Source organism: Trachypithecus francoisi, unplaced genomic scaffold, assembly GCF_009764315.1.
Source record: "Trachypithecus francoisi isolate TF-2019V2 unplaced genomic scaffold, Tfra_2.0 Contig01474, whole genome shotgun sequence".
Lineage (NCBI taxonomy): Eukaryota > Metazoa > Chordata > Mammalia > Primates > Cercopithecidae > Trachypithecus > Trachypithecus francoisi.
In genome coordinates, this window is record NW_022681435.1 from 13,607,245 (window position 1) to 13,679,333 (window position 72,089).

General features: G+C 36.7%; 1 long non-coding RNA gene across 1 annotated transcript; it reads right to left on the reverse strand.

The window, feature by feature from the left end:
• Positions 1-43,256: 43,256 nt before the first annotated feature.
• On the reverse strand, positions 43,257-43,745 carry LOC117098907. Its single transcript, XR_004443645.1, has 2 exons — positions 43,480-43,745; positions 43,257-43,449 (listed from the first exon to the last, which is right to left on the reverse strand). It is a non-coding gene; the product is annotated as an uncharacterized LOC117098907 (long non-coding RNA).
• Positions 43,746-72,089: the final 28,344 nt, after the last annotated feature.

Sequence of the window (72,089 nt, forward strand, 5' to 3'; positions counted from 1 at the left end):
ACTAAAAGACGAATGCTAACCAGGTAGGTAACAGCAAGGCCAGGAATGAAGAAATTAGTCTAGATTTTCTGAGCAATAAGGAATTAATTCCTTGAGAATGCCACCATCCAAAGAAATCAGCTGTATATTCCTCAATTACAAAGCTAATCATACAAATTTCAGAAAGACAATCTGATTAACATTTCTACCAAAAGTAAAAGCAATGTGAAAAAGGAATCACGAAGAAAAACCAAGGTGTTAACCACAGTGAAAATAAAAAATGAAACAAACTGATGTTTAACCAATGCCTTAATTCCTTGTTACGTGCCATGAAACTTTTAAAATAGGGGTATCCGAAAGTTTAAGGGTTTAACTTTAATGTGAATCATGTCCCTTTTGTATATCTTTTAAATTAAGTTACAAATGTTCAAAAGATTATGAAGTGAGAAAAAAGAAAGCTATTTATTCACACCCAGTTTATTTTGTTTAAAAAAAAATAACAATACTCACAATAGTAGATGGGATTCAATAGCAGATAGGATTACGGACATCAAAATTCAAGAATTTATGCCCCATTATCAAAAGCTGTGAAGGGTTTGTGGTGTTAATCTACTTGCAAGCTAACAAGTCAGCCTGCTAAAGTTTCATGGCTGCTGATCAAAGACTTGGGACCACCGGGTCGGAGGTAAAGGCTAGTTTAATATAGCAGAAGCAGTAGCCAGAATATCAGCATTTGCACTATTTTCCCTCAATTCAGTTTGACGGAGTAAAGCAAGTAGGTTCACATGATATCCTCGTCACCCAGTGACTTGTGTCACAGCACAAGAACCCTACATTTGGAGAATCCAAATCTTATAATCAGCAAATAGCATGTCTGACCTTTGTTCTGGAAGGAAACATTATTACACTGGACAGCAAATAAGCCTGTCCTTTACTCTGGAGGGAAACGCTATCTCTATCTTCCAAGGCTGTTTGCTACACAAAGATGATTAAAAGGTAATCCAGAACAAAGGCAGTCAGTACTTCTTTTTGCAAGACTACAGTTATTTGAGACACTCACTGAGAAGGGTCTCCCAACATTCATTTCCTAAAACTTCTTCAGTCTTGAAAGTGCTGTGTCAGGAATTAGTGGGATCTTGGTCTGGCTGACTTCAAGAAGGAAGCCACGGACCCTCGCCATGAGTGTTACCATTCTTAAAGATGGTGTGTCCGGAGTTTGTTCCTTCAGACGTTCAGATGTGTCTGGAGCTTCTTTCTGGTAGGTTCCTGGTCTCACTGTTCAGGAGTGAAGCTGCAGATCTTCGCAGTGAGTGTGACAGCTCATAAATTCAGCGTGGACCCAAAGACTGAGCACCAGCAGAATTTATTGCAAAGAGTAAAACAACAAAGCTTCCACAGAGTGGAAGTGGACCACAGCGGGTTGCCACTGCGGCTCCAGCAGCCTGCTTTTATTCCCTTATCTGACCCCACCCACATCCTGCTGATTGGTCCATTTTACAGAGAGCTGATTGGTCCGTTTTGACAGAGTGCTGATTGGTGCGTTTACAATCCTTGAGCTAGACACAGAGTGCTAGACAGAAAAGTTCTCCAAGTCCCCACTAGGTTAGCTAGATACAGAGTACCAATTGGTGTATTTACAAACCCTGAGCTAGACACAGAGTGCTGATTGGTGCATTTATGATCCCTTAGCTAGACATAAGTGTTCCCCAAGTCCCTACTAGACTCAGGAGCTCAGCTGGCTCCCACACCACTGGGGATGCAGGCGGAGTTGCCTGCCAGTTCTGCGCCCTGCACCCTTAATCCTCGGCCTTTGGGTGGTTGATAGGACCGGGCATCACGGAGCAGTGGGCGGCGCTGGTAGGGGAGGCTTGGGCCTTGCGGGAGCCCACAGGGCAGGGGCGGTCATGGTGTGCTGCAGGTCCTGAGCCCTGCCCCGCTGGGAGGCAGCTGAGGCTCAGCGAGAAATTGAGTGCAGTGCCAGCCGGCGGGCACCCTGTGCAGCTGCTGGCCCAGGTGCTAAGCCCCTCACTGCCCTGGGCTGGCAGTGCCGGTAGGCCGCTCCGTGTGCGGGGCCCATTGGCGGAGCCAGTGCCTGTGCCCGCCTGAACTCGCGCTGGACTGTGAGTACCGTGCACAGCCCAGGTTCCTGCCCACGCCTCTGCCTCCACACCTCTCTGGAAGCGGAGGGAGCCGACTCCCGCCAGGGCCAGCCCAGATAGGGGCTTCCACAGTGCGGTGGCAGGCTGCAGGGCTCCTCAAGCACTGCCAGAGTGGACTCCGAGGCTGAGGAGGCGCTGAGAGTGAGGGCTGCTAGCACATTGTCACCTTTCAGTGTGATCTTCCTTTCTCCTCTCTATTCCTATAGCATCCTATACATATCCTAATCAAGTAACTCTTACACACACTGTTGCAATTTCCTATTCCTATGATGTTAAACAAAAATTATAGGAGGCCATTATTTGCACTCAGTCCTTACACTAGGCCCTGCCAGAGCTTACCAAAGCAAAATGAAGTCACTCAGGCTAAATGCCACATAATCAGAGATTATAATGAAGCATACAGACCCTGAAACAGACCAGCTTTCCTTAAAAACAGGTGATTACAGTCTACCTGAGTGAGCATAATAAAGCCCCCTCTGCTTTAATTCTTACAAAAAAGTAACCTAAAGTTATCTAACGTCACCAGTTAGGGGGTTTTTATTACTATTATTCTGTTTACTTGTTTCCACCTTACAAAACCCACTGCTCTGCTATTGCCCAGTGTAAGCTTTCACTGTATTTTGTAAAAGCCAATTAGATCTGTAACTAAATGTGTTGTAATTTGTCCTTTGACATTGGTTAAAAACAACTATCACTATCACTACAACTATCACTCGTATCTATCTTCGTTTTCAGCATATATTCTAATATAAAGTAACCCCTGCAAATATTTTTGTGTGAATTAATGAAATAATGATTGATGGGGTAATATTTGGCAGAAAAGCAAAATAAAACAAAACAATGCCTACACAAACTGGCATTATCCACAAGCAAAAAGGGAATCACTTTTTAAAGGGAAATCTAGGTTACTAACAGAAATTTAAACTATAAATTGTGGATAGTGTCAATAAGTATATTTTTAGTAGATAGTCTTCAGTGATAAAAGACAACCACCATTTTCAATCTCTTTTGATTACAAATATATTAGAAAAGTCTATGTCCAAAGATGCAAAAGCCTTCAAAGGCAACATTCAACTTCAAAGCAGCACACAATGCACTCATAGAGGGTGGCTTCTTTAAGGGTTTTTCCAGTCTTGCCTGAGTTTTTGTAATATAAAACCAGTCTTTTAAAGTTAGTGCATAAAAAGACAAAGTCTCAGGAAAGAATATAGGCTTTGAAATGCCCCCTCAAAAGTATCATAATGCTATGCTAGTGAAGTATATAACAGAACCTTCCTGCAAAACTTCTTAAATACAAAAATGATTTCAAAAACTTTGGTAAAAAACTTCAGTAACATCATTTATTCTTTCTTCCTTTTAGTTTTTAAATACCACAGCAGAAATAGCAAGGCTATTAACACCAGCAAGTTTCTATACTGCAAGACTTTGTCAGAAGTAGCCAGTCAATGTACTTGAAAATCCAGGAGACTTCAGCATATGCCCCAGAGTGAAAGAGCAAGCAGGGCCACATGTTTATACATAAAAATTGCCATTAGCATATTAGTACAATGATAGATTAATTTCATTTCCTATGGTTAAACATATCCATCTCTGCAATATTATATTTCCTTATCAATGGCATTTGTATAAATATTGTACTAGTTATAGCCAAAGATAGAACAGTGGCTTACGGTATGGGGAGCTTATTTTCAAGTATCAATTGTTATTGGAATGTATAAAAATTGCACATAATTGAAATAATTGTCACCACAAAACTGCACTAACATACAACATAGAAAATGGAAGAGAGTAAATTTGTGAACATTCCCATGCAAATGTACAAAAGTGGTTAGCGAGGACATCCTTGATTTGCTCACAATACACTCATTCCTTTCACCAACCGTTGAGTTTGTACATATTTCTCTGATTGGAAAGAACTACAGAGGAAGTTTTACTTTTTACTTTCCAGTTTGCTATTAAAGAGAGAAAACTAACAGAAATCAAGCAACTCAAAATAACTGTACACACACACACTTACACACACACACTCATAAAGATATTTTGTTCATCATGTGTATTGATGTGCCTGTTTTCAGTCAATCCACAGGAAGGGCTAAGGAGAGTGACATCTGGGCTACATTAAAAGAACAGTTGTATTGTTCAAAGAACTCAAGTTTAGGCTGAGTACAGTGGCTCATGCCTGTAATCCTAGCACTTTGGGAGGACAAGGTGGGTGGATCATGAGGTCAGGAGTTTGAGACAAGCACGACCAATATGGTGAAACCTCATCTCCACTCAAAATACAAGAATTAGCTGGGTGTGGTGGTGCACACCTGTAATCCCAGCTACTCAGCAGGCTGAGACAGGAAAATCACTTGAACCAGGGTGGTGGAAGGTTGCAGTGAGCTGGGATCTTTCATACCACTGCACTCCAGCCTGGGCAACAGAGTAAAACTCCGTCTCAAAAAAAAAAAAAGAAAAAAGAACTCAAGTTTAAGTTTTAATTTGTGCTAAAATAACCCAAGGAGTCTAAGTCCAAAAGCCAAAAGGATGTAACTGCAGAATAAATCTCTGCTCCCACAGACATGCTTGTCTCTAGATCAGTATGAGACACCAGGCCTGACTTCTTCAATATCCCTGTCTCAACTGTTATCCAAATATCTTATCCAGTGGCTTTTCCAGAGTCTCTACCAGTTTGTCCTCATATTCACAAGACATTCTCTTGCGTTTAATCTATAGCATTCTCAGATTCTATAACTCCTTTCATTGTCCTCTCACCACTTTCCAAGAACTATCCTTTAAAGCAAATTCAGTCACTTTTCACCTTGGCTGTTCCCTCCACATGTTCAAAGAGAATTGATATTGAGACAGTATGATTCTGTGGCATGCTTTCTAGCCTGATATAAGAGTAGACTTCATTTTCCCTTTGTCTTTGCATAAGTGTGCAATGGATCTTAACAGTGTTTGTCAAGTTTTTTGTTCTGATTTTTCAAGCTTCAGAAGAGTCTCATCCTGAGTATTGGCAACAGGTACACCACATAGGCTTGCTTTTTGTTCAAGTATGAATGTGCCTTGTTCCCCAATGTTATATATTGACATTACTAGCAGCTTAATGATAAGAAGTAAAATATAAAGATATGAAAATGGTTGATGGAATATTGTTACCAAAATGGCAAAGTTCTGATGCTCACTGCACAGCCAGCCAATCACTGAGACAATGAGTATTTCCAGGCAGGAAGGCTTTCATTGGGTGCTTCAGTTGAGGAGAGCAGATCAGTCTCAAATTGGTCTCCTGACAGACTAAAATTAGGCATTTATGTAGCAGGGAAGAAATGTAACCATGTGTTGGAAAACAGGAACTGGGGAGGGGTTAGAAAGAAGAGTTGATCAATAGGAAGCAGGTGGTCACTTAGGCCATCATAATGGGTAAGGGGTCTGTTTTCTCATTGTCCATATGCAGTGATCTGGTGAGTTTCAGCTCTTTGATATTATCTGAGAGGACGGATGGTTGGTTTCCTGAGAAAGGAACTCAGATAAGACATAGGTAACTTTCTCAAGTTTCCAGACTGGGAGGGTCAATTTCTATATTTATTCAAAAGAAACCATAAACATTAGTTTTATGGAACAATTGGGCCAGTTTAAATATCATTCCCATTACGTAGGGGATGAAAGCCTTGGCCTTGTCCATTTCTTTGCATAAACTTTCCAATACAGTTCAAGGTTTTCATTCCACCAAGAATCATTATAATTATCATTACTGTCATAATGTCAAGTGTAACATCTTTACTTCTGGAACCATAAATCATTATTAATAATAACAGTAGCAGTTGGTCAAACTAATATAATATTTTAAAATATGGTTTTACTCATTTAGTTTGCATGCATGCCTAAGTTTAGAGATTCTACATAATCATTGTCACAGCTTATCAAAGTTATAAATTAAAAACAAACAGGATAGCAAATAAGTTGTATATTTCTGTTTCCTCACTCCTCATCAACATTTTCATACCATTCAAAGAATATGATATTATTTTATTAATATAAATGTTGCTTGTGTGTTTTCCAGGAATAAAGAGTAGATTTTGTATTTTTTTTCAGGGATCCTGAAAAGGCATTGAAATAGAAAGTCGATGAGGAAAGTTGTCTTCTGCCTTCAAAATGTGCCTAGGCAAGTCTGCATTGGAAGCTAGGCTGTGTTCAAGGACACAGCATCACCTGGAGTTGCTTTGATGTCAGAGGCCAAGTTAGATGTTCTCACACAGTCATGAATAGCCTGTGATCACCAGATCATAGATCTTCCAAATGGATTTGGGGAATAATTTTTCTTTTGTCTGAGGATTTGTGACTGCTCTAAAGTGAAAATTTTAGGGTATAAAGTGGGGAGTTTATTCCTATGTGATTCACTGAAGAATCAGGCTAGACCAAAACCTTTCATTATTTTTGCACTCAATATGGTTACTGGCTAATCTTACACAGGGACTCAGAAGATAAATAATGAACCATCTAGTGGCAGACATAAATGTTTTTAATGGAAATATCATTTCTATGTAATAATAAGAAACAATGCTTTGTTTTCTTTTGCTTGTTCTGGTTTTGGTGGCTAATGTTTTCTTGAGAATCTGTTGTTGGAAAACAACTTCAATAAAAAATTGTATGCCTAAGTATAATGAGATTATTCCAAAGTGAAGACTACACTTAGACATTGGGGGGCAATTATTAGAAAGCAGAACAGAGAAAACTATAAACATTGTCATGTACAACTGTAAGTTTCTCTTGAAACTGGATTTGAATATAAGTAAGTGAAATGTAATGAATGTTTTACTGCATGACACTACCACCAGCAAGATTTAAAATCTGCTGCATTTAATTATTGTTGGTTTTTCTTTGAGAGAAAAGTATGTTTTCTCTGAAGAGAATAACAAAACACACACATGTGCATAGACACACACAAACACTCACACAAAAATATACAAACTAAAACCTAATATTTTCTTGTCTCTTTCTCTCATAGGAACACATGCACATACACTTTTAAATAGCATATAAGCAAATGCACAAATGCATACATATACATATGAATACATAATACCTACATAAACACATGTAAATACATTTATACCTACATAACATAGGAATTCATGAAAAAGGAATAAAGACTGATTTTGATTCTTATTGTCTTATAAAGTGTATTAAGCAAATACACACACACACACACCAGAGGAAGAGATATATAAGTCAAATTGGCAATGCAGGACCACAGCTATAATTGGGACACATTTATGAAAATGAAGGAGCAGAATGACAGAAGCCAGATATCAAGAAAGATTTTATTATAAAGCAAGGAATTGGCTGCAGTGAGGAAGAATGAGCAATAAACCTTGTGGAACAGTGGGCAGTCTGATGTATTCACAACCTGGCTACTGCTGTTTGAACCCTTTCCAACACAGTCGCCTCAGAAGTGTGTATGCATCTTGGGAAAATAGATAAAGGCAAATCTAAAATAACTGCCTCACTATAATGTCTGACACCACACAGCTCAATACCCTCACTGTGGAACTCTTTCAATAGAGAGACATAGAGAAAGATAATTATTCTCCTCCTCAATTTGCCATAGCTCTGGTCAGTCTGTGATGTCATGGGGATGGAAAGTCTTGATAGGCATAATGGTCAGCAGGGATCTGAACTTATATTTTATATCTTTTGCTCAGAACTGCGGAATCAAACAACAGCCTGGTGTCGGGAATTAAACAGCAGACAGGTAGCAGCAGGTAATCACCTGCTCTGGTGCTAGAGGTCATATGGGATTCCCAGAAGCATTGGTAGGGAGAACTTTGAAAATTGCCATTATCCAGTGCAATCTGCTTATTAATTTTAATTGGACTTGGTTAGTTCCTGGAGACTAGTGAAACCTGGCTGTTTATAAAGACATATTTATGGTAGTGCAGAAAATCACAAGTTGAGCCCAAAGCCTAATGATTGTATCTCAGAAATTACTGTCTTTAAAAAATGACTCTGTAATATAAAAGGTATAATAGTGGCATAATATATAAATCCTCACAGTTCTATCAAAGTCACTTTGGTGTGCTTTAGTATAATAGTCTATCCTTTTAAAAAGAAAAAGAAACAAGATTAGGAAGTTATGTGAGAACCAAAGCAAATGATAGCGTGAATCTTTTTACTGAAGATTCACTGTTATGTTATGTTAACAGGGTTGTGGCTTAACAATCTTTCATATATTAAGGAACAATACTACTTAAATCCTATCACTTTGAAATGAATAAGTTATGAAACCTTATCATCATACATTAGAAAACAATTATAAACATAAAATTTAAATGAACATCAAAAATTCACTAAAAAATAAACCACTTTCAAAGAATAGTTTGCTTTCTTCTTTTCTAAGATTTCAAAAATCAGAAATTCTGGAAACTCCCTAGGTGTTTTTATCTGAGGAGACTGGCATAATTGAGATGTGTAAAAATGCAAACAAAACAAAAATACAACTTTTATGCGTGCACAGACACAAATAAACATCAACCCTGACATTCTTTTTTTTTCCATTTTTAAAATTCTGTTAGAATATTACTAACATAAAACTTACCACCATAACCATCTTAAGTGTATAGTTCAGTTGTATTAAATACATTTATAATGTTGTGCAAGCATTACCACCATTGATCTTCATCTATTTTCATCTTGAAAAACTGAAATTCTACACCTATTAAATACCAACTTTCCAGTAGTTCAACCCCTTATGCCCTGAAAACCACCATTCTACTTTTCTTCTGTGTGATTTTTGACTATAGTAGTTCCCTCTTATCTGTGGAGGATCTGTTCCAAGTTCCCCAATGGATGTCTGCAGCTAAGCATAGTACTGAAGCCAATATATATAATGTTTTTCCTAGACATACATATTTATGAGAAAGTTTAATTTATAAATTAGGCACCATAAGAGATTAACAACAATTACTAGTAATAAAATTGACCACCTGAGTTAAATTGGGATTACTTGAATGCAAGCATTGTGATACTGTGACAGTTGATCTATCTGAGGGTGGAGAGTGGCATAAAAGATAACTATTGGGTACTGGACTTAATATGTGGGTGATGAAATAATATGTACAACAAACCCCTGGGACATGTGTTTACCTCTGTAACAGACCTTCACATGTACCCCCAAACCTAAAATAAAAGTTAAAAAACAGGACAGTTGAACTGATAACAAAGATGGCTACTAAATGACTAACTAATAGGTGTAGGTAACATATACAGCACGGACAAAGACATGATTCGGATCCAAGGAAGGAGGGAACAAGATGTTGCAAGATTTGATCAGGCTACTCAGAACCATTTGCAACTTAAAACTTATTCTGGAACTATCTGATATGTTTTGGCAGTGTCCCCACCCAAATCTCACCTTGAATTGTCATGATCTGCATGTGTTAAGTGCTGGGCCAGGTGGTGATAATTGAATCATGGGGGTAGTTTCCCCTATCCTATTCTTGTAGTAGTGAGTAAGTCTCATGAGATCTGATGGTTTTATAAATGAGAGTTCCCCTGCACAAGCTCTCTTTCTTGCCCCCATGTAAAACATGACTTTGCTACTCCTTTGCCTTCTGCCATGATTGTGAGGCCTCCCCAGCCAAGTAGAAGTGTGAGCTGATTAAACTTTTTTGCTTTATCAATTATCCAGTCTTGGGTACGTCATTGTTACCAGCATGAGAACAAACTAATACACTATCAATTTAACATTTTCAGGTCATAGTTGACCACAGGTAAACAAAACCTCTGAAAGTACAACCACAGTATAAGTGGGGACAACCGTATTCTAATAACTTCATATCAGTGAAATCATAAAATATTAGTTCTTCCGTGACTAGCTTATTTTGCTGAGCATAATGTCCTCAAGGTTCATCGATGTTGTAGCATGTGTCAGAATTTCCTTCCTTTAAAGGATGCATAATATTTTATTGTATGTATATATCACTTTTGCCTATTCATTCATATTTTCACTTCTGCATTTTCGTCAGAAAAGACTGAGATTAGAACTTGCAAGAACAAATTTAAATAGATAAAAGATTTTTTAAATTTTTGATAAAAATATTGCTTAGGAATGCTAAATATGAAACCAGAGATGTTGGGAACAAGCCTCTCAAAATCTGGCCATAAACTGGCCCCAAAACTGGTCATAAACAAAATCTCTGCAGCACTGTGACATGTTCATGACGGCCATAATGCCCATGCTGGAAGGTTGTGGGTTTACCCGAATGAGGGCAAGGAACACCTGGCCCGCCCAGGGCAGAAAACTGCTTAAAGGCGTTCTTAAGTCACAAACAATAGCATGAGCGATCTGTGCCTTAAGGACATGCTCCTGCTGTGGTTAACTAGCCCAACCTATTCCTTTAATTTGGCCAATCCCTTCATTTCCCAAAAGGGATACTTTAACTTAATCCCATTTCCCATAAAGGATACTTTTAGTTAATCAAATATCTATAGAAACAATGCTAATGACTGGCTTGCTGTTAATAAATATGTAGGTAAATCTCTGTTCCAGGCTGTCAGCTCAGAAGGCTGTAAGATCCCTGATTTCCCACTTCACACCTCTATATTTCTGTGTGTATGTCTTTAATTCCTCTGGCACCACTGGGCTAGGATCTCCCCAACCGAGCTGGTCTTGGCAAGTGATGCGCATTCAGGGGGGCTCGAATCTAGGTCGAAGGGTCACCAGAGTGGAGGTTGGAGAACATGGAACTAGCTGGAGGACACCTGAGTACTCTTAAAGCAATCCCCGTGGTGAGTAAGAAGGGGAGCTTGGAAGCATCAGCGTAACAATGGGACAAGTGTGGGCTGTGGTTCGTTCCACCTTGGAACTTTTTCACACTGATGACAAGGAGGAAGGAAAGTATAACAAAGTAACAGAAGAGGTTACGGAGCAGGTTTATTTGCCAGCTAAAGCAGCAAAGGAGGGAGAGGTTCATCCCTTCCCTTCTGCACCCCCTCATTACTATTTTGAAGAAAATGACCCTCCAGGTATTTCTTTTCTGGAGGACACTGGATGAAAAGTAGTTGCCCCAGTGACTGTTGGAGCAGTGCCTCGAGCGACTGCTCTTAGTTCTATTCAGGCAGGAATTCAGCAAGCTAGATGAGAAGGTGATTTAGAGGCTTGGCAGTTCCCTGTTAGAATACACCCCCCAGATCAACAGGGAAATATTATAGCTACATTTGAGCCTTTTCCTTTTAAATTACCCAAATAATTTAAATAAGCTATTCATACTAAAAAAGAATGTAGAAATAATCAGCAAGTCAGGCCACCAGATAGGGGAGAAAAGAAAATTGCTGAGTCTGAAATATGTCCAAAATGTAAAAAAGGAAAGCATTAGGCTAATCAGTGTCACTCTAAGTTTGATAAAGATAGGAACCCTCTAAGTTTGATAAAGATAGGAACCTATTTCAAGAAATGCCATGAGGGGCCCATCCCAGGCCCCGTTCTAAACCAGGGCATTTCCAGCTCAGGCCATTCCCTCACCCCTGTACAACATCTGTCCCCCACCACAGCTGGTAGTGCTGCAGTAGATTTATGAGCTGTGAGCCTTCTGCCTGAGGAACCCCCTCAAAAGGTCCCAACAGGAGTCTGTGGACCCTTACCAGCAGGGACAATAGGACCATGACAAAGCTGCCTTTGCTTCTATTGATTTGCAAATCAAAGAAAGGGGATGTGTTGAGAACAAGCCCCCCAGAATCTGGCCATAAACTGGCCTCAAAACTGGCCATAAACAAAATCTCTGCAGCACTGTGACATGTTCATGATGGCCATAACGCCCACTTTGGTAAGTTGTGGGTTTACGGGAATGAGGGCAAGGAACACATGGCCCACCCAGGGCGGAAAACCACTTAAAGGCATTCGTAAACCACAAACAATAGCATGAGCAATCTGTGCCTTCAGGACATGCTCCTGCTAACTAGCCCAATCTATTCCTTTAATTCAGCCCATCCCTTGGTTTCCCATAAGGGATACTTTAAGTTAATCCTGTTTACCATAAATGATACTTTTAGTTAATTAAATATCTATAGAAACAATGCTAATGACTGGCTTGCTGTTAATAAATATGTAGGCAAATCTCTGTTTGGGGCGCTCAGCTCTGAAGGTTGTGAGACCCCTGATTTCCCACTTCACACCTCTGTATTTCTGTGTGTGTGTCTTTAATTCCTCTAGCGCCACTGGATTAGGGTCTCACCGACCAAGCTGGTCTCGGCACAGAGATGTGCTGTTGTTTTGCTCATTTATTAGCACTGTTGTTAGGATGCTGCTACCTGTGTTTATTTTGTGATATTAGATTTATAAAAAGCACTATATACTATTGATGTGTCCATAGTGATTAATAAGAGAAAAAGAAACTGAATAGAATGCCAACTCTCTCACCCAAGCTGACCAAAAATTTGTGTGGGACCATTGAGAATGCCCTTCACAGACTGATATTCTTTCTTTGTGGAATAGTAGATAATGCATATTCTTCACGTGAATAGGAGGCAGGAACTGTTTCAGAAAGTGGATAAAAGGTTACAGAAATGTTCCTTGGTAAGTAGAAGTGTAGTGATCTCTTCAAAAGTGAGAAGGAAGTGAGAATCTAGACTGTGGAAGGCTCTCAATCTCTCTCCCACTGGGGGGAAGTCCAGAAAGCTCTTCAAAGATTATTGTGAAACTATCTTACCTCTGTCCTTTGTCACAGAAGTAATACTACATCTAGAACTGTATCGAGTGCTCAGGGAGTATTTATATTTGTCAATAAATAAATAAATGAATACCAAGTTGAAATTATATGTAATGTAGTAATACATAATGAATAGCAAACATGTATTTTATATATATACAACATATATGCACAAATATATGTACATATGCATATACAGACTGTATAGCATATGCATGTATCTATGGTATTAAAGATCTTGTAAAGGTGATTGTTTTTCAGTTAAATCTATTTAAATTGAATTTATTTCAAGGTTTCTAGAAACAACTGACCCATCTGAAAAAGTACCATAATACTGTTCATTATAAATTACTAATGCCTAGGAAAAGGATTTTAATTTCCATGAAATCCTATATATCTTCAAGATTTTTTGTAATTATTACTTCTATGACATTAACATCCTTTCCCACAATTGTAGATATGAGCGTAATAATATAAAAGCACAGAACTCGTAAAGTCCACAAAGATCTTGTCCAAGCCTGTAATTAACAGTGAAGAAAGTTACATGTCTAAAAAGACCAAATTGTGCAACTGAGTTAAGAATATCAGTAATAATAATGAAGAAAAAAAGCAGGAAGAAAAGGAGGAGGGAATATTTGTGGACAGTACATGCTGCATACTGCAGCATTTGCTAGGAACAGCATTAGCTAAGTTCTCCTAATTTTCAACTACATGAAAAACACTGAATTTTTAAGAAATATTCAGACATGTTCTATTTATAATCTTACAAAAACATTCCTTTAAAAAAGAGGTTTTCATTTCATTAGAGAAATTAGAGATTTCGTGTCTTGCTTCTATTTGTATTCTGCGACAAAACTATCTAACCTGCAGAGAAAGGAGCACCATTAAGATATTGCCAAATGCAGACTCTTTATGTATTTTGTTAGGATGAAGTTTTCCCCACTTCCTCATGCAGCTCCACCCATAGTCATGAAGCAACCTCAAAGACTACTCCGTTCTTTTCATCTGTGCTGCCTAAAGGTTTCTGTTTTATTGCTGTTTTTTTTTTTCTAGCGTATTAACCTGCAATTCATTACCTACTATTCTTGTTTATATTTATATTTACAGTTGCTCCTTGAACAATGTGGGAGTTAAGGGTGCTGATCACCCCCCTATGCAGTTCAAAATCTGTGTATAAATTTTGAATTCCCAAAAACTTAACTACTCATAGCCTACTGTTTACTGGAAGCCTTACCAACAAAATAAACAGTTAATTAGCACATATTTTGTTTGCTATATGTATTATGTATTATATTCTTACAATAAAGTAAACATTCTTTTCTCTATCAAAAGGTTAGGGGAAAGAAAATGTTATTAAGAAAACCATAAGGAAAAGAAAATATATTTACTATTCATTAAGTGGAAGTGGATCATCATGAAAGTCTTCATTCTCTTCTTCATGTTGAGTGAGCTGAGGAGGAGGCTGAAGAGGAGGGGTTGGTGTTGCTGTCTCAGGGTTAGCAAAGGTGGAAGAAGATCTGCATAGAAGTGGACCTGCAAAGCTCATCCCTGTGATGATCAAAGGTCAACTGTACTTTGCATTATGTTTGCTTATATTTACTTTAAAATTTTGTATTAGTCTGAATCCGAGTTCAGTTGTTAGTGAAAATGACTCAAATATAGTGATTTCAGGAATCAGGTTTATTTTCAAGTAAAGGAAGTTCAGTGGCAGCTGGCCAAAGGCTGATATTGCAGGAAAACTGTGAAGTCACTAACTAAGGAATTCTCTTTCTCTTTTTAAAATTTTTATTTCTATTTTAAGTTCAGGGGTACATGTGCAGGACGTCCAGGTTTGTTACATAGGTAAACGTGTGCCAGATTTGCTGCACGTATCAAAACATCACCTAGATACTAAGCTCAGCATGTATTAGCTATTTTTCCTAATGCTCTCCCTCCTCCCACCCCAACCCCTGACAAGCCCCAGTGTGTGTTGCTCCCCTCTGTGTCCATGTGTTCTCTTATTCAGCTCTCACTTATGAGTCAGAACATGTAGTGTTTGGTTTTCTGTTCCTGCATTTGTTTGCTGAGGATGATGGCTTCCAGCTCTACGCATGTCCCTGCAAAGGACATCATCTCATTCCTTTTGATGGCTGTGTAGTATTCCATGGTGTATATGTATCACATTTTCTTTATCCAGTCTATCATTGATAGGCATTTGGGTTGATTCCATGTCTTTGCTCTTGTGAATAGTGCTGCAATAAACATACACGTGTGTGTATCTTTTTAATAGAATGATTTATATTCCTTTGGCATTGCTGGGTCAAATGGTATTTCTGGTTCTAGATCTTTGAGGAATTGCCACAACATCTTCCACAATGGTTGAACTAATTTACATTCCCACCAACAGTGTAAAAGTGTTCCTCTTGGCTAGGTGTGCGTGGTGGCTCATGTCTGTAATCTCAGCACTTTGGGAGGCCAAGGTGGGCAGATCACCTGAGGTCAGGACTTCGAGACCAGCCTGGCCAACATGGTGAAACCCCATCTTTACTACAAATACAAAAATTATCTGGGTATGGTGACAGGTGCCTGTAATCCCAGCTACTGGGGAGGCTGAAGCAGGAGAATCACTTGACTCCAGGAGGCGGAGGTTGCAATGAGCTGAGATCACGCCTCTGCACTCCAGACTGGGTGACACAGTAAAAGTCCATCTCCAAAAAAAATAAAAGTGTTTCTATTTCTCCACAACCTCACCAGCATCTGTTGTTTCTTGACTTCTTAATAATTGCCATTCTGATTGATGTGAGGTGATATCTCCGTGTGGTTTTGATTTGCATTTCCTTAATGATCGTTGATGTTGACCATTTTTCATACGTTTATTGCCCATATGAATGTCTTCTTTTGAGAAGTGTCTATTCATGTCCTTTGCCCACTTTTTAATGGGGTTGTGTTTTTTTTTTTTTCTTGTAAATTTCCAATGGAATCAAACAGAGAACTCAGAAATAAGACCACACATCTACAACCATCTGATCTTTGACAAATCTGACAAAAACAAGCAATGGAGAAAGGAATTCCTATTTAACAAATGGTGCTGGAAGAATTGGCTAGCCATATGCAGAAAATTGAAACTGGATCCCTTCCTTACACCTTAAACAAAAAGTAACTCAAGATGTATTAAAGACTTAAATGTAAACCCAAAACTATAGAAATTCTAGAAGAATATCTAGGCAATACCATTCAGGACATAGGCAAGGGTAAAGATTTCATTATGAAATCACCAACAGCAATTGCAACAAAAGCAAAGATTGACAAATGAGATCTAATTAAACAAAAGAGCTTCTGTACGGCAAAAGAAACTATCATCAGAGCGAAGAGACAAGCTACAGAGTGGATGAAACCTTTTGCAATCTATCTGTCTGACAAAGGTCTAATATCCAGAATCTACAAGGAATTTTCTATTTTTCTTCTCTGATGCCTTTAGCATTTGGCTTACTTGCCCAGGTTTACAACATGATGTAAGATGGCTGCTCGAACTCAGGGCCTCAGGTCAAACTGAGGACTGTAATTACAGATTTTTCTAAACCACAAGAAGAAATATATAAATGTGCTGCAGAATTATTTTATTAGATATTTATTGTCCTGGACTACAAATATGTAGCAATGTAGCAACTCATCTAGTTAATGAGACCCTTCAAAAAAAAATTGTTAAAAAGCAGCATCATAGAATAGGAAGATCACATAATCTAATTGTTTAAAATTGTCTTTTGCCTTAAGTGGACAAAGAATGTTAATACATAATGCAATTTTAGAGACTTTTTTAAGGCCAGCCAAAGATGAAAAAATGTAAATTAAACAAAGATGAGAAGCAGAATTCAGGTAGGTTCAAACTTTAGACAGACTCAACAGCTTGATTAGAGGTATTATGTACTTCCTTTTCATACATAGCTTTAAGTGTTGTGAAATAAGAAATTCAGTCAAAAATATAAGTTGGAATATAAAATCTATACTCTTCTAATCAAATTTTAGATATCCTTCTAAAGAAGTAAAATGACTTTTTACTCTGGAGAAAAGAATTAGCCTCCAAAACAAATATAAAACCAAATTTCCTTTGTTCTCTAATATTTAAGAACTGACAGAGGAGGGCACATGTGAACTTACTGCAAACAAACACCTGTGGAAGCTCCAGTTTACCATATTGATATGAAACAATAGTAACTACCAAAAACTGTTCAATTATCTCACATTAAAAAAAATAGTACTGCAAAAACTCCATCATTTTTCTTAAATCCCAAAGCAGCATTGCCTACAAATTGACATAAGTGACAACATTCTTATAAACAGAGCCACTCTCTCTACAATTACTTCCACCTCATAAAACAGTGTATTCTTAAGAGAAAATGTTAAGATTTTTTGAAATAACTAAGAATGTAGGTAAGTTATAATAAGAATAAAGGGGAAAGGAGAGCAATTTTGTCTTAAAGTAAAACATTTTGTTGTAACAGAAAATATAAGAAATAGTAAAAGACAAACTTTTATGCATGGTTAGTTGTAGAAGCTTGAAGGGCAACTTATTTTATTTTCTCTAGTTTACCGGAACCACTCAAGTAATGAACATCTCTAGTAATCTTAAACACTTTTCAACTTCTAACACAGACCCTCCATTCAGGAACTATTATCAAAAGATCATTCCTTTCTTCTTTGTGATACAATCTGTAAAATTTTAATAAGTATAATCTACTCTGCAAATAGAACTGCCAGATTAAATGTAATAAAATCTCATTTATCTACACATAATCAGATTATAACTGATCTAGAAATTAGAATACTTACATTATATATGAAATATTAAATTAACAAAGAGTTATCCAGAGTTCCAGAATCCTTATCAGGAAAAGACTAATAGAGAATAGATTGAATAATTGGAGCAAAATCTATAAGAATACAGATCGTCTTCTTTCATATGCTTCTGACTTTGCCCTTTTTCACATTATTAATAGTAATAACTTAGGTTTAAGGTTTAATATAGAGGATCACTATTCGAATTCAACTTTGCTGAGCCATTGCTAGGCAGCCAGTATGAAAAACAAGATAGAGTTACTTTTTACTATCCTTACTAGTAATGGTACTTGTCTTAGTCTGTCCATGCTATTTTAATAAAACTCAAATGGATAATTTATAAACAACAGAAATTAATTTGCTTTATAATTCTGGAGTATGGGAAGTCCAAAATGAAGACTTCAGCAGATTTTGTGTCTGGTAACATCTTACTTCCTAGGTGGTGCCTTCTTACTGTGTCCTCACATCTAGATGGGGATAAAGGGACAAAGAGACTCATTCAAGACCTTTTACTGAGGGAACTCTTATCCCTGAAGGTGAAGCTCTTAAAACCTAATCACCTCTGAAAGGCCCCCTCTCTTGATTTTAATGCATTGGGGATTCAGTTGTGAATTTTGAAGGGACACAAACTTTCAAATCAGACAACAATTTTTTTGAGTTAATACAAACATAAATAAATATATCCTTGCTCTACATAGAGGGAATGCACTCATTCTTGGAATCAGCAATTATTATTTGTCATGATGACTCCAATAAAGTTAACTGCATCTCTTTTGCAGCTTCTGGATTACCTCTATGGGAGATTAGGTGGCTCTTCAGTGCCAATTTTCCTTCCTTCCTTCCTTGCTTCCTTCCTTCCTTTTCTTTCTTTTTTTTTTTTTTTTTTGAGATGGTGTCTCGCTTTTCACTCAGGCTGGAGTACAGTGGCACAATCTCAGCTCATTGCATCCTCTGAATCCTAGGTTCAAGTCATTCTCCTGCTTCAGCCTCTCGAGTAGCTGGGATTACAGGAGCGCCACCACACCTGGCTAATTTTTTGGGGGGGGAATATTTTTAGTAGAGACAGGGTTTCACCTTGTTGGCCAGACTGGTCTCAAACTCCTGACCTCAGGTGATCCACCCAACTCGGCCTCCCAAAGTGCTGTGATTACAAGTGTGAGCCACCATGCCCAGCCCAGTAACTGTGGAATTTTAAGTGCTTTCCAAAGTGTATTTCTTACTTTGATTGAAATAATAAATAATAGACTTCTCAATAACAAACATTAAATTTCATAAAGCCAAGTAGTAATGAATAATTACATAGTCTTTAATTTTCTTTTGACCAACTAACAGTAGCCTCCACCATCAACGATACTTTACGTAACACATAACATGCAATATAATGTCAATTCAGGTGAGGTAAAACAATTTTTGTCTAAAAGAAGAGGCAATCTGGCTTGTCATGATAGATCTAGGAAGTCACTTTGGCTTCACTTTAAAGTCGCTTTTTTTCTCGATCAGATGTGAGAAATCTTGAATCACGGGCTTCAGTTCTTCCTTCTTATAATATTCTCAGTTGTACTTACTTGTCTCACAGTTATTCAATGTCTGTTATACTAAGATTAAATTTCCTGTCTCTAAACTCTACCAAATGATGATTCAACAAATCTTGCAAATAGAAAAAACAAGGAGCATAAAATGCTGCTGATTAATGCTTAAGCTGAAAATAATATTTCTGCAGACAGAATCACATCTTCAATAAGAATCACAACATGGGATCTAATTAAACTAAAGAGCTTCTGCACAGCAAAAGAAACTACCATCAGAGTAAACAGGCAACGTACATAATGGGAGAAAATTTTCACAATCTACCCATCTGACAAAGGGCTAATATCCAGAATCTACAAAGAACTTAACACATTTACAAGAAAAAAATTAAACAACCCCATCAAAAAGTGGGCAAAGGATATGAACAGAGACTTCTCAAAAGAAGACATTTATGCAGCCAACAGACACATGAAAAAATGCTCATCATCACTGGCCATCAGAGATATGCAAATCAAAACCACAATGAGATACCATCTCACACCCGTTAGAATGGCAATCATTAAAAAGTCATGAAACAACAGGTGCTGGAGAGGATGCAGAGAAATAGGAAGACTTTGACACTGTTGGTGGGACTGGAAACTAATTCAACCACTGTGGAAGACAGTGTGGTGATTCCTCAAGGATCTAGAACTAGAAATACCATTTGACCCAGCCATCCCATTACTGGGCATATACCCAAAGGATTTTAAATCATGCTACTGTAAAGACACAAGCATATGTATGCTTATAGCAGCACTATTCACAATAGCAAAGACTTGGAACCAACCCAAATGCCCATCAATGATAGACTGGATTAAGAAAATGTGGCAAATACATACCACGGAATACTATGCAGCCATAAAAATGGATGAGTTCATGTCCTTTGTAGGGACATGGATAAAGCTAGAAGCCATCATTCTGAGCAAACTACCACAAGGACAGAAAACCAAACACTGCATGTTCTCACTCATAGATGGGAACTGAACAATGAGAACACTTGGACACAGGAAGGGGAACATCACACACCGGGGCCTGTCATGGGATGGGGGGAGTGGGGAGGGATAACATTGGGAGATATACCTAATGTAAATCACGAGTTAATGGGAGCAGCACACCAACATGGCATATGTATACATATGTTACAAACCTGCAGTCTGTGCACATGTACCCTAGAACTTAAAGTGTAATAAAATAATAATACATAAAAAATAAAAAATAAATTTTAAAAAAGTTGTTCAAATAGAAAAATATGAATCACAATATGAAGATCTGAACGAGCTTTGATGGGCTTCCGGCAGCATCAGCTGAGTGAGAACCAAAAGGAGGGCGCAATAGTTTTTGAAATTTCACACATTCTAGGAAAGACTGATATTGTTCCAAAGCCAACAGAACTGGTATTAAACTGATCTATCAGTTGAAACCAAACCAAAACAAACAAAATCTCTCCTTAGTAAATATAATCTCTATTGCAAGCTAACCAGTGAGCAATAGTCTTTTTCCTCCTGAAAGCCACCCAGGCAGGAGGGGACTCACTCCAATAAACATATTTCAGAATACCAAACATTAAAGAGTCTCACATGAGTAATAACACTTCTACTCATTTGAAGATACACCAGTCTTCACCCCCATACTTCCTCTAAACCCTTATAAGGTCATCAGTTCCTTCTATCAAGAGAGACTCTGGGGGGGCAGAGCAAGCTGGCCGATTAGGAACAGCTCCAGTCTCCAACTCCCAGCGCGAGCGACACAGAACACCGGTGATTTCTGCATTTTCAACTGAGGTACTGGGGTCATCTCACTGGGGAGTGCTGGACAATCGGTACTGGTCAGCTGCTGCAGCCCGACCAGCAAGAGCTGAAGCAGGGCGAGGCATTGGCTCACCTGGGAAGCGCAAGGGGGAACGGAATCCCTTTTCCTAACCAGGGGAACTGAGACACACAACACCTGGAAAATCGAGTAATTCCCACACCAATACTGCGCTTTAAGCAAACGGGCACACCAGGAGATTATACCCACACCTGGCCCGGAGGGTCCCACGGCCACGGAGCCTCCCTCATTGCTAGCACAGCAGTCTGCGATCTAACCGCAAGGCAGCAGCGAGGCTGGGGGAGGGGCGCCCACCATTGCTGAGGCTTAGTAGGTAAACAAAGCCGCTGGGAAGCTCGAACTGGGTGGAGCTCACAGCAGCTCAAGGAAACCTGCCTGTCTCTGTAGACTCCACCTCTGGGGACAGGGCACAGCTAAACAACAAAAGGGGAAGCAGCAGAGGCCTGTGCAGATGCAAACGACTCTGTCTGACAGCTTTGAAGAGAGCAGTGGTTATTTATTCATTTATTTATTTTGAGACGGAGTCTTGCTCTGTCGCTCAGGCTGGAGTGCAGTGGCGGGATCTCGGCTCACTGCAAGCTCCGCCTTCGGAGTTCACGCCATTCTCCTACCTCAGCCTCCAGAGTAGCTGGGACTACAGGTGCCCGCCGCCACGCCCGGCTAATTTTTTTTTTTTGTATTTTTTTTAGTAGAGATGGGGTTTCACCATGTTAGCCAGGATGGTCTCGATCTCCTGACCTCGTGATCCGCCTGCCTCGGCCTCCCAAAGTGCTGGGATTACAGGCTTGAGCCACCGCGCCTGGCTAGTTATACTATTTTAAGTGTTTTCATAAAAAATAATAACTATGCAAAGTAATAATGCATATGTTATTTAGCTCAATTTAGTCATTACAAAATGTATACATATTTCAAAAACATGTTGTACACAGTAAATATATACAATTTTTATCTGTTAATGAAAACATAAATTTAAAAAGCTTTAAAAAAGTGAGGTTAATCATATTTAAATATTGATAGAAACAGCCTGGGAGAAATATAATTTGATAAAAAAAAAAAAAAAGTGCTAAGATAAAGCAATTGAATGAATTTTTAGGGCAGAAGAGATGGCATCCTGACCACCGTGGAGTATTAGCCTTCGATCAGCAGAACGATAAGATTTCCATTATACCATAATGACAGTCAGCAAGGAGGTTCTTGGATATTATGAATGTCAACAAAAAGTCTCTTTTCTTTGTCCAAGCTTTGAAGCAATTAAAAGACACACACAGATGGTGGCATAAGAGAATAGAGATTTTTTTTTTTTTTTTTTTTTTTTTTTTTTTTTTTTTTTTTGAGACGGAGTCTTGCTCTGCCGCCCAGGCTGGAGTGCAGTGGCCGGATCTCAGCTCACTGCAAGCTCCGCCTCCCGGGTTCACGCCATTCTCCTGTCTCGGCCTCCCAAGTAGCTGGGACTACAGGCGCCCGCCACGTCGCCCGGCTAGTTTTTTTTTTTTTTTTTTTTTTTGTATTTTTTAGTAGAGACGGGGTTTCACCGTATTAGCCAGGATGGTTTCGATCTCCTGACCTCGTGATCCGCCCGTCTCGGCCTCCCACAGTGCTGGGATTACAGGCTTGAGCCACCGCGCCCGGCCGAGAATAGAGATTTAAATGTTCATTTTACCTGGAAGAAAGGTACGTTGGAGGAGATGGCTTAGGGGTGTAGTCAAATGGGCTTGCTTACGTTACATGCTAGGCCGGGCGCGGTGGCTCAAGGCTGTAATCCCAGCACTTTGGGAGGCCGAGACGGGCGGATCACGAGGTCAGGAGATCGAGACCATCCTGGCTAACGCGGTGAAACCCCGTCTCTACTAAAAATACAAAAACTAGCCGGGCGAGGTGGCGGGCGCCTGTAGTCCCAGCTACTCGGGAGGCTGAGGCGAGAGAATGGCGTAAACCCGGGAGGCGGAGCTTGCAGTGAGCTGAGATCCGGCCACTGCACTCCAGCCTGGGCGACAGAGCCAGACTCCGTCTCAAAAAAAAAAAAAAAAAAATTACATGCTAACATTTACCCTCAACTCTGAACAGCCCCATAGAGCTCTGTTCTTATAAAGGTTAAGCACAGAAACCTAAATGAGGGTTTTCTATGGGAAAACTGGCTCACTAGAAAATAATAATAATAATAATAATAATAATGAGAGAGAGAGGAGAGAGAGAGAAGTACATAGCTGAGCATGCCTATTCATGTCAATTGGGTAATTGGTTGGTGGAAATATAGAACAGTCCACAAGATTGACCCTTGGAAAGTACTTCACATAGAGACCAGGGTAGTAGCAAAATCAGATGTGTACAGTTGTAGTTACTTTTGTAGATTTGTTGAGGAGAAATTAGTTAATTATTTTCTGATGATTTATTTGTGGTAATAAGCAAAGATATCTTTGAGGTAATGTGTATGTTAATTAGTTCGATTTAGCTATTCCACGGGGTATTTCAACACATTATGATAAACATGATAAATATACGCAATTTTTATTTGTCAATTAAAACTTTTAGAAAGTGAGATAAAAGAGCATTTACTGCCTAGCACTTTTGTGAGGACAAACACACTACTTGGCTGCTGTCACAAAGCGTGAGAAAGCTCATTATAAATGCTAGAAAATGATGTGTTTTAAAAAGTCATTTGAGGGCCCAATTGAAGTTGCAACCCTTGAATTTATAATGTTACCAAGCCACCTGGTTACATAATCATTTTTATACCACAAAGAAAAGGAAAACTTTATATTGATCTATGAATAAAATTATTTTCATGAATGTGTAGCAGTGACAGAAAAGGAAATGAAAGCTCTGCCAAGAGAGTAGTTGAAGTTTTAGATTATAAGAAAAACAGATATCAAGAAATTTGAAGTTCTCATGTGATTTTAAAAAAGTATTTAAATATCTGAATGAAAATTTTATAAGTTTAAAGCATTATGTTCAGATACTGTGACATATTTGATATATGATGATATTTGAATATAGATTCTGGTATCTCACATATATTTGGGTTTTTAAGTCCCACCATTGAAAATTCTAATGAGTGCAGAATATTTTTTTTTAGTCAGAATTAGATTAATACCTTTCTGTTTACTTTTGTTGAGCTACCAAAGCTTCTGCCACTTTAAGAAAATCATCACAGCCAATTTATGTCTGGATTTCAGGAAAGCTATTTGTAAGAATCTAAATTTAGGAAAACAAAATCATATTATAAGCCAATATTGGTAAAAATATATTAAATTGCTACAAGCACAATAATACAAAAGCATTTAAAACTATCAATACCATTGCTTTTTTAAGAAGTTCTAGCAAATTTTGATTGATAAGTAATTTTATATTGGTAAGCAAATTTTGATTGATAAGTAATTTTATATTGAATGATAAGCAAATTTTGATTGATAAGTAATTTTATATTGATAAGCAAATTTTGATTGATAAGTAATTTTATATTGAATGGATCAAATTTGTTTAGATTTGGATTAAATAAATTGGATTAAACAATTTGGAGTAAACAAATTGGGATAGACAGATGGATAAAAAAATACTCCTGACTTATTTTAGATGCATTAACTATTCCAAGAACAAGCATTTTTGTCTCTTCTTTCCAGGCTATGTCACAGGCACCAGGCATGAATTTTTAAAATCTAGGTCAGTGGTTAGCAATTGAAGAAACAAAGTATCAGAATATTGCAAATATCTGAAACATATATTTGAATTTTTAATCCTCTACTCTACTGACTTCTACCTTCTACCTGTCTTCATGTAATATAGACGATATCAATACCCATAGGCAGCAGGTAAGACATTGAGTATTTCAAGAAAACATCTTTAAATGATGATTTTGATAATTTGATGGGCACCTCTGGTTAAGAGTAACTCTCCAATTCCCAATAGCAGAAACCATTCTTAACCAAAAGAGGTCCTTCACTCTAACAGCTAGTGGTGATAGTCATACTACCAAGAAATCTGTCCCATGACTTTAAAACCACCACATGTGGCATAAACTATCCTAGAGTCTGTATCCTAGCAAAATGCTAAAACAAAGGAGGAAGTAACATGTTTCTCTCTCTACATTTAAGTCATTTGAAATTCTAATTTAACAAAAGTATAAATAGAAAAACCAATTATTTACATCAAAAGATTAGTTTATACTTTAGTGAATGTGTTAAACTATTTTTGACTTTGTAAACTCTAGGATTCTTTAAGCCAGGTGCACCTTTATCAAGGGACTGATCAAAATAAGATGGCAGATCAGCTGAGACTCATTATAATATAAAAGATACTCTCCAAATTTTAAAATACATTACTGAGTTTTATTAAAGGACAAAATAATTTCCAAACTATAGCAAATATATTTAAAGGTATTTTCCATAGAATAAAAAGAGACACAATTTCTTTAACATTTCTTTAACCTCTAACTGATAGGTAATCACAATGGAGTCAAAGGGTTCTAAGTCCCCATATCTAAGCTGCTCATATATCCATGAAGCCCTATAGTCAATGTCACAATTCAACTTTTAACATTCATTGATGGCCATAAAAGCATAATTGATAACATTGAAATGGTGACCACTGTGTTCCTCCAAAGCTTTCCTGTAATAAAACATATAAAAGGAAATTATCGTAGTTTATTAGCAATCATTTTCCACTTTAAAAATTTAACACTGCCTAGAAAAAAATTCACATTAAACCAGCACCTGTGAAATTCTTCCACAAGGATAACTAAATTTTCTTTCATGATAATTCCCTTTTTTATATATAAATGGGTTCCGGTACCAGAGAGATTACCTTTATCTTGTCTGCTACTAAATCACGGAGTTTGGGGAGTTCCTTTAGTCCCAGTAAAGCTTGTTTGTGGCAGTAAACCATATAGCAGGAGAAAACTTTAACATGCTTTTAAACAGCACCTACTATTTAAGTATTTAAACTAGCCAATTTAACAGAAAGCAATGAAACTATTTTCTTTGTGCACTGACATTTTGACTCTACATAAAAGTAACAGTGTTAGACTCTTACTTGTGACCTACTTTATTTATGTTTTTTATAAAACTAATCTATAAAAGTCTATCATGCAAAGCCGCAGGCAAGATTTTATGGGGTAAGTAAGAAACCCACACGGATAATATTATTTAACAAAAATCCATTTTAGGAAAATAGTTGACTTCTATGAGGAATCTGTGTCAATAAAATGAGCTACAGTACACAGCCATTTGCTCTGAAGGCTAAGCAGACCTCTACGTACTGTATATGCAACCTCTGATACGTGATGCCGGGTTTCCACAGCGTAAGCGCTCAGAATGAGATCAGAACCATAGAGCTCTCTTGCTGTGAGCTCTAATATACTAACAATTTTTAGAAAAACAAATTTCTACCTCTTAGTCTCTAACATTGTTCTAGGCAATAAAGAAAGATCTTGGTTTTTCTTTTTCAATGCTTGAGTAGGGGTATAGGTGACTAAGGCCTGGGACACATTAATGTGAAATGATCAGTCACTTATTTTAAAGATAATTATGTATTTTGAAAATTAGGCCAGGCATGGTGGCTCACTCCTGTAACCCCAGCACTTTGGGAGGCCAAGGCCGGTGGATCACCTGAGGTCAGGAGTTTGAGACCAGCCTGGCCAACATGGTGAAAACCCATCTCTACTAAAAATACAAAAATTAGCTGGGTGTGGTGGTGCCTGCCTGCAATTCCAGCTACTCAGGAGGCTGAGGCAGGAGAACCACTTGCAACTGGAAGGCAGAAGTTGCAGTGAGCTGAGATCGTGCCACTGCACTCCAGCCTGGGCAACAGAGCAAGACTCCACCTCAAAAACACAAATGAAAAAATTGATACTCGTTCATAAGTCCTTTCCTCCATGATACTATAAATGTATTAGGTCCCCTTTTTTCTTCTTCTTACTTTAGCTGATCCTGTGGCGGGCCAAGTCTCACTAAGAGCTGAACAGACAGGCCTCCATGGCAACTGTTTCAGCACTAAGTAGTTAAGTTTAATACTAAAAGCTGATAGAGCCAGTGCCCTCATACAGAGGCTGGAATGCAACAAAATCCCACCAATAGTTTTGCCTAGTCCTTTCTTGGGCCTTGAAGCATGACAAGATAATGAAGGCATTCTTAACAGGACCCCTTTACAGTTAAACATGTTTTACTGGGGGCCCGAAGGACCTCCCCAGACTGCCACAAACAAGCTTTACTGGGGACTAAAGGAACTCCCCAAACTCCATGATTTAGTAGGAGACAAGATAAGGGTAATCTGTCTGGTACCTGGACCCATTTAGATTAAGTAAATTTACTGAGGCTCCAGAGGAAGGTCTTCAGGACTCAGATCTTAGTTACAGATTAGAAGTTAATCACTTATGTCTTTAGATGAATGCACACTTACACTCAGACAGATAGTTTAGAAGTTATATAAGCTCTGCAAAACTTTGTAATTTTGAGTTGGTCTGGTGATATTTCCCCAGCCTTCTTCCTGTGCCCAGTTACAGAAATAAACTCTCTTCTTTCCCAGTTCATCTGCATCTTGTTATTGGGCCACGAAAATATGCAGCCTGACCCTTGGTTTGGTCCGAGAACAATTCCACTATAAAATGTGGATTTATTATTGAATTATATCCTGTCTTTGAGGAGCAAGTAACTGGATTCACAATTCAATCTCTTGTACACCACATATTAATTGGCTCACATGGCTGGAAGTCCATGTCAGACAGGGAAGGCTTTGCTTCAGGCCTAACCCAGTTTCATTGTTCTCTAACTTTGTCATCTGGTCCTTCCTCTGTGTGCTGCCTTCATCCAGAAGTTAGCCTCTTTCATAGCAGTAAACTGCGTACAACAGTTTCAGGCTTTCTGCACACTAAACTTCCCAGAGATGAACAGAGTTTATTTTTCTGTGGCTCATACACTAAGATATTTCTTTCCAGAAGCTTCCAGCAAAACTCCCCTTGAGTCATATGTATGTGAATAGAGTCATAAGCCAACCTCTGAATCAATCTTTGTATCAAAGTGATCAAAGTGGTGGAATTAACTCTGGATCAATGATGCCTCATCCTTGGAACTAGTAATGATGTCAGTTTCTGATCAGCTTCCTTAACAGAAGTCAAACAAAAACCTACCAAAAAATAGGTATCATGGTTATGAAAAGTGAAAACATTTTAGATTCTGAGTTTTCTTCTCACAAAAGATTATTTTAAAATGAGTTTAAGGGATGTATAGTTTTAACAAGACACCAGAGTGTGAGTGATACACTACAATATTAATGATATTTATAGAATAGCTAGGATTTTAAAAGAATTGTAATTATATTGACATAGTGAATTAGAAAAGTATTAATAGCAATTACTCATCAAGGAAAGAGTTTGTTATTTTGAGGATTATCATCAAAGCTGAAGAACTACGATAAAACGAACAGAATTGTATCACGTAACTTAGAAATAGTAAAACATATCCAAGAATATTAACTGAGATATTTCATCACAACAAGATATGTTTGGAGTATAGCATATAAAAACAGGTAATCAAAAATGTTCATTAAACAACAACCAAGAGGTTGAAATAATTTTGATTAATCTATTTATGTCATGGATTCTTTATAAAAAATTTCTTCTGGTTTGCCTCTTGCTTAAACATTACAACTCTAGTATTATGTCTTATTCTAAATAAATTATTTAGAATTAAATAAATTATTTATTGTTTAAACTGTTTTCAAGGGTACGTATGCATGATAAAATTGTCTGACATTTTGAAAACTGGATTCCCTTGAAATTGAATGAATTGAATTGAACCAATTTGGTGATTTTTCTGAAGATTCCTGTTTTGGTTAATTATTGCTGCATAACATGTTACCACAAATCATAATGGCTTAAAACAACAGCCATTTATTTTGCTCATAAATCTGCAGTTTGAACAGAGCTTTGTTGGAATGGTTCTTCCCTGCTCCTCATAGCATTCTCAAAGGCTGCCCTAGGGGCTAGAAGACCCACTTTCAAGATAGTTCACTCACATGACTGAAGAGTACGTGAGACTTCAGCTGTGCCAGTGGGATTGGCACCCATGGCTGACTGGGCATCCTCAGAGGAGGAGCGTGGTGGGTGGGTTCCAAAAGCAAGCCTCACAAGCAAACAAAGCAGAAGTGCATGGGAGTGTATGATCTAGCTTTAGAAGTCACAGAACATCAATTCTAGCATACTCCATACATCAAGGAAATTACAAAGGGCCACCTAGGTTGATGGCACCAAGACATGATGTAACCAGTTCCTAAGAAGCTTATAAGATGAGAGAGATTGCAGCACTAGCATGTGCAAAATACAACCTGAGTCAACCCCCAGCAATTACTTTCTTCTTCTTCTCTCTCTCTTCTCTCTTGCTCTCGCCATCTCTCTTTTATCTTTACTGTGTGGATTTATTTAACTAATTTATATGGTTTGGCTCTGTGTCCCCACCCAGATCTCACCTTGAATTGCAATAATCCCCACATGACATAGGAGGGACCAGGTAGGAGGTAATTGAATCATGGGGGTGATTTTTCTCTGTGCTGTTCTTATGATAGTGAATAACTCTTACAAGACCTGATGGTTTTATAAAGAGGAGTTTCCCCACACATGCTGTCTTGCCTGCTGCCATGTAAGATGTGACTTTTCTCCTCCTTTGCCTTCTGTCATGATTATGAAGCCTCCCCAGGCATGTAGAACCGTGAGTCAATTAAGCCTCTTTCCTTTATAAATTCCACAGTTTCAGGTATGTCTTTATTAGCAGCATAATCATGGACTAATATACCTACCATCTATTTATAGAAATGAAGTTGGAGACCTATTGGTTGGGGAGATACAAAAGAAAGAATGTAGTGAGCAGTCACTCCCACAATCCTGGTTATTAGCCACTCACTTTTCCTAATGTATACACTTACCCCAAACTTCCTGATATCTTTCATGTTCCTATGGTCACGGTTTAGGTTATCTGTTATTTCTTTGCATCCATATACATTCATTTAGATACTATACAAAGAAATATGGCAAAATCTTTGGAAGCAGATAAATGGGTTTTAATCTTGGCTCTGCTATATATTAACAATGTGTTTTAGTCAGTGGCTTCATGCACCTTGATATATGTAAAATAGAGATAATAATGTGCAGAGCTCCTGTGTGTATTAAAGAATTGTTATGTAGAAAATACTCAGCACATAAGTGCCCAATAAATGGTAACAATTCATAATCATTCATTCAAGCATGCATAAGACATTTTATATGTATACACACACACACACACACACACACATACAGAACTATAGAGTTATAAATGAGCTATTGAGTTTGCCTTTATGAACTTGCAGTTAATTAGGGGAGATGATCCTATAACAAATATTTTCAGACTATTTGGGGAGATTAAAAAAAGGGGTATGGGCCAGGCGCGGTGGCTCACGCCTGTAATCCCAGCACTTTGGGAGGCCGAAACGGGTGGATCACGAGGTCAGGAGATTGAGACCATCCTGGCTAACACGGTGAAACCCCGTCTCTACTAAAAAAAATACAAAAAACTAGCCAGGTGAGGTGGTGGGTGCCTGTAGTCCCAGCTACTCGGGAGGCTGAGGCAGGAGAATGGCGTGAACCCAGCAGGCGGAGCTTGCAGTGAGCTGAGATCCGGCCACTGCACTCCAGCCTGGGTGACAGAGCCAGACTCCATCTCAAAAAAAAAAAAAAAAAAAAAAAAAAAGGGGTAAGCTCTGCATGAAGTATTTGCCTTTCAGGAACCAGAACTCTGAAACACACAGAGTCCAGATTTGATGTGTAAATTCCTGAACTGGCTCATTAGGAGTAAGGAGAAGCAGAGCCATTCTTGCCTCCACACTTTGGTCTTGGACCTATGTATTCTACTTTTCAGAAGCACACCATAAAACAATTTGAATTTGAATTTTAGGTTTCTATGTATGAAGATGCTGTGGCATTCTTATGAGGTATTGTCCCTGAGCTGACACTTCAGCTGTCACTTTACAAGGCTGTTCCAGTGCACTTCTGATTAATGCAGGGTGCACTATGACCCGTGGATTCTAGCCATGGGCCCACTGTGCCCCTCCTTTGCATGTGACACCTGTTGGTCTGTGTGGTATGATGTAGAATATCATGCATGTGAATCAGTGACACTGTAGGCCCTCAGAGAGTGAGACAGACTCAGACCCTGCAGGAAGGTAAGTCAAGCCTCTTCCCAGAATATGTACCCATTCTATCAGCATGAACCACTGGTGGCCAGGGGAGAAGGGGTCCAGTGAGACCAATCTGCCATCTTTCTTTAACATGTGATGTTACTTTCGTTAACATAGTATGCCTTACTAGAAGTGCAAAGCTGCTCTTTGTTGCTGGCAGGCTTGACATTTGGCAGCAACACCAGCTGGACCAACCTTGAGAGATGAGAGCCCAGGCTGTGGAGCCTATGTATAACCTCCACCTAGGACCCTATATTAGTCTACTTTCACGCTATTGAGAGACATACCAGAGACTGGGCAATTTACAAAAGAAAGAGGCTAAATTGGACTTACAGTTCCACGTGGCCGGGGAGACCTCACAATCACGGCAGAAGGCAAGGAGGAATAAGTCACATCTTACGTGGATGGTGGCAGGCAAAAACAAACAAACAAAAAGAGCTTGTGCAGGGAAACTCTACCTTATAAAGCCATCAGATCTCCTGAGACTTATTCACTATCACGAGAACAGTGAAGTCAATGCTCGCCCCCATAATTCAATCACTGCCCACTGGGTCCCTCCCACAACTGTGGGAATTCAAGATGAGATTTGGGTGGGGACACAGCCAAACCATATCAGACCCCATATGTGCTATTTCATTCCTGTGCTCATTGAGAAAGCAATGGAATGGCCAATGACAGAGACTGGCTGACATGATCTGGCTGAGTCATTTTGCAAAAGGTGTATAATTTTTTACTGCAGATATCACGTTCTAGGTCAAAAAACCCTCCTGGTTGATACTGTGATTATTTAATTAGATTTTTCTATAAACTACATATATTATCTCTTCTCATCACTGATAGTTTTAATAGCATAGAGTCATCTACATGGCCCCAGCAGCTGTCCAGACCTGCCACAGACTACATCTGGGTCTGGCTCCACTGAAAGCTGAAAGCTTTTAATGTCACCTAGTATACAAGTTGGGGCACTCTTAAGGGTGAAACATGCTTACTCCAAAACTCAAAGAAATCTATCAAGCAGTGTGCTTTCATCTTTCATTGTAGGAAGTTGAAGATGCAATAATTTATCCTTTACTCTCCTTGGTCAAAACAGTCAGATTATCTATGTTTCAACACGTATTTATGTTATTAAGAGATATCTTGGATTCTTAATGCTTTTACGGACTTCTTGACTAATTGCCTTCTGAAATTAATATAGTAAAATAATAAAGATGTATTTAAACAAAAATATACAAAGCTAAACTAACCTACAGAAGTTTCTTTATAAAATTACAAGTACACATTTCTACCTTTAGTCAAATTCTTGAGTAACCATAACCACTTTCAGTTTCTTAAACTCAGTGTATAACTAATAAACTTAATGTGTATTGGTTCTTCTCATTGACCTAACAGGACAGCAAAGAGAACTTCGAAGTTGATCAGCTTTGAGGCATATTAAATATTTGCATTTTGAAATTAAACAATGAGAAATATAACCTGCAATCAACAAGAGGCTGCATTACATTGCTGATGATAAATGGTGAAGAATAAAGTTGGAAATACTGTTTCAAATTGTATCTTCCAGGGATTAAGATACAACTTGATTGCTTAAAATGAACTTGATTGATGAATAAGATGAAATATTTGGATAATCTGGTATAAATGTAATCATGTGTGAAATTTATTGGTGGTTAATGTAAATACTAAAATTTCTAGTAAAAAAAAAAAGAATAGATTCAAGACTTTTGCAAGTCCAGTCTACTGAGTTTATGCCACAATTAAGCAGAAATGGAATTCTGAAATCAGAGTTGTTATCTAACACTGGGAAAGATACGAGAATCATTTCATGTGACAGAATGATTTGTTCCATATTGCAATTAAGGAAAATGATTAAAGCCGTTTGATACATTTGACAAAGAGATTTTGAAAGCTTTTCAAATTTATTCAACTGCTTTTTGAAGTCCCATAGCTACTTCCTATAATTGTCCACTGGATTTGCATAACAACATGAGAAAACAGTAATAACTTTCAAGTTAAATCATTCCAGCTTTCTTAGTTCTAATTCTGCTAAATTTCCTATTGAACTTCAAAATTTTTATTGTTCACTCAAAATCAGTTACAATGTCTTTGCAGCTTTTCTCCATTTTCTTCTTTTTTTTTTTCTTTTTTAAGACAGGGTCTCACCTTGTTACCCAGGGCTGGAGTGCAGTGGCATGAACATGGATCACTGCAGCCCTGACTTCCTGAGCCTCATGTGATTCTCCCATCTTAGCATCCCAAGTAGCTGGGAGTGACACCATGACCAGCTAATTAAAACAAAATAAAACAAAACCAAAACAAAATTTGTAGGCTGGGCACAGTGGTTCACGCCTGTAATCCCAGCAGTTTGGGAGGCCAAGAGGAGTGGATCACGAGGTCAGGAGATCGAGACCATCCTGGCTAACTGGATGAAACCTCGTCTCTACTAAAAATATAAAAAATTAGCCAGGAGTGGTTGCACATACCTGTAGTCCCAGCTACTCAGGAGGCTGAGGAAGGAGAATGGCATAAACCTGGGAGGTGGAGCTTGCAGTGAGCCAAGATTGCACCACTGCACCCCAGCCTGGCGACAGAGTGAGACTCTGTCTCTAAAACAAAACAAACAAACAAATAAAATGTAGGGATGGGGATCTCACCACTTGGTCCAGGCTGTTCTCCAGCTTCTGGGCTCAAGCAATCTTCCCATCTTGGTCTCCCAAAGTTTTGGGATGATAGGTGTGAGCCACTAGACCTTGCCTTTGCCTTTTTTCTTAAAATAAAAGTACTATTGTATTTTAGCAGACTACTAGTGTCTTCTTCCTCCTCCTCTTCTTCAGCTTTCTTATTTCTTTTAAAATAGCCCTAGATGTACAGAATAAGATTAATGTAAATCCTTATTCTGTGATACACGGTCATTGCAAATCTATGCATGACCGATCCCCTTTCCTTTCTTCCTTCTTCCCTCTTTCTCGCTGTCTCATTCTCTTTCTCTTTTCTCTTTTCTTTTTGTTCTTTCTTTCTTTTTTAAAATTAATGTGATGAACATCTGTAGCCCACTACCTCATCCAGCACTAGCCTATTCACATAAGCTCATCTCTGATGTCTTCCCTTTTCTGAATCTCCTTACACCTTCAACTTTTGAGGAGTAAAGAGAAGAGAGGTAAACATTTAGGAGGTGAAAGATGAGAGCAAGGTGGGGTAGATCAAGAGAAGAAATGAGATAGAATGAAAACAGATAGAAAGGGATGGACAGGGGAAATATAAGAAGGCAGATAAAAAAGTACTTCTTCACATTCATATTTCTCTTGCAGCAATAATTTATTAGAATGAGGCCGAGAAGGAATGATATCTGCCAAGCCACTCATCCCTCTGGGCCTGTGGAGTGGTCATTTGTAAGATCTCTTCTAGCTGAAAAAATACTACTCTTATCACTTCCAAATTTTTACACCTCATGGGAGGGATTATTTTGATTAGCTAATATGAAAACAATTAATGAAAGAGAAGAGTTTAAAGCAAACTTTCCCTGAAGGCCAGTTTGATATATACTAGGTTTAACAGAAACTGATGATGTCTTTTAAGGGTATTCTTAACTTGAACTTTCTTTGGGACAAAATCTACTCATGAAGTAACATCTTGTAGTACTCAGCTAGGGTTAGAGATCATTTAAACTTAAAATAAATTTCTCTGTATTCATCAGTATTGAATGAAGTGGACAGAAATGTATGCATATTTTCCTCAATTATTCCTTATCAGCAATTACTAATGTATGTATGCTAAACTATCTCTTCTTTATTTTTATTTATTTCTTCTTCTCATAATTTTTTTGAGAAAGAGTCTCACTCTGTCACCCAGGCTGGATTTTCAACATACATGACTAATCTATTCATTGGTGCTGTCACTGAGTTGATTGGCATTTTTTACTTAAGCTTGGGGCAAATGTTATACTCTTATTTTAGAACACTCTTGGCTTGCTCTTAGTCTTGTAATATACAAAATAACGTACTTATTTGGTCCATTGTGTATTTCCCTCCTCTAAAATTGAGACATAAATTCTTATCTGATTACTAATATACCCCAAACACTTTTCATTTTGTCTCACCCATATCAGGTGCTGCCTACATATTTGTAAAATGAGTGAATTAATTTCATTAAGCTATCACATATATTTCCACTTTAACAAAATCTAGTACTGTAATAAAATAATTTCCTTACACTCCTTCAGGCAAGAAACATTGTTCTCAACTTTGTTTTAAAAAGTAAATTTTTACAATCTTGTATTACCTATCACTCAGAAAACAATTTGATATAAGACTAACTTATTTGGCAACATAATACTCAACTTAGAATAGTCATTAAATAGATCTTATTGTCTTAACACTGAAAGGCTTAGCCAGATAAATTCATCATAGTGCTCTTTTTAGTTTTAGTGAAGGAACCAACAAAGGCACATATATACATATAAATATATACATATATATAATAAAAGTATACATAGAAAGTCTTACACAGCCAAAAATAAATGACTATATATGTACTTCCCCACCAAAAAGAAAAATTTTCTTAAATTTATTCAATTAAGATTTCTTAATATCTGTACAAATAATGTATCAGGTGGCAACATATATAATTAAATATAAAAATACCTATTTTATGTAATTATTTATAAATTTAAGTTTCTTTGCCTACTACATTCCATATGCTATTTCACTTGTCTTACAATCTATGCTTGCATGTCAAATTTTTATAAATGAATTTGCTCTGTAATGGAATATTTGAACAATAATTACTTCCTACTGTGCATAATGAAATTCTTAGAGAGAGACAGGTGGGAGACGTGATGAGGAAAAAGAGAGGAGAATGAAAAAGAGAGAGGAAAGGCAGGGGGACATATTTTAGAGTAACGGAGTCATATAAATGAAATTAGCATTACTAATTTTAAAGTGAAAAATGGATACATGTTCACAACCATTGTCCAAAACCCTTGGGTCCAGATGTATTTCAAAAGTGGAAATATTTCACGCATTAAGTAATCAGTCCAGTGTATATATTACAAGTTTTGGAACAACCCAGTGAAGTCTCAGGTAGTCCCCTATAATCAAGCACCTTAATACACCTGCAACAAAATGTGTGTGATGACACTTTTCAGTGGGGTCAATACTCTATAATATATCATAAGTACAAATAAGTGTATTGTGCATATGCTAATTACAAGTACAGACTTCATTAAATTTCTGTTATATAACAAAAATTATAAATGATTTATTTTTATCTCTCTGAGTGCATATTGTTTATAAAAACATAGATTATAATTAAATGATTCCTCAAAGTTTATTCAATTAATTGAAGCCAGAGTACCACATTAAAATTCTGAATGAATTGAACTATACAGAATTATGAAAAAGTTAAAGACTCACAAGAATCTTAGAATCTATTTGGGGAGACTCCATGTATACATACAGATCAGTTTAAAAGTAACAAGGTATTATGGAAATAACTGGAAAAAATATAAATAGTAATTTTTTCACAGAGGTTGATAGGCGTGATTACCATAGAACAATAAGGAAAATGTACAAATTGAACGGGATATTTGGGAAATAAGTGGGGAGGTGTTAAGACCAGGACAAAGGGACCATTTGGCTGAGTCAAGGTGTAACACAGAAGAAGAACCAGGACATTTCATTCCAGGTATGTTGATGCTACTACTTGGACATAGCTATGTAAAAACAAACAAACAAACAAACAAACAAACAAAAACCTGCCAAAATAAAATTACCTGTGTATTTTTTTGGTACAATAATATATGACAAAGACATATTTATTTCATACTAACTTATCATATTGCAGCCAAATTTTACTTCTCACAAAAGTCATTTTGAACTTTTTTCTTTTACGAAGTTGCTACGTTTGTAATTACCAAACACCCAGTTACCAAGTTTATCATTCCTCTTTCCCTTAAATGTTATTATTAGTGAACCAAATGTATTACTAGTTCATAAAGACTTTGTATAATGAATCACAACACAAACCCACAAATTAGAGAATATTCAAAATTCAGAGTATTCAAAAGATTTCAAATATTCATATTCTCCAGGAATGAGCAGACTGACGTGCTTTTATTTTTAAATAAGCAGATAGGTTACGATTATGCATGGTTTACCTAACGGATGTTGCCGAATCCCCTTACTTGTTACCCCAGGCTTCCCAACACGTGCCTGATGCTTTAGTAGCTCATACCCAGGAGTAATAGTCAACATGCAATTGGAATAGGTTTACAAATTAGTATATATGTATATATATTGTATAAAAATAAAGATATTGCACCTATTTTTAAACTTCTTACCAAGCAATAAATTATAACATAAATTATCTATCATTAACTTCTAAATCATTTATTGATTTTTTTAAATTGTTCATGTAATCTTTTGTATGACATGACTGTCACAAGAGAATTTATACCATTCTCAGGTATGAGATGGTATTAAAAAACTCATTAAAATTTTCTAAAGATTTTTCCATTACATTAATAATGATTAGAAAACAAATTTCAATTTGGAGAATAATTCTCTCATCATCTATGAAAATATATTTTTTATTATGCTAAACTCTCTCATATTCTTCAAAAATGCCAGCAATAAAATTCAAAATATTGTTTATAATGTGTGTAAACATATTTACAAGTACTTAATATCTCTTATTTATCAAGTCAAAAATGTCACATTTGGGAGTATCATTTTTAATTAGTTGCTTTCATTTCAATATTTGTTGTTTATATTTATCCACAGAATTTCACAGACATTATTTTGTTATTTTAAGACTAAATACATATTAAAATACATAAAATGAAAGATCCAAAGTATTTATTATGATTTACATGTTTCTCACCAGGCAGTGAAGGCATGTTTTTGTTTTTGTTTTTTGTTCTTTTTTTTGAGACAGAGTCCCCCTCTGTCGCCCAGGCTGGAGTGCAGGGTCGCAATCTCGGCTCACTGCAAGCTCCGCCTCCCGGGTTCACACCATTCTCCTGCCTCAGCCTCCCGAGTAGCTGGGACTATAGGCGCCCACCACTGCACCCGGCTAATTTTTTGTATTTTTAGTAGAGATGGGGTTTCACTGTGTTAGCCAGGATGGTCTCGATCTCCTGACCTTATGATCCGCCCACCTCGGCCTCCCAAAGTGTTGGGATTACAGGCGTGAGCCACCACGCCCAGCCCAGGCATTTTTATATACTATTATTGTTATTTATTTTTTATTCTTATAATTTTTTTGAGAAAGGGTCTTGCTCTGTCGCCCAGGATGGAGTGCAGTGGCACAATCTCGCCTCACTGCAACCTCCGCCTCCCGGGTTCAACGAATTCGCGTGCCTCAGCTCCCCGAGTAGCTGGGGTTACAGATGTGCACCACCACGCCCTGGATAATTTTTGTATTTTTCGTAGAGACGGGGGTTTCCCTATGTCTGGTCTCGAATTTCTAACCTCAGGTGATCTGCTGACCTTGGCCTCTCAAAGTGCTGAAATTATAGGCATGAGCCGCTGCATTTGGCCCATTTTTACTTAATATTAGACAATCTAAAAGCTTTTTCCTTCGGAATTTTTCTTTTGCTATTTTTCAAGTAAAACATACTTCTCCATTTTCATGTCTTCCACTTTTCTTTCTGGTTTGCTTTAATTAGTTGTACACATAGTCAATCACTTATTAGGTCAAATTGATTTTGAATGATTGAAACATTACCTTTTTGTAAAGCAAAATAGATAATTGACTGTTTTAGAATAAAAGTTGTTAAAACTTAATTTTTAATATATAGATTTATATATGTATATATACCCATATATTACATATATTTTAAAATAGATATATTTATATATGTATGTATATATGTAATTATATCGTATTTATATGTATTATATAATACAAACACATACAGAGGTGTGTGTGTTTCCACAAAGTTTATCATTCTGATTTCACATTTTCTAATGAAATACAAGGTCAAAATGAGTTTTCAAACTGCTTTTTATCTCTTCATTACATAATTCCCTTTGAGTTATAATTTTTAACTTTCTATTTCAGTTCTTAACTCTTCAGATTTATTATTTAATCCCCTCTTGTATTACTTGATGTATTTTAGAAAAATACATAATTTATCAAGACAGGCATGTATGTAATTTACTTGATTTACTTCTTTTATTGAATGATCTATAGTTAATTGAGAACAGCATGGAAAGTAGTACTCCATTAAAAAAACAAAATTTTTTAATATTGGCTAAAACTAAAAACTTGCTTTTAGCTGGGCAAAGTGGCTGGTGCCTGCAATCCCAGCTACTTGAGAGGCTGAGCCAGGAGGATTGCTTGAGGCCAGGAATTTGAGATCAGCCTGGGGAGACACCCCCCAACCACATCTCTAAAATAAGAAAAATTAACTGGGTAAGGTGGTTTGTGCCTGTTGTGCCAGTCGACTGCAATGAGAGGATCATGTGGGCCCAGGAGCTGTGAAGGCCACTGCACTCCACAGTGTTTTGTTTTGTTTTCAGAGATACAGTGAGACCTTGTCTCTAAAAATAAATAAATAATTTAAAAATTAGCTTTTGTCATGCTATCAGCACCATCTATACAAAATCTAAAATGGTTTTCATATGAATATTTCCCATTGCAACATTTTCTTCAAGCACCAACAATAGAGTTTCATCTTATTTTGGTAATTGTCTGTTTTGATCGCAAAAGTTAATAAAAATGTGAATAATTTCTGTCCTTTTATAAATTCAAAAGATTTATTTCCAAGATACTTTAAGAAATGTTAATAATAGTATCCAAACTTTGTTGTCTTGTTTGTTCTTCATTTTAGTTTTTGATATTCTACTAGAATTGTTTAATTTATGAGTATTATAAAAATTACAACAGTTTATCAGAATAAAAAGTTCTGGCTGAGTATAGTGGTTCATTCCTGTAATCCAGTGCTCTGCCAGGCTTGAGGCCAAGAGTTTGAGACCAGACTGAGCAACACAGTGAGACCTTGTCTCTATGAAATATTTTAAAAATTAGTGGTGTGGTGGAGCATACCTATAGCACCAGCTACTTGGGAGGCTGAGGCGGGAAGATCACTTGGCCCCAGAAGATGAGGACTGAAGTGAGCTGTGATCACACTACTGCACTCCAGCCTGAGCAATACAGCTAGACCCTGTCTCAAAAGAAAGAAAAAGAAAGAGAAGAAAGAGAAGAAAGAGAAGAAAGAGAAGAAAGGAAAGAAAGAAAGAAGGAAGGAAGGAAGGAAGGAAGGAAGGAAGGAAGGAAGGAAGGAAAGATTCTGACAATTTAAAAGTGTCAGCAATGACCTCTTTTGTGAATAGCAAACACTGAGGAATCTCCTGAAGCACAGTTTTTCTACAAAATGAGAATGAAAACAACACTGCCCAAAATGATACAGACAAACATTCCTCTGGCGTACTTGTGACAGAAGAACCTTTATCATGCTTACTGTGACATCCTACGTCTGTTACATTAAACTAAAGTGTTCATATGAGAACTTATGTTTTTTGTTGTTGTTGTTGTTTGTTAACTATAGGTTAATCCTATCATATTTAAGCATGGGCATGGATTTATTTCGGCATTTTAGCAGTTGAAAACACCATGTCAGTGGGTACCAACTCTGTTCATAAATTATTTCCATACAGGAGAGAAGGGCATAAAGCTCAGAGATGGCTTGACAATGGGCTTAGGATACAGTTACAATGCCTCTTTTACTCATTAAAGTGGTAATCTTAAAAGAAAGAAAGAAATGTACATAGAGCAGTTTGTTTTCTGGGAAAACCAAATTTGCTCCTCCTTATAATAGCAACATCAAAGTGAACTGTCGAAATGTGCCTGGCATTAAAATGGCTGTCACAATGTCATCTACCCATAGGAAGTATTGAGAGATAAGATCCAACAGGTAGAGCAGAGCCAAATAGCATCTGTCTATGGAGTACACTATAATTAATTCTATAGGATAAAGTAATAACTGGGATTTTGTCAGGGGAGCACTATAGTGGAAGTGGTGTTTTGGAAAGATTAATTTAACCCACACCAGGATAGTTTAGAGGGTGTAGATTATAAAGTAAAAGGTCAGTTAATAACCTGTTATCATTATCTGGGATTAAAATAAAATGTCATATAGGGAGCAGACAGTGGAAATGAGAAGAGCTATATTCAAACATTGAAAATACAGGATGAAGACAATTACTATACAATAGAGATGGCATAGCAAGGAATAGTACACAAAACATACAGGTTTGCTTTTGCTCATATGAAAATAAATTCAAATCTAGGCAACCCAGAGCTGGTGCAGTTGCTTAAAGTTACTCTCAGGGACTTGGGTTCAATCTGCTTTCTAGACAGGAATAGGGGGAAAGGGGAAAGAGAATAAACAGCATTGGTCTCATTTGTCAAGAAAGGAAAATAATGACACTAAATTATTTTAAACTTTTTCCTCTTATCATTAGAACTACTTCCCCAGGCCACTGATTGCAGATCACAGCGGGAGGTATCAGCAGGCTCCCTCTTCTCCTGGCAGGCCTGTTGGGTGGGGCCAGCGAGTATCAGCAGGAGACTGAGATATCGAGATGCTTATTATTTCTCTGACTCTCCCAGTTTGGCCACAGTCTGGAAGTGACAACTGGTTGCAAAGGTAGAAAATCTGTCAGAAGGACCCTCTCCTACAGTTTCAGCTCTTACAGGGATAGATGGTAACCACTCTCCCTTCTTGCTCCTTTTGGCTTCCCTATTTGGTTTTTCTTAACCCAGCCCACACTTTTGGGAACAGTCCCTCATTTCTTCAATTACCCCTTTTATGTGTGCTACTAGTTTCCTGCTGAACTAGATGAATATGTGAAAAAATTAAATAATTTTGATTATAAAACTGCCTGTGAATAAAATTGGGGTAAAATAAATGAAGAGATGTTGTATAGGAAGTTAACAAATAAAAATCCTCTTGGTTAATATAAAAATGAAACAAATTCTCAAATTTACATGAAAATATGACCTAAGAAACATTGTATAGAGCCAATAAACTGTTTCTGTGTGAAGGTACAGGAAAGGTCTTATGATTTTAGAGATTAGATATAGAGAGGAAACAAAAATGTATCATCATTGTGTTTGTCCCTTTAAAAAATATTTTGCATAATCTTATCAAATTGAGGTACAGTTGCTTCGAAATTAGTTCAAATAGATGTAATTAAAAATAACTTCTCAAAAATAAAATTCCTAAACTGAATGAAATGTCAAAAGTATTCTGAAAAATCATACTAATGTTCAAATAATGTTTCAAAACAATGATCAGGATTTTGCATCAGAAATTATAGTAAGATGGAGAAATAAGAGAAAGATCACTTTTGAAGAATGTTTCACAAGGGAAGTATTTGCTATATTTCTTATTCCAAATTGTAATGACTTAAAATTTCATTCTTGAACATAATCATTAATAAACAATTTAGAAAAGAATAATTCTGAAAAAAACAAAACAACCACAAGCCGAATTTAAAACAAAATATCCTCCAAGACACTGCAGGGGTTTTGTTGGGGATGGGGAGAGGCAGGAAACAAAGTATTCACATCAAAGGACAAAAACAAAGGAAACATAAACAAATCGTAGGGGACAAAACAGAGACACATGTTGAGGCTATAACAACAACTGCAAATAAAATTTTAAAACTCCTAATCAAATAACAACAAGAAACAAAGAGACTCTTGACTGATGGGGTCAGGCAATCATCACATAACCTCTAACAGTCATGCCCTATACAAACTTGCTATAAATAATAGAGGTAACATTATAGGTAATGTAAATACAATTCAAGGGAAAAATCATTAAGTGGTACAATATTCATCATGCTACATAAGTAGTAATGTAATCAGAAAGGGGTTCCGATCCGGACACCAAGAGAGGGTTCTTGGATCTTGGGCAAGAAACAAATTGAGGCAAGTACATAGAGTAAAGTGAAAGCAAGTTTATTGAGAAAGTAAATGTCTCACGTGTCTCCATGTGAAGAGACCACGAAACAGGCTTTGTGTGAGCAACATGGCTGTTTATTTCACCTGGGCAGGCGGGCTGAGTCCGAAAAAAGAGTCAGCAAAGAGTGGTGGGATTATCATTAGTTCTTATAGGTTTTGGGATGGGCGGTGGAGTTAAGAGCAGTGTTTTGGGGGGCAGGGGGTGGATCTCACAAAGTACATTCTCAAGGGTGGGGAGAATTACAAAGAACCTTCTTAAGGGTGGGGAGATTATAAAGAACCTTCTTAAGGGTGGGGGAGATTACAAAGTACATTGATCGGTTAGGGTGGGGCAGAAACAAATCACAATGAGGAAATGTCATCAGTTAAGGCTGTTTTCACTTCTTTTGTGGATCTTCCGTTGCTTCAGGCCATCTGGATGTCTACGTGCAGGTCACTGGGAATACAATGGCTTAGCTCGGGCCCACAGGCCTGACAGTAAGGAATAAAAAATAGCTACTCCATAGAAAGAGCAGCCCTGAGGGCTGCTGGTTGCCCATTTTTATGATTATTTCTTGAAGATATGCTAAACAAAGGGTGGATCATTCATGCCTCCCCCTTTTAGACCATATAGGGTAACTTCCTAACATTGCCATGTCATTTGTAAACTGTCATGGTGCCGGTAGGAGTGCAGCAATGAGGATGATGAGAGATCACTCTCGTTGCCATCTTGGTTTTGTTGGGTTTTAGCTGGCTTCTTTTTTATCAGCAAACTGTTTTATTCCAAGGCCTTAATGACCTGTATCTTGGGCTGACCTCCTGTCGCATTCTGTGACAGACTGCCTAACTGTCTGGGAATACAGCCCAGTAAGTTTCAGCTTCATTTTATCCAGCTCCTATTCAAAATGGAGTTGCTTTGGCTCAAACGCCTCTAACAGTTAAGACATGTCATAATATAATCAAATTTATTCTGAAACTCTTTGTGATAAATGAAACTGAAAGAAATTACAAATCCCAAACAGTTAAAAATAAAAGGAAATATTGACATAAATTCTAAAGTCGTAGGAACTAAATTTTTCATGTATGCTAACATGTAAAAAGCATAGAAATTTGAATATCAATTTTACATTATATGGATTTTGCCCAGAATATGTAAGAAAACATGTGTGTTGATAAAAATCATTTTCAAACTTTTATATCATGAGACTAAAAGGGCATACTTGCACTGAATGACCTCTAGTTCCCTTAGAGATAAAGATTGAATCAATTTTTTTTACTTTTCTGCTGAATTTCAAAACTGATGCATCAGTTGGTAAGTTATTCCCTGGATGCACAAACGTATTTTTCTTTTTCCTTTTTTTGAACTTGTATCATGTCTTTCAGGCCACTAGGGTAACATCTAAAAAATTATCGCTTCAGTGGCTCCTCATAGAAAGCACTTTTGAGAGTTACTTTCAATGTTATATTCTGGGCAACTGCCAGAAAATTGCAAGACATTTTCCTTGTAGTATTTTGTCATTTTAGGCATCCAGCCTTGGCTCAAAACCCAAAGAGAAGATGAGAAAAAGGTCAAATCTCGTAACATTGAGGAATTTATAAAACTCCAAGTAAAAGTTAATTCCTAAAGCACTCACATGACAGCAGACACAACTGTTATGTCTTTATACACAGGTTGTTGACGAAATATGTTTGTATATCTGAACTTAATTTTTAATTAACCAACCACATTTTCTTGAACTGAACTGTCCCTTAAATAAGAGATATTAGAAAAACTATTTAAAATTTTAATAAAATTGCTTTGTAAAATGTACATTTTCGTTATCTGCAACACTCCTCTCACCACCACTTCCTGGGCAGAATTTCCTATTTCTTAGCTTTGTCATATTAGGATGGAAAAATAGAGTAATGTATCTGAGAATGGTGATTACTGTGATCCATTGGAATAGTGTACTCTCCTATAAGAAAAAAATAAACATTTAAGCAGTTAAATACTATGTAATTATGGCCATTTAGAATATATTATGTATTGCATCATATCATTAATCTTTTCCTCTGAATTTTACCTTCTGCATCTAAGATACTGAAAAATATATTTTGAGTTTATCAAATTACATCAAAATGCATACATATTGAGTTAAGTTGGATCTATTTCTAAAAGATAACTTCTATATAGTCAACATTTATAATAAATACATATAATATATTTTTAAGTGTAAAATAGTGAATACAAGTACCCACTGCCCAGAATGAGAACTTGAATAGTGTTTGGTTTTGTTTTTAATCAGCATAAATGGGAATGCAAACTTAAGGTTGTGGCTGGGATAAAAATGTAATTTATGAGGATACATTTTTACTATCCTAGACAGAAACATGCACATGTAAAGAATAAGAAAGAAAATGTAGTTAAAATATTAAAGATCCACTATGTTATTTGATACATCTCATGATATCAAGGCTTAAAGTGCATTCACTCTCCAGTTCCTTAGGAAAGCCTCTAGTTTGCTTTTCCTTCTTTTTAAAAAATAGTTTGACCTGTTCAGATTCAGGGGTATATGTGCAGGTTTGTTACATTGTGTGATGCTGAAGTTTGGGATACAAATGACCCCATCCACCAAGTAGTGAGTATAGTACTCAATAGCTAGCATTTCAGTCCATGCCCCACTACCCCTCTCCCCTCTCTAGGAGTCCCCAGTTATCTATTATGTTTATTATGTTTATGTTTATGAATGCTCAGCATTTAGCTCCTGCTTATAAGTGAGAACATGTAGCATTTGGTTTTCTGTTCCTGCATTAATTTGCTTAGGATAATGGCCTCTAGCTGCATCCATGTTGCTGCAAAGGACGTGATTTCATTCTTTACTATGGCTTCATAGTATTTCATGGTGTATATATATCACATTTCTCTATCCAATCCTCTGTTGATGGACACTAGTTGATGGATACTCCATGTCTTTGCTATTGTGAATAGTGCTGCAACGAACATACAAATGCATGTCTCTCGCTCTTTCTCTCTCTCTCTCTCTACACACACACACACACACACACACTAAGAGATTGAGATTGCTGGGCTGAATGGTAGCTCTAAGTTCTTTGAGAAGTCTCCAAACTGCTTTTTACAGTGGCTGAATTAATTTACATTTCCACTAACAGTAAATAAGCATTCCCTTTTTGCGTCAGCCTTGCCAGCATCTGTTATTTTTTGACTTTTTAATTATAGCCGTTCTGACTGGTATGAGATGGTTTCTCATTGTGGTTTAGATTTGCGTTTCTCTGACGGTTACCAATGACGAGCATTTTTTCATGTTTGTTGGCTGTGAGTAGGACTTCTTTTGAGGCATATCTGTTCATATCTTTTGCTCACTTTGAATGAGATTTTTTTGCTTGTTGAATTGTTTAAGTTCTTTACAGAGTATGGATAGTGGACCTTTGTCAGTTCATAGTTTGCTAATATTTTCTCCCATTCTGTAGGTTGTCTATTTACTCTACCGTTAGTTTCTTTAGCTGTGCAGAAGCTCTTTAGTTTAATTAGGTCTCATTTGTCAATTTTTGTTTATGTTGCAATTGTTTTTAAGGACTTAATCATAAATTGTTTACCAAGGCTGAGTCTAGAACAGTGTTTTGTAGATTATCTTTCAGGATTCTTATAGTTTGAAGATTACATTGAAATCTTTAATCCATCTTGAGTTAATTTTTGTATGTGGTGAAAGGTAAAGGTCCTGCATATGGCTAGCCAGCTGTACCAGCACCATTTATTGAATAGTGACTCATTCCCCAATTGCTTATTTTTGTCAACTTTGTGAAGGTCAGATGGACGTGGGTGTGAAGCTGTATTTCTGGGTTCTCTGTTCTCTATTTTGTTCCATTGGTCTATGTGTCTGTTTTTATGCCAGTACAATGCTGTTTTGGTTATACTATGGTTTGTTTATAGTACAGTTGGAAGTCAGTAATGTAATTTCTCCAGCTTTGTTCTTTTTGCTTCAGATTGCTTTTGCTATTCGGGCTCTTTTTTTATTCCCTACTAGTTTCAGAATTGCTTTTCCTAATTCTGTGAAAAATAAAGTTGGTAGTTTGATAGAAATAGTTTGAAACTGTAGATAGCCTTGGGAAGTATGGTCATTTGAATGACATTGATTCTTCCAATACATGAGCATGGCATTTTTTTTTTCATTTGTTCATGTCATCTACAATTTCTTTCATCAGTGTTTTGTAGTTCTCCTCACAGAAGTCTTTCATCTCCTTGTTTGATGTACTTCTAGGTATTTTATTTTTTGTGGGATTGCATTTTTGATTTGGCTCTCAGCTTGAATTCTGTCATTGCATATAAATGCTATTGATTTGTGTACAATATTTTTGTATCCTGAAAAACTACTGAAGATATTTATCAGTACCAGTAGCCCTTTGGTGGAGTCTTTAGGGTTTTCTAGGTGTAGAATCCTATTATCAGCAAAAAAAGAGATAGATTGACTCTTTTTTTTTTTTTCTTTTTTTCTATGTGGATCCCTTTTCTTTCCCTCCCCTGCCTGATTCCTCTGGCTAGGACTTCTAGTACTACATTGAACAGCACTAGTGAGAGTGGGAATCCCTGTGTCTTGTTCCATTTCTTAAGGGGAATGCTTCCAGTTTTTGCCTCTTCAATATGATGTTGGCTGTGGGATTATCATAGATTACTCTTATTGAGGTATGTTCCTTTTATGCCTAACTTTTTTTAGGGTTATCATTATGAAGGGATGTTAGATTATATTGCATGCTTCTTCCATGTCTATTGAGATGATCACAAGATTTTGGTTTTCAATTCTGTTTATGTGGTGAATCACATATATTAATTTGCATATGTTGAATCTAACTTGCATGTAAAGAATGAAGCCTACTAGATTATAATGAATTAATTTTGATATGCTGCTAAATTCAGCTTGGTAGTATTTTGTTGAGGATATTTGTGTTTGTGTTCATCAGGGATACTGACCTGTTTTTGTTTTGTTTTTTGTTTTTGTTTTGTTTCTTTGTGTTTTTGCCAGGTTTTGGTACCAGGGTGATGCAGGCTTCATAGGATGAGTTAGGGAGAAGACCCTCTTCTTTGATTTTTTGGAATAGTTGAATTGGTATGAAGTTTTCTTTGTTCATCTGGTAGAATTCAGCTATGAATCCATCCAGTCCAGGGCTTTTTTTGGTTGGTGGGGTTTTTTAAAATTGCTGATTCAATTGCAGAACTCAATATTGGCCTGTTCACATTTTAAGTTTGTTCCTGATTCAATCTTGGGAGGATGTGTGTCTCCAGGAATTTATCCATTTCCTCTAGACTTTCTAGTTTGTGTACATAGAGGTGTTCATAATAGTCTCAAGATTTTTTGTATTTCTGTTAGATCAATTGTAATGTCACCTTTGTTTCTGATTATGGTTAACTGGATGTTCTCATTTTTTCTTTGTTAATCTAGCTAGTGATCTATCAATCTTCATCCTTTCGAATAACCAATTTTTGGTTTTATTGATTCTTTGTATAAATTTTTGAGTCTTAATTTTGTTCAGTTCTGCTTGGATTTTAGTAATTTATTTTATTCTGCTAACTTTGGGGTTGATATGCTTTGATTTTTCTAGTTCCTCTAGCTGTGATGTTACAGTGTTAATCTGATCTTTCTAACTTTTTGAGGTTGGCATTTAGCACTATAAATTTTCCTCTTAACACTGTTTTTTCTGCATGCCAGAGATTTTGGTATGTTGTATCTCTATTTTCATTCAATTCCAAGAATTTTTTGTTTTCTCTATCAATTTCATTTTTTAAACAAAAGCCATTCAGGAACAAGTTGCTTCATTTCTATGTATTGTGTGGTTTTGAGAGATCTTCTTAGTATTGATTTCTATTTTTGTTCCACTATGGTCTGAGTATGGTTGGTAAGATTTTGATTTATTTGATTTTTCAATAGTATGAATGGCTAAGTATGTGACTTTATATCCATGCATGTGTCTCATTTTGAAGAATGTTCTGTGTGCAGATGAAAATAATGTATATTTTGTGGTTGATGGGTGGAGTGTTCTGTAGATGTCTAGTAGGTCTAGTTAGTCAAGCATTGAATTTAAGTCCAGAATTTCTTTGTTAGTTTTCTGTCTCAATAATCTGTCTAATGCTGTCAATGAGCTGTTGAAGACCCTACTATTAGTATGTGGCTCTTTAAGTCTTCTCATAGGTCTAGAAGCAGTTGTTTTATGAGGTTGAGTGCTCCAATGTTGGGTGCATATATATTTAGGATAGTTAAGTCTTCTTGTTGAATAGAACTCTTTATCATTCTGTAATACCTTTCTTTGACATTTTTTACTGTTACTGGTTTAAAGTCTATTTTATCTGATGCAAGAATAGGGACCCCTGCTCTTTTTTTTTGTTTTCTATTTACATGATGGATCTTTCTCCAACCCCATACTTTGAACCTATGGATGTCATTACATGTGAGATGGGTCTCTTGAAGACAGCAGATGGATGAATCTTTTTGTTTTTAAATCCAGCTTGCCCTTTAAATAGGATGTTTAGACTGTTTACCTGCAAAGCTAATATTGATATGTGAGGTTTTGATCCAATCTTGGAGCTGTTAATGGTTGCTTTGAAGTTTCTATTTTATCGTTGCTTTATGGGATCTGTGGGTTATGTACTTAAATGTGTTTCTGTGGTAGCTGGTATTGTTCTTTTGTTTACATATTAAGAATTCCCTTAACAATCTCTTGTAATGCTAATCTAGTGGTAACAAGTTCCCTTAGTGGTTGCTTGTCTGGAAAACATTTTATTTTTCCTTAACTTATGAAGCTTACTTTGGTGGGACATGAAATTCTTGGTTGGTTGAATTTCTTGTCTTTGAAAATGCTGGAAGTATGTCCCCAATCCTGGCTGGTAAGGTTTCTGCTAAGAAATATGCTATTAGCCTGATGGGGTTCCTTTTGTACATGATTTGACAATTTTCTCTAGGTGCCTTTAAGATTTTTTCTTAAAGGAGAGTCTGGTGACTATATGCCTTGGTGATATTCATTTTGTACATTATGTTGTAGGTGTTCTCTGGTTTTCTTATATCTGGATGTCTACCTCTCTAGCAATGTTAGAAAAACTTTCTTGAATTATTCCATCAAATATGTTTTCCAGGTTGTTTACCTTTTCTCCCTTTCTCTCAGGAATGCCAACAATTTATCACCTTGATTACTTTACATAGTCTCATATTTCTGGAAGACTGTTCATTTTTTAAAATCCCTTTAAAAATTATTTTTGTCTGAGTTAGTTTGAAAAAGTAGTCTTCAGTCCAGGTGCAGTGGTTCACGCCTGTAATCCCAGCACTTTGGGAGGCCGAGGCAGGAGGATCATGAGGTCAGGAGATCGAGACTATCCTGGCTAACACAGTGAAACCCCATCACTACTAAAAATGTAAAAAATTAGCAGGGTGTGGTGGCAGGCGCCTGTAGTCCCAGCTACTTGGGAGGCTGAGGCAGGAGAATGGCATGAACCCAGAAGGCAGAGCTTGCAGTGAGCTGAGATCGTGCCACTGCATTCCAGCCTGGGCAATGGAGCAAGACTCTGTCTAAAAAATAAGTAAATAAATAAATCAGTCTTCAAATTCCAAATTTCTTTTTCTTCTTTTTTTTTTTTTTTTTTTTTTTTGGATAGAGTCTCACTCTGTCACCAAGGCTAAAGTGCAGTGGCATGATCTCAGCTCTCTGCAACCTCTGCCTCCCAGGCTCAAGGGATTCTCCTGCCTCAGCCTCCTGAGTAGCTGGGGCTACAGGTGCCTGCCACCATGCCCAGCTAATTTTTATATTTTTAGTAGAGATAAGGTTTCACCATGTTGACCAGGCTGGTCTTGAACTCCTCAATTCAAGTGATCCACTCACCTCAGCCTCTGAAAGTGCTGGAGTTACAGTCAGGAATCACCATGACTGAACTCTACATTTCTTTCTTCTGCTTAGTGAAGTCCGTTGATAAAGGTTTCACTTGTATTTTGAAAATCTTTGAGTTTTTCAACTTCAGACGCTCTGATTGATTTATTTTTAACATGTTTATATTTTCCTTCATTTCTTGGACTGATTAAGAAGTTTCTATGTAATGATTTTCAACCTTGTCTTGGCTTTCAGTGAGCTTCCTGGCTATCTATTCTTTGAATTCTTTATCTGTCATTTTGGAGTTTCCATTTGGTTAAGGACCTTTGCTGGAGAGCGAGTGCAATCCTTTGGTGGTGTCACTACATTCAGATTTTTTATGGTGCCAGATTTCATGCGCTGGTTCCTTCTCATCTACCAACATTGGAACTTCTAATTTTTGTAATTTTTTTTGTAGGTAGAACTTTTGTTTTTCTTTCTTTCCATGTAATATTATATATATTTTTTCTTTTCTTTTGCCTTCTTTTCCTTTCTTAGGGGGTGTGACTGAAGAAAATATTGGGTAGGGTCTTTGGCTTTGCTTCTCCATAGTCTTATGCATTTCTTTTCATTACTTTTTATCAGGCTGTGAGGTTTGACCTACAAGCCAGTAAACGGCACTTACGAGTAAAAGGTGGTTGTGGTCAATGTGACTGGGTATATACTTGATCTTTGCTTACTGGAAAGAGCTCTCTGTTGCCTGAGGCAGTGGGCTTATCTTTAAGGTGCACAGTGGTCTGAGCTCCCTGCTTAGTCCTGGGGGTGTGGTGGAAAGATGGACAGGGCTGGACTGGGTAGGCCTACCTACAGGTACTGTGATGGCAGGAACAAACACTACTGCCAAGGGAGCTCAGGCTGCTGATCCAGGCAAGTGGGTGCTCCAAATGGCTGAAGACCTGTTTAGGTGGGAAGTGGAGAGGGTCTCCTGTACCACAGTCTCTGCACAGGAAGGGTGGGACAGCTTGGGCTGCTGGGCCAGGCAAGCCGGCATTCTGAATGCCTGGAGTTCTGACTGGAGGCTCAGCAGAGAGGACTCCACTGCACCACAATCTCAGGGAGCTGGCTGGAGCATCCAGCAAGGACGCACACATGCTGGTTCCACATAGCCACATTGGCCCTGGCTGCAAGTCTCATCAACCAGGAGAAACCACAGCTGTTGCCTCTCTCTTCCCACCCCACGCCTGTGATGGGGGAGAGCACAATTCTGCTGGGGCGTTGTCCATAATTTTTGTTGTGGAAGCCTCTATCCTGCTTCTGAGAAGCCATTCCAGTCTTCAACCTGAGACTAAATGTCTGAGGAACCATGCTGCAAGGTCACCAAATAATGACTTTGTATGTACCCTTATCAAAAATAGCTTCCTACTTGCTCATGGGTCTGGGAAAATGCCTGCAGCTTTTCCTAATGTCTTTCCCTCTGGGTGCCTCCAATCCTCTCCCCAAAAGAGCTCCAGAGTTTGGGGGAAACAAAGGGTTCTCCCCTGGCTTAGGCTGCTCTGATCCCGAGTGAAAAAGTGAGTCACAGATGGAGGCTGTCTGTCTCTCTCATGCTGGGGCTTCACTCACTTTTGTCAGCCAAATACCATCACAAGGGCTGTTTGTCTGCATTCTCCTCTTCGGGATCTGGGGTGTCCCTCATGATTTAAGTGGGTTCCTATTTTCCTTCTGGAATTAAAGCTCACAGAGTTAATCTTTATGCACTATCTTGCTGTTTCCAAGTGGCTGAGGTACACTGAAAGCCTCTAAACCACCATCTTTGGGGGCGGCGGGGGTGGGGGGACACAAAGAAACAACAACAAAAACAAACAAACAAAAACCCTCTAGTTTATATTTTGTGTTGTGTTTCATGGATCCAAGTGCAGACTAGACTTTGGCTGCTACAACAAGTCACATGAATATGGTAGACAGCCCTAAAAACCTGGTATAAAATAGGATGAAGTGGGAAAGGAAGTAAAAGTCTAATATTCTACCAATTTGGAAAACAAAAAGGCCTAGAAAAGCAAGATAGAAATAAATAATAATAAGAGTTAACAAATATTGAGTACTTATATTAGGCTAAGAATTCCTCTAAGAATATTGATATATTAACTTGTTTAATCCTCAGAACCATCCCATGAAGTGGGGAGTACGAAACTGAATTCTCATCTTATGTCACACACAAAAGTCGGTCAGTTGTAAAGGCCTACATCTAAAGGTAAAACTCTAAAACTTTTGAAAACCTATATGGGAGAATAGCTTACTGAACAACTTTTTACACAAAACCCAAAATGTACAACAAAGACAGAGAAATTCAGCTGAACTGAAATTAAGAATTAATATTTATGAAATGTTAGCATAAAAAGTATGAAAAGTCAAACTGCTGTTATTTTCAATCCTTAAATTGACAAAAGATTCGTATGTAAAATTGTTATTCATACATCAATAATAATCAGACAAACAAGGGAATGTAAGAATTGGCCAAAGTCTTAAAAGGAACTTTTGACAAAATAGTAAACCCAAACAACCTAAATATGTGAAAAGACACTTAAACATCACCATCTAGAGAAACAAAATTAAATACACAGTGAAATGCCTTTTAAACTCTTTCTAATACCAGTCTAATAAAATATCTAATAGCAAGCATTATAAAGAAATGGAACATGGCATTTTGTCATGTATTCCTTGTAAGCCTATAAATTGCAGCACGCAATTTGGGAAAACAGTTTGGTATTCATTGGTACAGTTGAATATGTTTGCATATTCTAAAGTCCAACCTATTACACACCTATGTATAAGTCCTAGAGAAACTCTATCAAGTGTACGGTAGACATGTTAAATAACAGTAATAAAGCATCAGTATCAACAAAACCATAAATAACACTTGTGCTTCTCCATGTAGAAGTTAATTTTAAGTGTATCATAAAATTCAGTCTTCAAAATAATCTTATGAAATAGGAAATGATATATTTACCATTATTAATAAGCACACATGCATAGCTGAAAAAATGCAAAAATAACATAAAAGTAAAATTTGGGCTGGGCACAGCGGCTCACGCCTGTAATCCTAACACTTTGGGAGGCTAAGGCAGGAGAATAGCTTGAGGCTAGGAGTTTGAGACCAGCCTGGGTCACTTAGGGAGAGATCATCACTACAAACAATTTAAAAAATTATCCGGCCATGGTGACTCATACCTGTAGCCACAGCTACTCAGGGGGCTGAGGTGGGAGGATCACTTGAGCCTGGAAGGTTAAGGCTGCAGTGAGCTGTGATCACACTGCTGCACTCCAGCCTGGGTGACAGAGAAAGACCCTGTCTCAAAAAAAATAAAAATAAAAATAAAAAATAGAAGGAAAGTTTAACACAAGTCAAGATAAGGGTTCTATCTTCATGGCTGGTATGAGGGTGCAGAGGAGTCCTGGTGTAATGGGGTTTCTAACATACTGCATTGCTCTATTGTATTCCTTATTCTGGGCAGCAAATACTTGTATTCACTATTTCACATTTAAAAATGTGTATTATATTCATTTTATACATGTTGAACCAATAAATTTACTTATTTGTATATTCTCAGGGACACATGGAGACACCTTTGGCTGAAAGGCAGGCATAAGTTACATAAGTAAGTATCACATACTGAGAAGGCATGTGCAATTTGTTTTCACAGCACAATGGAGAGGGCGGACAGCGCTGCCAAGAGAAAATCAGGAATCAGAAATGCTTCATGCAGAAGATTGCAGTTACTCTGTGACTCCGGGGATAATTAGGAAATCTCCAGGTGGTAAAAGAGGGGAAAAAGCACTCAGGCATCCTTAAAAATAAATAATAAATAAATAAATAAATAAATAATAAAAATTCAAGAAGAAAATGCAAGCAAGTAAGCAACCTGGAAATAGTTGGTACAACTTAAAGGTAGAATGGGATAAATTTAAGTAAATTAGGACATTAGAAATATGACTATATTTTTAACTTTGGCTACAGTCTAAAGTCAATCAACTTCTCTCTCTTTCTCTCTGTCCCCCTATTTCTGTCTCTCTCCCTTTCACACACAGCAATACAGTGATTTTGACAGTGAAGGAAATGGAATAGGAACATTTATGGTTCAATAATTCATATGGAAGGGCTTAAGATATGCAAGACAAATGAAAAGAGATGCCAAAAGTTTCACGTTCACACTGTGTTTATTCAACAAACATACTTTTAAAAACAATTTTAGTGTGTCTTGAAATAGGGGTGGGTACTAGGGCAAACATCTTTGGCTTGTTAATCAGATATCTTTTCCTAATCCTTTTCCTCTTGCCTACCTCCCGAAAGAAATAGGAATGTTAAATTCGCATATTTATGTATACTCTCAAAGCTAAAGGTGGTCACGTATTACAGTTTCACCTAATGAGACATGATGATTGTTCTACTAGAATTATCTGGGGAAGATTCTCTTTTCCTGGTAAAGAGATTTAAGCATCTGTTGCCATCACCTCTTCCTTCAATCTTGACCGAGGATACAATGTGTTAATACTGGCAGTTATTTTGTTACCATGAGAATGTCAGAGCATCCACCTCTGACATCACCAAACCACTGAACCAATACTAGCAACTTCCTTCCTCGAGACTTTTTATGGTCCCAGGGGAAAAACAAAAACAAAAACAAAAAACAAAAAACAAACAAAAAAAACCCCCCAAAAATTGTATTTGTTAAAGTCATTGCTTTAACAAATTACCTGAGGCTAGAAGTATTTCTGGCTGCTAGAAAGTTTATTTCTCACTGAGAAAGCAAAGCTGAAATATTCCAAGTTATTCCTTTGGTTCTGCCATTGGTTATGGGAATAAGAATTGGCATGGGCTAAGGAAATTTACGAAATAATCAGTATGAATTTAAAAGAAACATTTTACATAAAATGAAGAGAAATGTCCTTTTGATTTTCCTATGGATGCATATAACAATGGTGATTCTGAATATCAGAATCATCTAAATTCTGGAGCATTGAACATTTAGGTCACAATAAGTGAAATTATTAAAATTTAATTCATTTATGATGAAGATATTTCTAAAACATAGCAAATATTTTGCAAGTTCTATTTAATGTTGAAACCTTAAAATGTTAGAAACATGAAAACAAAAACTCCTAAGTGCCCATCAGCTTGGATCCTAAGCAAACTAATTGCAAGTTTATCTTAAATTTGTTTTTACTGATGATTGCCTAAAACAACTGTGAAGGCCTGTGCTATTATTCCATTCTGAGGTGTCACTGGGAGTCCCAAACAGGAGGGATTTACAGAGAGTTGCTTTCCAACGCATCCTAAACCTCCAGCGTTTTCTGAACTCAAGAGCTGCTCTCCCTGTTTACCTTGGCAATTCTCCATTGCCATTCTCATCAGTTTATTACCCCATGAGCCTCATAGGCCGAGTCTGACATGTTGTTATTTTGTCCTTCTTTAATTTTTAAAGCCCATTGGTGAACGTGCTTGTTTTACCACCATTGTCTCTAACTGTCATTGATGTTTTGCTCAAACCTCCCAGCCTACATATTTCAGGTATTTCGTTCCTTTTCAAGTTAATAGGAAACGTTTTTCCTTTCTCATACTCAACTATTCTATGGAGAAAAACCCATACTAGAAATGTTGGGCCTTAAAGATGCAGTTGTTAATAGCCCTTTGTTTTGTTTTGTTTTGTTTTGTTTTTCTTTGTTTTTGTTTTTTTGTTTTTTGTTTTTTGGTTTTGAGACGGAGTCTCGCTCTGTCGCCCAGGCTGGAGTGCAGTGGCCGGATCTCGGCTCACTGCAAGCTCCGCCTCCCGGGTTCACGCCATTCTCCTGCCTCAGCCTCCCGAGTAGCTGGGACTACAGGCGCCCGCCACCTCGCCCGGCTCATTTTTTGTATTTTTTTTTAGTAGAGACGGGGTTTCACCGTGTTAGCCAGGATGGTGTATGATCTCCTGACCTCGTGATCCGCCCGTCTCGGCCTCCCAAAGTGCTGGGATTACAGGCTTGAGCCACCGCGCCCGGCCAATAGCCCTTTTAAATCTTAAAACTGGGAAGGTAACCATAGACAATTTGGAAAAAGTAAGTTTTAGTATAGTTTTAGTTTTATAAATTATTCTTATAACCACCGTTTCTTCCTTCTTGCTGTATCAGACACACCATAACCATGATGATTCTCCTTTTGGGGCCCCATTATCTTCTTGCAATGTAGCTTCCATCAGCAACTTTGTCTCTTCACTATCCCCACCTCATGCTTAGGTGTTGAAACATGCCTGCCATGTTGCTGCCCTACTTGTGAAGAGTGTTAAACCTGTACTTCATGACCTCCTGGGAGTCCATTCCTCATTTTGGTTAGATATTAGAGAAATATCACTAACCTCTGCCTAGAAGTATATCCAGTTCTTAGATCTGACCCAGTATTTAGAGCCATTTTACGTATTTATCTTTTTACAATTTTAAAGGTAAATATAATTGTTATTTCCATTTTAGGATAATGAAATGAGATTCATGAAAGTTAGGTGGCTAGACCAATATAACATAACTAAACTAATAGCAAGTCCCATGCCTAGCTTTCTGGCTAGAACCCTTGCTTCATGGTCCTATTCTCTCTCTCTCTTTCTATGGTTCCCTCTCGATATAAATAAACTGGCATCAAGCTATTACTAATAAGAACTCAACATCTCTAGAACATATGCAGATGCACAGCTATGCAACCCTTCAACTCGAGAAATCCATTGCCTTAGAGTCTCAAGAATATACTTTAACTAAAAGTCTAATCTTTCATTCATAATAAATTTTTAGGGCTGGGCATGGTGGCTCACACACGCAATCCCAGCACTTGGGAGGCTGAGGTGGGCAGATCACGAGGTCAGGAATTCAAGACCAGCCTGACCAACGTGGTGAAACTCTGTCTCCACTAAAAATACAAAAGTTAGCCGGGCGTGGTGGCACGCACCTGTAAGCCCAGCTACTCAAGAGGCTAAGTCAGGAGAATCGCTTGAAGCGGAGATCGTGCTATTGCACTCCGGCCTGGGTGACAGAGCGAGACTCTGTATCAAAGAAAAAAATAAAATAAAATTAATAAATAGTTACTAATACCTTTGAATTTATCTCAGTTGCTCAACCAAAAATGTGCAAAAACTAAGAATTAACCTGGACAAATGATAGCTAAAAGTTCAAGAGAAATATAACCATTTTGGCGGTTACTTGATATAAGTTAAATAAAGAGAATTGAAATACATTTATTTCATTTTTACGAAGGCTATCACATTAAAATATAGTTACATACTGGATAATTATGTATGTGACTAACTGTGCCAAAGAGCATTTTAATTATACGAAAAAATTCCATTAGCTGAGACTTAGCTTCTTCAGAATGTGATACAATACAATTCCTAATAAGCCAAAATTTAACTTACTGCCACCAATAAATAAGAGGCACTTACTGAGTTAGTAAAACCTATTAAGAATTTTTAAGAACTATTCAAATTCAACATTTAGGACATACAATTTTAACATAAGCAAACACTGATTATACTGGTGATGTAAAATCCTCATTACAGAACTCTTGATCAGACATCAAAATTGCTTAACCTAGTTCAAATTACTGCTAAGATTATCACTTTTCCCTTCACAATATTCCTTCAGACATCAGATGAAAGCAGGTGTGAATATGTGGGGATGAGGGGCATGCATCCTTGCATGTGCTCTGTGTACTTCCATCTCACTGTTGTGTGGTACCACATGGTGCTGCTCTATTGATAAAAGAAACTTTTGGAGGACACGCACAACTACTGAGTGGATTAAGCTGGAACAATTGAACTGTAGATTCCTCTAAAGCACGTTTGCATAAAGACAATTGGCCTGAGATAAGTTATTTTCTGTGTTTCCATCAAAACCACCATGCTGTTGATAAAAGGAGATTTTGGAGGACCCAAGAAAACCACAAGGTTTTCATCCAGGATCATAGTTATCCTTGATGAAAATTTCATGCTTTTGAAGACCCGCCTTGGACAAAGAAAACAAATTTAAAAAAAACCACCAGTACCTTATAGTACCTTGATGTGTAACATGCATTTGATTGAGAACTACTAGCTACACTAAAGTTTTAAAAGTTCAGAAAAGGAAAGGACTAATGAAAGTATCAGAGAAATATTTATGGAAGAGAGAGAGGGAATAGGTTTATTGGGTTGAGAAAGTGACTTGGTCATAGAATAGACACTGAATTTTTCAAAGTTTTAAGTATTCTGTATTTGAGAGTAATATCATTAAGCTTAATCTACATATTTTTATTTTTAACTTTCTAAGTAATTTAGATTGGCATTGTTCAATAATTTTCTCCAAATATATGTATAGGAATCCTGTCATTTTAAGAAAATCTGTCATTGTAAAAAAAAGTAGTATTGGTGAAATTATTTTCAATGTGTATATTAATAGCTATTGCTTTATTAAACTATATATAAAAGTGCATATAGAAAAAGAAATAATTTATTAGTGAACTTCATTGAAATAAATTGTAAATAATTTTTCCAACACATGGAAAAGCACTATTTAATGTATTCTTTGTATCAGCCATATTTAGAATAAAAATGCAAGACAGATATTAGTAACGCCATTTTACAGATGAAGAAACTATGACTCAGAATGGTTAAGTGACTTGTCCCAAGTCACACTACAAATAGGCCCAACTGTGGGTCTTAGGAGTCAGACATTTCTACATTTTAATACTGTGTATTTCCTCTACACAGTTCTCTAAAATTACCTATAGTAACACAAATTGCACAGCTCTTCCATGTTAATCACAATCTTTCTGCTCTCATATATATTATTGTATAATAATTTCCAGTTTACCCACAAGACTTTCCACCAGACTATGAATCCCTTGGGTCTTCCCTGAAATCTATGCCTGGTATATAGAATTTCAATAAATATTGTAATGATGGTTATTTAAAAAAATAAAGCCCCATATTGTAGTGAATAGAAACTTGACTGTGGTATGAGATCAGCTTGAGCCTGCCACTCACCAGCTTTAGGACTTAGTGTAAGTTATTTAGATTTTCTGAGGCACTGTCCTGATTTTTGAAAACAGAATGCCTCGCTGAATTTAGGAAGTTTAAATCATTTAATGTAAGCAAGACGTTATTCACATAAATGTTCCATGAACATGGCTTTAGTGCCATGAGACCTGCACAGCCAGAAAAAGACTTGAAATAGGCAGAACCATTCAGATTGCACAAAAATATCTATGTGAATTTTTGTCTGGCTAGATCCAAATAATATTCTATTAATATACAATTCAATTATAATAAGGAGATTAGAGAAGTAAGTTACCCACAGTGTGTGTGTTTGTGCATGTGCACACACCGGGTACAGGAAGGGTGTGGAAAGTCTCCAACCCATGGAGAGAAAATAATTGAATAAAAGTACAACTTGAACCTGTAAGTTTATGGTAGATAATACAGACGTACACCATAGTGTACTTTATATATTTTGTAAGTATAGTTTTAACTTACAGTCTCATATTCACACACACTTATTAGATAGCAGTTTATCTATAATGCAAATCAAATCACCCTGAATATACTGCTGTCAGGTTCAACATTCTAGCCTTAAGTTCTGACATATAACTGGTCTTCAACTTGTTAGAGACGATAAAAATTATTTACTGAACTTGTCTTTCAACCCTGGAAAGATTTATAATTAAGTAAAAAGATAACAAAAGCAAATAAACTCACTGATTTAATTATTTGATGATAAAGTAAGGGATATGGTTTTAAACACTAGAGCAATCTGCATCTATTTGGCATTGAAAGGCCAACAATGTTTTAAAAAAGTTATCATTGTAGAGATTTTGGAAGATTAGACTTAAGATTTCAATTTTAAAATGTCTAATTAAGTAAATGACCTTAAGTTGAGCTTCCTGGCACATCAGGGAGAGAAAAGATGGAAATAAGTTTTCTATGAGGAGAGAGCAGGCTGGGGCCAATGAAAGAATTCTATATTCAATTTTAAATTGTTACCTGCACCATTCTAAAATTCTCCTGAAATTCACTCAGAGACTTAGGAAGAGATTATATCCCATCACGATATGGTTTTAAACACTAGAACAATCTGCATCTATTTGACATTGAAAGGCCAACAATATTTAATAAACGTTTTCATTGTAGAGATTTTGAAAGATCAGACTTAAGATTTAAGATTTACTTAATTAAAGTAAATGACCTTAAGCTGTGGCAGCAATTTGGCATCACAGCAACTTGACAAAGTTTTAATGATTGTTGGAATGTTTACATGAATTAATAAGACTTACAATACTTAATTTTTTAAAATTTAAACTATTTAAAAATAAAATTGATTATATTTGAAAGTACAATTTAAAATGTATGAAGGGATATAATTATTAAGTTATAAGTAAAATTAGTGGACTAATGATATTTTTAGTGGAATTTAAACATAAATTGAGGCATTTTTATGATGTGTCAAAAAACAATGGTAGTTTCACTCTCATCTCTACATAGTCTTTTCTGTACATAAACATTTCTTTCAGATTAAAAAAAATTCACCCTTGTAAAACACCATTTGATAAATCTTAGTTTTCGTCAATCTATTTGTCATACTACACTATAAAGATTTGGCTACCTCATATTAAAATTGCTTCAGATTATTCTGTAACTATATAGGTAAATGGCCAATAACTACAAAAATCCATATACAATAAAAATATAAATTTTAAAATTAATTTTCAAGAGGGAAGAGTCTGTCTATCATGATTATGCTTATCATTTCAATAGCAATTTGAATTTATGACATTAATAATTATTTTCTTTACTGATATATGGTGAAAAGTGGTAGTTCTGAGGTTACCTAATTTTGCTCCCTGTTTGGCAAGCAAAAGAAACCAGAATGTTGAGCTTCCTGGAACATCAGGGAGAGAAAAGATGGGAACAAGTTTTCTGTGAGGAGACAGCAGGATGGGGCCAACAATTCAATTTTAAATTGTTACCTGTACCATTCTAAAATTCTCCTGAAATACACTCGGAGACTTAGGAAAATATTATATCCCATCATGATCTTTTATTAATGGTTCTTTGGAGAACTGAGAGAAGATTTTGTCCAAGTTTGAAACAAATCATGCAGAGGAAAAGTATCAGGATGCAATGTACAAGAAAAATTAGCAATAGCGATAAAGTGAAGGCAGGCGAGAGGCCACGCTGCAACCTGAAAAACATTTAAGAATCCCAGTGGAATCCTATGAGAATCCTAGGAAATCAAAAGAAATTCTGAAATCTCAGGTGTTATAGGGCATCAGAAGTCAAATTATGTGTTTGTATTTTAAAAATGAATAACCCCAAAACGCTGGATATCGTAAGAATTTCAATATAGAAACATCTTCCTGCATGCCCGAACATCTAGCTCTAAAATTGGAATGTTTGAATCCCATGAATATATATCATGAAGACAATTTTGGCATATTAAATACAGAACCAGAATTAATCAGAATACTGGGCTGAAGTCCTGGATTTTTCTAATCCTGTGACATGGGACAAGTCTCTGAGTCTCCATTTCTTTTACTATGAACACTTATTATAATAGCTTACAATCTGCCAGCTGCTATTCCATGGGCTTTACAAATTAAACTTAACTTTTACAACAACCCTATGGAAGGTTCTGTTATTATAATGCTTTTACATCTTGAAGGGAATGAAGCGTAAAAATATTAAGTAACTGGCCTGAAGTCATGCAATGTTAGTACATTGTAGTGGCAGGATTTGAACTTAGGAAGTTTGGCACCAACCAACTGGAAATAATTTCCTGCTTATCTTTCTTTATCTCAACAAACCTTTGCAGAACTCCCAAAGAATGCATGGTGATATATTTTACAATGGTTAGCACAGTTCCATCCCTGATCTCCAAGTGCACATAATTCTAAAGTAAATTCTAAAGTAAAAAGGCTCTCTAAAACTCACCTTAAACATAGATAACATGTTTCTGTGGAAACATACTTAGCAATTTATAGATCTTAGTATAAAGAAAAATGATGTTATTAACATATTTATATTCAGATAATTATTTTTATTCTTCCCTTAAGCATTTTGCATAGTTTAAAACAAGATTTTGGCCGGGCGCGGTGGCTCAAGCCTGTAATCCCAGCACTTTGGGAGGCCGAGACGGGCGGATCACGAGGTCAGGAGATCGAGACCATCCTGGCTAACACGGTGAAACCCCGTCTCTACTAAAAATACAAAAACTAGCCGGGCGAGGTGGCGGGCGCCTGTAGTCCCAGCTACTCGGGAGGCTGAGGCAGGAGAATGGCGGGAACCCGGGAGGCGGAGCTTGCAGTGAGCTGAGATCCGGCCACTGCGCTCCAGCCTGGGCGACAGAGCGAGACTCCGTCTCAAAAAAAAAAAAAAAAAACAAACAAGATTTTATTTATTCCAAAATATGTAAGGCATCTTGTATCAAAATAAATAGTTTGAAATTTAAATTGAAGAAATGGTGGGTCAGATTATTTGGATAATTACTTCCTACAATTCAATTTACTGGCGGATGCTCCATCTATTTCCTAACATACTTTGGAATGTTTCCAACTCATTGCTATGGTTTCCATGAGGAGGGATTTTTATTTTGAGACAGCTAAACTACTGTATAATGTTACCAGGTCTTATAATTGACTTTAATACATTTCTAAAAATTTGTATTTTATTCAAAGAAAAATATTTTGTCTATCCTATCCACAGCTGGTTTTGGTATTTTTAATAAATTGGCTGATTTGGATGTTTATTAAAATGACTAGTCTGTTGGACAGCAGAGAGGAATGTTTCCAACTCACTGCTGTGGTTTCCTTGAGGAGGGGTTTTTACTTGTTCTCCTCTTACCTCTTTCCACAAGGGCAAAGTTATCTGCTGATAAATCGAGAGGCCAAATAGTCTAGATTCCAGTCCTGATGTTTCTTGGGAATCAGCCTGACCTGAGAGTGAGATTAAGCCTTCTAATCCATGCCTTCAGGTTAAGAGAACTGTAAGGACAGATTTCCACGTGCGGTTTCCAGCACCACTTGGGGCTGGGTGGGAAACTTCACCGAAACCCAGTCTTAAGTATTAGGGAGTTCATCTTTGTCACATTCTTCCAGCCTGGGCTTTCTCACTAATAGAGCTTACATTTAAATCTCTGATCCTTTGTTACCTCGACAGGATCATAATGTAAGTAGGGAAGCAGAAGTGCAATCCTGCCCTCCTCAAAACTATGACACAATCTAAACTCTCCCACAAAGATGGGGCAATCAATGTGAGGACTTAGCAAAAGAATGCAGAAACACAGACCTAACAACACCTTTATTTTAGCCAATGATACACATTCAGACTTTTGATTTCCATAAATGTAAAATAATAAATTTCTGTTGTTATCAGCTACTGTTTATGGTAACTTGATAACCTTTTACATACATGGATGATCAGAATTTTATGAAAGCATAGAAGGGAGAGCTCTGCTTTGATGCAGGTGAACATTGGCCTGAATTGAAGTTATTCATGAGTAGAAATTTTCTATCATTTTTAGGTATGATTTTATCGAGAGTTCCACAAATACAAGCCTCATTGTACATCATATGTTGAAGGATTTAGATTCAAGTGGTAATAATGTATGTATATTTTTTTGTATTTTTGAAACAGTATCTCTCTATGTTACCCAGGTTGGAGTGCCGTGACAGGATCACAGCTCACTGCAGCCTCAACCTCGTGGGATCAAACAATCTTCCCACCTCAACCTCCTGAGTATTTGGGACCACAGACATGCACCACCACATTTGGCTCAGATTCTTTCTCTTTCTCTTTTTCTTTTTTTTGTAAAGATAAGGTCTCACTATCTTTCCCAGGCTAGTCTCGAACTCCTGGCCTCAAGTAATCCTCCTGTCTTGGCCCCTCAAAGTGCTGGGGTTACAGATGTGAGCCATCGCATCCTACCAACAATTTATATGTGGAAAATTTGTGTAAATCATGTATCTTCTGGTCTTCAGTGGCACATAATGTTATGATTAAACTACAAGGACATAAAAGCCATTTGGGCACATCTTTTAAAACATGTTTAAACAAACATTATGATTTGACACACTCTGCCAAGAACTGTCACAAGAAGCAAGAAATGAACACTTTTTAATGCCAGATGTAAAGTGGTTTCTCCTAGCGTAAAGTCAAATTGCATTAGTGACTCAGTCCTGTGACAGCTTGCATCCTGGAGATTATCTCTTCAAAGTGCAGAGACAGAATGAAAAACATTAATGATATGTTTGTTTGAGAATCAGCTTAAATGTCTGCATATGAAATACTGAAATAAAGTTTCTTAGCAGAGTCATATTTTTGCATTTGTTAAGACAATATAGTAGGGAATACTAATTTTATTTTGAATCTCTCATTAGTATTTCCATCTTTCAGGGCACCATATACAGTTTTGACAGGAAATTAGGAGCAGAAATTCAGCCTGAGGTCCACTTACTAAACTGGGGCTGGCATGGGGCTATACCTGCCCCATATGGAGGAAAGAGTGCCAACTTGTCAAGTCAGGCACTTTGCAGGGCTTTATCCATCCAGAAAGGACATCTTTTCCTCGATTGCACAAAGGTTTTCTATGGACTGGTGACAGAACAGACCACTGTGACAGAACAGACCGTTATTCAAAACATAAAACCAAATATAACATCTTTGGCTAAAATAGTATCTAAATATCATAAGTTTACAATCATTCCTTTGCACAGTTTGAAGCGGTGGTACTAATGGTGATCACATTTTGGATTTATTGATAATGTAGAAATTTGCCTGAAATGTGTTGACAGGTATTATCTTATTTTGCTTATATAAGTACACAGGCCAAGTTAATATGAGTAAATGTCTATCAATGTCCAAGATTTGTAACTTCTATCTTAGTATAATTATGCCATTCAAAAATGTTTTTCTATGTTCTGTACCTACTGAAAGGTATGACTTGCTACAATCCTTTCTCGGTAAGCTATGAAGGGGAAACTGAGTGAATAGTAGTTATTTAGTACCAAGGACTTGAAGAATAAAAAATACTTCTGCATATTTAAATGCTAAAGTAGATATTTTAGTATCAGAAGAAGATGTTCATTATACATTGTTATGTGAAATACAAAGATTACAAAAAATAATTTTATATAACCTAATGCCTAGTCTTTTGTGGGGAGGTATGGTAATTACTCAGATAAAATTCTAGAAGTACACAGGCCAAGATGTTACAGTGTTTATCTCCATTTCAGTAATAATATATGTTTAAGTTATTCATTTGTGCAGACATGTTTTCTAATGTTTCAATGATGCTAAAGTTTATTTTTTTAATTGTCAAAAGAAAACCACCTTCTTAGGATAGTTTTTGCTACTAGGGAAGAGGGGAAAACAAAAAAATGACATATATATATGCTATCACTCTCATTCAGATCAGCACTATTTCCTGCTAATAATATTCCAGTGGATACCTACAGGATCTATCAATCCAAAATCTCTGCATTAGTCAGGAACATTCAGAGAAACAGAATCAACAGTACGTGTGTATATGCGAAATTTGCTCACATGATTGTGGAGGCTGCAAAGTTCCAATATCTGCATTCAGCACACTGGAGACCCATCGGAGTTGATGATCATGCAATTCCAGTCTAAGTCCAAAGTTCTGAGAACCAGGGAAGTCCGTGGTGGACATTTGAGTGCAAAAGCTGGCAGGGCAAAAACGCAAGAGCCGATGTTTTAGTTCATGTCCCAAAGCAGGAAAAGATCAAAGTCCCAGCTCAAAGCAGTCAGGCAGTGGCAGTTCCTGCTTACTCAGAATTTTTGTTCTGTTCAGGCCTTCAACTGATTGGACGAGGGCCATTCATATTATGGAGGACAATCTGTGTTATTCCATCTACCAATTCAAATATTAACCTTACCCCAAAACCCTTCACAGACACATCTGTAATAATGTTTGACCAAATATCTGGGCACCCAGTCAAGCAGATAAAATTAATCATTGCACATGCCTTGTTTTTATACACGCTGCTGCTGTATTTTGTATTTATTCATTTGATTCATATTTGACTATGTCTTTTCCCGTATTAGAAATCTTAAATCATTTGCCTTTTATGTAGACTAAAAACCAAACTCCACAATTTGGCAGAAGTACAGCAATCTGGTCCTAATCTCCCATCAACCCCCACATGTACCCTAGACTCAAACTACATTGCTCAGTGCGTTTCCTCAAAAGAATAAGTTTTGGCCGGGCGCGGTGGCTCAAGCCTGTAATCCCAGCACTTTGGGAGGCCGAGACGGGCGGATCACGAGGTCAGGAGATCGAGACCATCCTGGGTAACACAGTGAAACCCCGTCTCTACAAAAAAATACAAAAAAAACCTAGCCGGGCGAGGTGGCGGGCGCCTGTAGTCCCAGCTACTCGGGAGGCTGAGGCAGGAGAATGGCGTGAACCTGGGAGGCGGAGCTTGCAGTGAGCTGAGATCCGGCCACTGCACTCCAGCCCGGGGGACAGAGCGAGACTCCGTCTCAAAAAAAAAAAAAAAAAAGTTTTTTTCTTTGTCTTTTTTTCTGTAACAAACATAGTTTTCTGAGTATTAAAGACTCTTCCTTACTTTTTCTACTAGGCAATAACTTATTCATCTTTTTGATCTAGTTCCAAATAAATGATTTTTCTTTTATGAAATCTCAGATTAGCCATTTAAATCCATCTCTCCATTGTGGTCCCATAGCTTTTATTCTCATTGCCTTTAGGAGATACTATATTATGTTATACTGTGTTATCATAGCATATAATTTCATTTCTTGAATTATCCTCAATTGAAATATTTCTATTAGAACCATAGAACATTCACCCTTCTTCATTCAATGCATCTCATCATGTCTTGAAAATAGTATACCCAGAAAAAAATATCAAGAACAAAGGAGAAATAAAGATTTTATGAGAAAAATACACCTTAAGAAAAATCATTTCAAACCTATCTATAGTACACACATGATAATGGAGTAAATAAAATTTATAATGTTTGGAAGGAAAGAAGTGCATTTCACTATTCACAGGTGACATAATTAGCTATGTAGAAATTTCCACAAAATCCACAAAAAGGCACTGTAACTAATAATTGATTTTAGCAAAATCACGATACAAGGCTACTACAAATATTCAACTCCATTTTTACGTAACAGCAAAGCCAATTAAAAATTTATATTAGGCCAGACGTGGTGGCTCACGCCTGTAATCTCAGCACTTTGGGAGTCCAAGGCAGGCGGATCACGAGGTCAGAAGACTGAGACCATCCTGGCTAACATGGTGGAACCCTGTCTCTACCAAAAATACGAGAAAAAAAAAAAAAAAATAGCCGGGTGTGATGGCAGGCACCTGTAGTCCCAGCTACTCAGGAGGCTGAAGCCAGGGAATGGTGTGAGCTTGCAGTAAGCCCAGATGGTGCCACTGTAATCCAGCCTGAGCAACAAAGCGAGACTCAGTCTCAAATATATATATATATATATATATATATATATATATATAAAGTACCATTTACAATTTCAAACATCATTAAGTTATTAAGTATAAATCTAAAAAGAAATGTAGAGGGTCAGAATGCTGAAAATTATAAAACACTAATGAAAGATATCAGAGAACACCTAAGTAAATGGAGTTATTTCCATTTATAGTGGAATGTTATTGTCATTTCTCCCTAAATTCATCTGAAAATATGATGCAATTTTAACTAAATCACAACAGGACTTTTTGGAGAAATTCACATGAAATTTAAAATTCATTTGGAAAGGCCAAGAAACTAAATTTCAAAAAAGTAAAAATTTGAAGGATTAAAACTATATAATTTTAATACTAACTCTAAAACTACGATAATCAAGAGTGTTGCATCAATGAAAGCAGAAATGTAAATCAATATAACAGAATAGAGAGTGCAGAAATAAGCCCATATGCTTATGGTGAATCATTTTTGACAAAGTGCAAAGTTAATTCAATGGAGAAAAAATAATCTCCAACACACAATATTAGAATATGAGACACTCATATATATATATACACATATACACGTATACCTCAATCCAAACCTCATATCATATACAAAACTTAACACAAAATAGAACATACACCTAAATGTAAAACCTTAAACAGAAAAAAAAAAAAAACAGAGAAATTATATATTATCTAAACTAAGAACCTCTACTTTTTTAAAGACAAACGAGAATAGAAAGTAAAGCCATAGTCTGGAACACAGTATTCTCAAAACACATATTTGAGCACAGAATTATAACCATAATACTTAAAGAACTATCAAAACTTTAAGAAATCAGCTAAATAAACAAAAGCAAAATATTTCAAACAACCTTTGCCAAAGAAGATACATAAACGGCAAATCACACATGAATCTATGCTCAAGATCATTAGTTATTACAGAAATGCAAATACAATCCTCAATAAGATTCCATTATACAGGTATTAGAATGGCAATACTAAAATTAAAAATAAAAGTGGCAATATTAAGTGTTGACAAGGATACAGAGCAACAGAGATGCTCATACACTGGTAGTGGGAAAACAAAACTGTACATTTCCTTTGAAGAATATTTTCACAATTATTAAACATACATTTATCATATGATCAAGAAATCTCAGTTCCAGGTATTTATACAAGAAAAATGAACTTTCTTAATCACAGGAAGTTCTGTGGATGAAGGTTTATAATTTTCTATTCACAATCACTAAACCCAAAAACAATCCAAGTGTCCTACAACCAGTAAAATGGTGCTTCTTCCATACCATGGAGTATTAGTGAGCTGTAAAAAGAAGTATTGATGCAAACAACATGAATGAATTTCAAATCATTATGGTAAGTGAGAAAAGCAAATTCAAAAGGCTATATGCTGAATTGTTCAATTTACATGGATTTCTGAAAAAGACAATATTATAGGCTTGGAAAACACATCAGTATTTGCTGGCACCTGAGAAATGGAGGGGGTAGGGGCATTTACTACAGAAGAAAAAAAGGAAATTCTGAAGGACAATGAAATTGTTCTATATGTTGACAGTAAAACTATTTACAAAATTGTATGAACTTAAGACTTACAGAACTAGACACTATAAAGTGCAAGTTTAACAGTATGTTATATTTCAATAATACTGACTGCAAATAATAAAGTAAACAACTGATAAAATGTATAGTAAATTAAAATCCAACAGTAACAAATACTCAGTTTTGACATGTGAGCACTAGTGGTTTGCTTGCATCTTATAATCTAGTACCTTAGGTTACTAAAACAAACATATATGTGTATTAATAGTATAATTTTTTTCTTGCAGTTTATAAGAAACAAAATAAGTAGATTAAATACAAATGGCCAAAGACATCAGAGCTCACTCTACTCAGGAAATGGAGATAATACTAAAGACCAGCTCATAGTACACACAAATTTAGCTAAGTAGTTTTTCTTGGAACTTCACAAATGCAGTTTTTGTATTAGGTATTACTTATTATTTATTGCTAATAATGCCACTACTTGCTTACATGTTGTTATATGAAGATGATGGTATAAAGAAATAATTTGTGTGTACAGCTTCATTATTGTCAAAAATACAACTAGCTCTAAATTGTGTAAAACTATGAAAGTTTGTGTTTTCATCACGAAGTCTGTATTTGTGTTTTGAATTTTAAATTTTTTAGGAATGTGTTCTGATGGCATGATTTTGAAGACAAGAAAACATTCTGGAAATGTTACACAGATAAAGAAGTTTGTATCATATCAGATTGTTCACTCTGATGCTTCACTCATCAGAAACACATACTATGAATGAAAAAATAAAATCAGTTGAACTAAACAGTTTATTTGGTGACATTGTAAAACTTCGATACTACATAAAAAGTAATATGTATTATTGTACCTATATTATTCTCATTATGTTTTAATATGGAAGTTATTCATAAACAACTCTTACGGCATGCTGAAATGCAGTATATATTCTAGTTTTAAAATAAGTTCTATTGACAATGTTTGAATTCCTGAATGAACCACTCTGCAAGAACTTTCTGTAATATAAAAAACTGATTTGATCCTAACTTAAAAATACATAAAATAAACAGGAAGTCTAATGCCTTTAGTAAATTATTTTAATACTTTCATGTCTGGAAGACAGACACACACACACACACAAACACACACATACACACACACTACAATGGATCTTGATACTATAAATCTGTAAAAAATTATCACGACTCCTCCAAATTTAACAGAATATTTTGAATTTTATTTTCTTATCAAAGATCAACAACAGAAAAACATGAAATCCATTCTTTCTATTAAAATATAATTGAAATATAATTAAATTTATAAAGTTAATGATTAAAAGTAGCTATTAATGTAGAATTGAAGAGAAATTTTAAAAATACAAAATCACTTGCTTTATAAAAATAGATAAAAGTGAATTCCATCAGCTTACTGTAATCATTGCAAATTCTTTTCTTCCAGTCTAGCACCACGCCTCTCTGAGACTGTGTTCTCCACTGAGTGTTATGAAATCAACACACTAATATTTAAGATCAACACTATCCCCTATGAGTGGCATTGTCATTTATCCAACCTAGATTATATAAATTAACAAAAAAAATGCAAACTTATCACACTAAAAACTTCATTGACATACACATGATTGATTCAAAATGCCCACATAGCAGTTTAGTGTTGGGATTGCTACTTCACTTGTAACCTTTGTTTGGTCATATTTGAGAAACAACAGAAAGTTGCAACTGTAATAGTATTTTTATATAAAGTACCTATGTAAATGATTTTAATAAAAAAGTGTGCATTTTTTGCAACCCTATCTTATTGCACATTGATCTGAGTATTGGAATAATATTTGATCTGGTAAGTCTAATAATAAAATTATTCTCATTTCATTTCTCTTTTATTTCATTTTTCTAATAATTTTATTTTTATGTTTGTTTTTAATTGTATTTTACAAAAGCATAGGTCTCTGACAATTAGAAATTAAAAAGCAAAACTGTACCTCACAATAAATGGTATGAGAAACAGTGCTATAAAATT